General features: G+C 57.7%; 2 long non-coding RNA genes across 2 annotated transcripts; one reads left to right on the forward strand and one right to left on the reverse strand.

The window, feature by feature from the left end:
- The first annotated feature begins 7438 nt into the window (after nt 1-7438).
- Nucleotides 7439-9957, forward strand: LOC131488296 (uncharacterized). The gene is made up of 2 exons (XR_009250151.1): nt 7439-7787; nt 8093-9957. It is a non-coding gene; the product is annotated as an uncharacterized LOC131488296 (long non-coding RNA).
- A 14018-nt stretch (nt 9958-23975) lies between these two features.
- On the reverse strand, nt 23976-30806 carry LOC131488898 (uncharacterized). Its single transcript, XR_009250292.1, has 3 exons — nt 30527-30806; nt 25932-26170; nt 23976-24119 (listed from the first exon to the last, which is right to left on the reverse strand). It is a non-coding gene; the product is annotated as an uncharacterized LOC131488898 (long non-coding RNA).
- Nucleotides 30807-69837: the final 39031 nt, after the last annotated feature.

A 69837-nucleotide genomic window follows, 5' to 3' on the forward strand; every position in this document is an offset into this window, starting at 1 on the left:
CCCCACCCGCTTAGGCCTGGCGTACTGGTGACGATGTCTTTCCAGAAGAGAGGAGATCTGCCAGTACGTTTCTGGCAGACTTCCGTCAGCCCCGTCCCAGAGCTGCGGGTCACCCGCATCCCGCTTGGCTGGTTCACGGGTACCGGCCCCCTCGCCTCCCCCGCTCCTGTCCTGCCTTCCCTGCTCCGCAAACGCACCACTGTCTCTGCCCAGGTGGCAGGCCGGAGTCCGCTGTCAACGTCCCCGGGCCTCACTGCCCGCACCCAGCTCCTCACCTAAGCCAGGCCACCCTTCCCTGCTCCGTGTCTCCCGCTCCCAACCCACCGCCACCCCGGGGGAACTCAGTGCTGTCGCTGCCTGCACCCTACCCTTCTTCTAGAGCCTTCTAAGGCCCCGAATCTTAAGTGCTGCAGTGGCCTCTCTGGACGTCCCTCCCCCCGCGGCTCCTGGTACACCAGCCTCTCTGCATTCTTTCCCGTGCCTCCAACAACCTGGATCCTTTCCTGCCCCAGGGCCTTTGTACTTACTGCTCCCCCTGCCCGGAATGCCTTTCGCTCCATTTCCCACATCGCTGGCTGCTTCCCATCCCCGGGCCCCAACCTCAGGGCTCCCCCTCAGAAGACCTTCGCTGCACTTTATGTAAGTGAGTTGAAACACCGCACTAAAAGTGCTGAAGAGGCTCTTCTGTGTTCCTAAATTCCACTCTCAGAACTTCACTTCTGGCCACCCAAACCCTTCTGTTTCGCCACGACTCTCAGAACCTTCTAGAACACTCTGGCCACCAGAGAGATGTGCGGGTCCTTCTCCACACCCAGCAACTGTCGGGCTCTCCAGATACCAGCTGGGTGTCCCACAGATGAACTCAGTTCTGCTGCTGTCTACCTGTCCGGACTGCACAGGGGACGGGCTCGGTCCCCCAACACTGTCCCCACTCAGATGCCTGTTGCGAGCCCAGGCTGTCACCTGTGCTTCCGATCACCCGGCTGTAGATCGGAGGTTCCCACCGCCTCCTCCTGAGACTTGAGAATTGCTAGAAAGGCTCATGGAACTCACTCAGCACAAGGAGTTCACTTTCCAGATTCCTGGTTTAGTACAAGAGGACAGAACTCAAGAACGGGACGCAACTCTCCAATGGGAGAGAGGCACAAAGCTGAGGTGGGGCAGGGGGCGCGGAGTTTCCGTGCACCGTCAGGGGAAAAGCTCCCCCACGCCTCCGTGTGTCCACCAGCCGGAAGCTCCCCCAACGCAGACCTTTTGGGGTTTCCATGGAGGCCTCCTCCCACAGGCGTGATGGATCAAGTCGTTGGCCATTGGCAGTGAAGTCAACCTCCAGCCTCCACCCCACCCTCTGGTCACACGGTTGGCCTCTCCCGGCAGCCAGCCCCTTCCGGAGGCTGCCTTCGTGCCTTCCTCCTGTCACCTCCTGACCGTAAGCCCAGGTGTGGCGGACAAGGCGCCTTCACTCCCGCCCATTCTCCTTTCTCTCTCCCCCATCCCTCCCTTGCCTGCTTACCTCCGGCTTGACCTGGGGCTCTGTGGGTCTCACTCCGTTGCCTCTTCTTGGGCTCAGGGGAAACCTCGCTCAGCTTCCCTGGAACTGCGGCCCTCGGTCTCTCCAGATGCCATCCGGGTCGAGGCAGTTCGAACCGGGTGCCTCGCTCCCACCACAGACCTGGATCCCCGCGTCGTTGCTCGAGGGGACCCACCAAGAAGACCCTTGCTGGCCCGAGACGCGAGTAAAGAACCAAACTCTGTTGTGTTGAGACACTCAGACTGCAGCCTGTTTGTTAGTGCAGCCCGGCCTCGCTCGTCCTGACTCATGCGAGGTCCCACCTTAGACAGAGCTGTCCCTGTGAAGGCCTGTCCTGCCCCGGCTGGAGTCAGGCGCCTCCCCTGGGCTCCCCCGGCACTTGGCCTTTCACATCGTGTCCCACCTTGCGAGAGTCGCCGCGGCACGGGGGCCACCTCTCGGCCTGGCTGAGAGCGCCCCGGGGGCAGGTGCACGCCTACCTTGCCCCCCCGTCCCCATCCCCAGGCGCGGTGCGGAACCCGTCTTCCCTAGGGCTCAGGCCCTGCCTGTTGAGCCTGTCGAACGACCGGGCTTGGCAGGGACCCAGCGGTCCCCCGTGTGCACATTCTTCTTTCAGAGGAATGTCCCGGCCCAGGTTCCCACAGAAGCGTCCGGACCAGGGGGAGTGACTTTTTGCGCTCTGGCTGTTCTGCTGTAGAAAAAGCCATTCTTTTGAACTCTGCTGAGGGAGCCCACGAACGGGGCGTAACTGAGACGCAGGAATCCCGGGGTCAGTGGGCAATCACTCAGGCGGGGGCTTCCCTCCCCCGGCGGGTCAGCAAAAAATGTCAAGTGAAACCCATTCTAATTAAAGGGAACATTAAGCAGGGGCCTTTTAAACACGGCTATTTCCTAAAGTCCTCTTTTTTGCTACCAATTAATTCCCCTGAGGAAGGGACAGGGGTGAGGGGATGAGCGCCTGAGACTCTCACCGCCCCGACCCACTCGCCCTGCCTTTATCTAGAACCGTATCTCAGTGGTGACTTAAGGACTTCAGGGAAACTTCTCCAGGCCCTAATTCACCAGCTGCTTCATGAGAACACAGTCTCTCAGGTTCCACCCCTTTCGGGGAGAAAGATGATAACCCAGGGGACCCCCACAAGGCGGCTGGGATGTGACCTGCCCCGGAGACGGTGCGATTGGTCTGAAAACAGCTCGGACCCATAGATGCCCTTGGCTCAACAACTATTAATTGAGTGACTTCTGTGTGCCGGCCACTGGCCTAGCTAGACCTGGGGACAGAGCGTCAAACAGGACTGCAACTGCCCTCCAGCACGCGGCTTGCCCTTGACTTTGTCTCCAACGATGTGATACACGCAGTCTTGTGTTCCTGTGAGCGTGTGTGTGCGCACGCGTGGAAGAGAGGGAGGGAGGGAGAGAGAGATGTTTATCTCCTCCCCCCTCGATGCTGGCTTCTACAGTTTTCCAAGTGTCTTGGCCAACGGCGGCCAGAGGAGGTGGAGGGCAGTCAGGCCCTCGCGGGCTTCACGACCGAGCTGGGTGTCCGTCTCACGGAGAAGGGTGGACCAGACCCCGAAGATCACTCATCTGAGTACTGGGTTGAGGGTTCTACAATCAATTAGTCATGTCTGCCACGAGTGCAGAAACGGAGGGCGGTGGCCTGTGTGCTCTGCATGTCTTGACCTTGGTCTAAAATCGAAATTGAAGTCCATTTGAGGAAACATCATGAAGGCTACTGGACAAAGCCATCGAACTTTCTCATCTCAAGGGCCAGGAGGACCTTGTGACATGTCCTGAAACCCACAATGCTCGGGGTCACCCGAAGGACTCAGACACCCGCGTGGGCCAGACTCACACCAGGTGAACCCACGGTCACCAGCTTCGTGGCTGCTGTTCTCGCTCTCCGGGGGCTCCCCGGTGCCCCGTCTGGCCGCCTGCCGGGAAAGTAGCACGTTCAGTGAAATAATCATCACGGTGAGTCTTGGAAGGGACAGAAGCTGAGACAGGAGTCCCGTCCAGAGCAAGGCCCGGGGCTCCTTCCCAAAGGAGGCGGCCCACCTTTCATGCTGAACAGCCTGTGGTTCCCTTTCACGCCACGTCTGCTCCAGCCTCTGTACCTCTGCCTGGGCTGTTCCCTCTCTTCCTGGCACGCTTTCCCTCCCTGCCTCTCTGACCATCCCACGCTTGCCACCGATCACGCCACGGTGTGAACGACCTGTATGCTGGGGTCTGTCTCCTCTGCTAGGTTCCAGAGGCCCAGAGGGCTCCGCCCCGGGTGTGGCCCACGACAGGCGCCCTGGAAATATCACGGAACGACCGTGTCTCGACTTTGTGTCTCACGCCAGCCGTCACTTCTGAGTCTGCCTCTCTCGGAGCTCATGGAAACAGCAGGTTGGTCCATTTTGGTCTCCCGTGCAGGCGTCGAGGTCACACTCCATCCTCGGATGCAGAGAAGGAGGCCCTCTGAAGTTTTTTACGATCTGCCTTCTATTACTGTGTAAGAAACACCTCCTTAAGCTCTCTGAAAGGTTCTTGGGGACATGAATGTGTGGTCTCTTCCCCTGGAGACGGGCAGGGTCCCCGTTTGCCCCAGGAGCCGGCAGGGGGAGGGGCCCCAGGCCAGCTTCTCTATTGCCCCTTGGGAGTGAGAGTCCCACTGGGGCTCCGGCCAGGGAGGCAGAGATGCCAGAGTCACTGTTACCGCTGCAGGACTTTGCCTGGGCACTTCGGTCATCCGCGTAAAACTCACGAGGCAAATATTGTTAATATTGGCACGCTCTTCCCGTCCACGGTTTCCCGAGCACCTGACCAAGCTCCAGGCCCTGAGCAGAGCACCGTTGGACACATCCCCTTGTTTTACCCGGCCGCGGCTCACCGGCGGCAGTCCTGTTTTGCTGACGAGGAACAGGAGGCCCAGAGCGGCAGTTCGCGGTCTCCCCGCCTCCCGCCGCGGCTTGGGCCTGCCCCGTGGCACCTGCTGATTCTGCACGCTGGAGCTCTCCGCCCTGACCCCGGGGACGACTCAGGCCTCAGGAACTCTCCAAGGAAGGCCTCCCTGACTGGGACCCCCAGGGTCCCGCCGGAGGCCACCTGAATGCGTATCTGTACCGGTTCCCTACGCTGCGTTCCAGGCCACCCCGCGCTTAGGGGCTTGAAACGACGTTCTACTCGCGCACTGCTCTGTGGGTCGGCAGTCAGGCACGGCTGAGCTGGGTCCTCCGCTCAGGGTCTCGTGTGGCCGAAAGCACGGCACCAGGCCGGCCGCGCTCCTTTTGGAGGCTCTGGGGGAGAACCCAGTTCCACGCTCGTTGAGGAGGTTGTCCGGATTCAGGTCCTTGCCGCTGTAGGACTGATGCCCCCGTTTCCTTCCTGGAGAAAACCCTCCGCTTTTAAAAGCAGACCTGCCGGCCCCCCTGGCTAATGAATGTCCCCACATCACAGCGAACGAGTTAATTCCGCCACCCCACACCACCTCACCATGGGAGCGAAAGCCATCGTGTTCACAGTCTCAGGGGTAACATTCCCGTAGGCCTGGACCCAGGGTGGGGGAACTTGGGGACCCAGGACTCTGCCGGCCGCAATATGAGCGATTAACCGGCACCGGGCTCTTGAGCTTTTGGCACGGGCGCACCCTTTCCCAAGGAGGCCGCGGTGTGTTGGGCTGGGGTGGGGGTACGTGTGGATTCAGACAGGCCTCCGTCGGGATCGTGCTTCCATCCCCCGTGGCGGAGGGCTTTAAGGAAGCAGCTCATCTGCAAAACGGGGCGGGGGCTTCTGGCGGGGCATGTGGAAAGCTGAGTGAGGCTGTGCGGAGCAGCCTTATGGCAGAGGCGGCCCTCGGGCTCGGGAGCGGCTGAGGCTCTTGGGCCACGGCTTTTTAACAGTGCCGTCTCCGGGTGGGCCAGTTGTTCATGAGGGGAAGGAGGTCAGGGCCGTGCCTGATCTATTGGAGCAGGAACATTGGGTGGGGGGCGGCAGCCGATGGAACATTCCTATGCCCCCCCGCGGCGGCGTGGTGATCCCTCCTCGGCTGTGCCCCGAGTGGCACCTGCAGCCCCACGGCCAGGCCCACGCTTCAGGGCCCTCAGCTTCCTCCCTGCGTCTTCCTGGGGCAGAGCAGCCAGACTGATAATTGATGGGGGGCGGTGTGGCCCTTTGGGAGTGGACGAAGAGTATCACATGAGGGGGCCACAAAGACAGGCTCTTCCGTGACCAAAGGCAGGGGACGGCGGCGGTCAGCGAGCAGGTTCTGGCACGACCGTCCGCGCGTGCCTCTCAGCTTCGCTGCAAACGAGTCATGTGACCAAACCTCTCTGTGCTGCACTGCATCTTCCTTTTCCTCCGCATCATCGCCACCATCACCATCAAGGTCACCACCGCCATCATTACCTCTTCGTTGGTTTAACAGGTGGGCTCGTGCCATGAGTGTCGCAAGCAGAGGGAGAGAATCAAGCAGGGATGGGTCAGATTTCTCTGACCCACCGCCACCTCTCAGCAGGGCCCAGCTGGACTGTCTGGGGAGGGGTGGTGGTCACAGAAGCAGACGCTGGCCCAAAGGCATGACCTTTGTCCACCAAAACTGGGCTCTGGTGGGCCTGAGTCGAGGGTCGGTGTTGGGGGTGCTGGAAGAATCTAGGAATGTTGGAGACTTGACAGCAGGCAAGAGGGGGATGAGGCGTCTCCCGGCATCTCCCCCCTTCCACCTGCTTCTCTAAAGGGGCTCTTTGGAGAGAAGCTGCAAGGCAGGATTCCGGAGGACTCCTGCTTCTCTTGGCCTCAGTTGTCCCATCTCTAAAATGGGGACACGCCCGGCCGCACCAGGACTCACGGAGACACTGCTGAAGGCCTGACCTGAGCAGTCAGTAGGTGGCGCTGGTGGGCACGAAAGCCACTCTAGGGCTGGCGGGAGGAGCGGGGTGGGGAGGCGAGAGATCCTGCTGTGGCTCTAGGGCAGCTGTCTGTGGGAGTAGCCCCAGCAAGGTGCCGGTGAGGGCTCTCACGACTCCTGGGGGCAGAGGAACCGGCTGGTGTTGGAGGCTCTCCCCTTTGGGGGAGCTGCAGACCCTGCCTTGGGTACCTTAGCTGTCTATGGGCATCTCCAGCTCAGCGTGCACCAGACAAGGGGTAATACCCCTCCGGAGTCCCCCCTATCTCCCCGTCCCACTGGGTGGGGCCTCCTCCCAGGTGTGGCGGAGTGGCATCCCATGCCCTTGGCCCTTACCTGGGCCCTGTCCCTGAGCCCTGCCGGGGTCACCTTTAAACCCCCCACCATCGGCCCCCTGGGACCCGTGTGACCGTGGTAATCTCCTCTCCCACCCCTTCTAACCTCCGCCTAACATCTTAAAGAAGCTTCCAAAGTGTCACGTAAGGCCCTGCATCTGCAACTTGCAGGGTGCCTGGCCCTCAGGATAAAGTGCAAGGCCCTGATAAGGCCCACGAGGCCCTGAAGTGTGGGGCTGGCTCATGGCTGCAGCCCTGTCCTTAGTCACGGGCTGGCTTGCCCCAGAGTCCAGGCAGCATGGTGTCCCTCCCTCTGGGTCTTGCGCAGGCCTCTCTACTTTTCCTGTCCATCTGCCTCGTGGGTAGGCTGTGTGGGTTCCGGGAGTCACCGCTTGTCTTGTTTGTGGGGTGCCTGGCATATATGAAGCCCTCAAGAATGTTCTGTGTCCGTATGCCTACGATTACTCTTGCCCTCACCCAGCATGGGATGATGAAGTAGGTGGATACAGAGATGAACGAATGAATGAATGAATGAATGACACTCCCCTGCATCTTCCCTGGTCTCCCGGATGGTTCCGAGGTCACGGAAGGAGGTGGGTCCCCTGCAGGTGGGACCCAGGCCAGCTGGGGAGTCCCGACTCCCCCCCCCCCCCGCGGGGGGGGGGCAGGTCTTAGGTTGGCCATGGCTCCGCCCTGACCTTAACCCCAGAGGAAGGAAGGAATGGTGGCCGGGAAGAACGCCCCGCCTACCTGGGCAGCCCCGCCCTTCCGTTTTCTTTCCGTTTCATTCTGTTGCAAAGGAGGAAAGGCCGACCAGGTGGATGGGGCTGCAGGCACAGACGGACAGATATTTTGCAAGTGAGACCAACGGACTTCTGGCGAGGGGCTGGGGCCTCTTTTGAGCCGTCTAGGTCCTCCTGGGTGGACGCCTCCCAACCCGAGATAGCGCCAAGGTTAGATCACTCAGGCGCAGCCTCCAGCCCTCCCACCCACGATGGCCCACATGGCTTCTGCCTGGTCATCGCCTCGTGCAGAGGTAAGGACGGTCTCGAAGCCCCAGAACTGGGGCTGGAGCCCCTGGTGTCTGGGTCAACCTGTGCCGCTTATAAACTCAGGCCGAGACGCCCACTCTCTCTGAGAAGGTGAGGTTGGGGCTCTGGGGTCAGGGGGAGGGACCCCGCTTCCATGGATTTGGGCAGGGCACTCTCTACCTCTCAGGTTCTGGGCCTGGGAAAGGGAGGAGTGAAGGGACCCAAGGCCATGGGGGCCCGCATAGGAGCCAGCCTCCCACGTGGGGTGTAAAAATCATGACATATTCAGAAGCTGGAATGTTCTTCTCAGGCTGTAAGTCAAGCGTGGTCACATCACCTCTCCAGCCACCAAGACCTCTCCAGGCACTTGGGACAGTTGCCCACCCCACGAGGCCCTGGAGGTCTGGCCCGGCCTGCCCAGGTCTATCCCGCTCATACGTGGTCTCTGCTCCGGCCTCCGGTCTCGCTGGCCCAGCTCCCGAGCTCCCCTTCATGCATGCTGTTCCCTCTGCCTGGAACTATGCTGTTCCCTCTGCCCAGAACAGTCCTACCTCCGACCCCATACCTTCTCTCCTTAGCCCGCTGAGTAGCCGCCCCACGTCTGCCTCCTCTGGGGCTCTGCACACCTGTTGTCGCGGCTCGGGTGTGTGATCGTGTTTCTCTCGCCTCGTCCCTGTGCCCCTGGAGGACAGGTTCTGGCTCCCCTTGTCCACTGGGCGGGAGGCACACGTTCCACGGAGAGATCCAAAGCTGGGGCCCTGCTGCCTCCCCCTTCCCTCCCGGCCCGGCCGGCCCTGGGAGGAGACGTTTGTTTCCCTGGGGAAAAGGGCCTCTCAGGACGGCATCTGCCACTGGAGAAACCGGGAGGAAGAGGGAGTCCAGGCAGACGTGGGCTCCGGGCCTCCGGAGGGCCACGGATGCCACCAGGCGCCCCTCGTGGAGTCAGGGACAAGGGGTTCTGGGGAATGGCTCTCCCTGAGAGATCGGCCGTTCAAGTGGACGTTGAAAGAGCCATTAGCTTGAGGCACCAGGAGACGCGCAGGAAACAGGTTCTGGACGGAAATGACATGGTCCCGTGTGGGTGCGAGCTCAGCCCCTTGGTGGGGTCTCCTGGCGGTGCAGGGGGGAATCTGTACCACCCTGAATGCCCTCTGGCTGTGCAGGGGGGAGAAGGGCAGGCCTGACAGCACTCCCCCCACCCCACGACCCCCTCCAACCTGGGACCCTGCCCTGGGGGTGCCGGGCACCTGTGAGCGTTTCCATCCTGGGGCCTGGGGCCGTGAGTTAGGACCACCGGCCAGGGTGGGGTCCCCGCGCTCCCACCTGCAACCCCCAAGTCCTTCTGCTGTGGACCCCCTGCCTGTAAGAGGTTTGCACGCCTCACTTAACAGTCGGGACCACTCCCCGAGGAGCTAGCTGCTCTAAATGGCCATTTAACAGATGAGGAAAGGGAGGCCCAGAGACGCGCAACAAGAGGCTTGGGAGAAGCTTTCCTCCCTCTCCCAATCTCTCCCCGCTCCTCCTTTACTAGACAAGATTTTCCTGCGCAGGCGTGGGCCGGGTGTTGGGAATACCAAGAGGGCCCTCCTGGGCCTCTCCCCGGCTGGTTACCAGCAGGGGACAAGCAGGTCAGTCCCCAGGCCAGCTCTGGGACACTGGCGGTGGCCCCTGGAGAGCTGTGCGGGATGGGGCTGGGAGGCCGGGTCTGGCTCGGGGAAAGTGTGCTGCGATCCATTAGTGATGTCTGCCGTGCACGTAGGCCTGGGGAGAAGGGGCGGGCTTTGCTGTCCACCCCTGGAGCCCAGACCCGCAGAGCCTCTAAAACCCCTCCCGACAACACCGGCTCTTCTCTCCATCTTCAGATGAGAAGGCAGGTTCTCTGTGAGGTCTTACGGCTCAACCATGGCAGAGCTGGGACCTGAGCCCAGGCCCCGAGGGTCCCCGTTTTCCTCGGCCTCCTGCTACGGTGCCCTGACTGCCTCTTTGCTTCGGCTGCTAGGGAGCTCCGAGGACAGCTTGGGGCCTGCCCTCAGGTGCCCCCTCAGCCTGGGGTTTGGAGCATTTCTCTTGCCCCCTCCTCTGGGCTCTTTATCCTCCCTGCCGGGCCTCCCGTGGAGCGGGCCGGACATAAGTTATCAACTATAAATAAAACCAAGACTTCCGTTCTGGCCCTCACTTGGGTTTCCCGGTGCATTTTTTTAAAAGTCCTTAATGGAAGGAGGGGCGGGGAGGCTCCTAACGGAAGATGACATCACCATCAGCTGGCCCCGGGGGGCAGGCCCCCAGCCCCACAGGCCCGCGTGGGCCCTGAATGCCCCCATTATGAGGGGGAACCTCATTACACAAGTTGCGCGGGGCGGCGGAATTTCAAATGGGGTTTTGTGGTTTCTGCCCTTTGCTGCGAAGCACACACACAGGCAGCTGCGGTCACCGGCTTCCTCTGCCGCCACAGCCCTGGCGCCCGGCCAGCCCGGTGACCACCTCTTCCACCATGAGTCAGTTTCATTCTTAACTCTGTGACTCAGGCCTCTTTAAAGGGACAGCAGAGCCGACTGGCCTGGGCAGGGATGGGAGACAGTGGAGGAGCCTGCCCTGGGAGGGGGGAGGGAGGGGAGCGGAGGGGAGGGGCCCTGGGTCCCGTGGAGGAAGGAGGGGTGGCTCTCCACGGGCGGCAGTCCCTCCACCCCCCCCTCCCCCGAGATGTGGGGGGTTTCCTGCCTGCTCCCAGGGAGAGCAGCCTGTGATTCCCCCAAATCTGACTGTCTGCAGGGCGGGAACCCCCGGGCATTCAGCGACCTTGCTTTTTGTCCGGCCAGAAGCCCTGCCCGAGCCGTGGCCCCGGAGGCCGGCCGGAGCCGTGCACGCCGCCCTCTCTGTCCTGCCTAATTCCCATCACTGTGCCCTTCTGCCCCCCCGCCCCCCCGCCAGGCGGTGCCCCCTGCCACCTGGGACGCACGTCCCCGGCTTCCCGTGGCTCTGCCTCCTCCCTGAGGCTCCCCCTGCCACCCCGTCGGAGCAGCTGAGTCCTTCCTCTGTGGCATGAATAACAACCCACAACTCCGTCCAGTTTGCTTGTGGGTTAACTGGCTCCCCGCCCCCAAAGACTGTCAGCCCCACGAGGGCAGGGCCCCTGCATGTCTTGTCACAGCACAGGGCCTGGCACACGGTAGGTGCTCGGACGAGCGAATGGGTGAATGGCCGGCAGGATTCTTCCGTAGCCCATGCCTGTCGGGCCAACCCCCCCGGAGAGTGTGGGGCAGGTCCTCCCTGCCAGATGGGGCACCAGGGCACAGAGGAACCTGTGTGCTGGACAGGCCAAGGTTACCCGTGGATGTTCCCGAGCCCAGGGGCTCCTGCAGGGGCAGGTCTCTGTTTGGGGCCCCAGTGAAACCCAAGAAGAATTTCCCTGTTTTCCCTTCCGTCTGACTCACACTTAGGTCGAGAAGTTCCCCTTTTGGTCAGCGCCTCTCCCAAGGCTGCTGAGTGGCCGGGAGAGGCCGGTGGGACCTGGGCTATGGTTCCATTCACAGAGATAAGACCTACCTGGTGCCCCCGTCCTGCCTGCATTTGTGGGCCCCCAGCTGGGCCCAGCTCACAGCACTGGCAGTTTCGCAGGGGGCGGGGGGGTGCTCATGGGGGTCTGAGCTGCCCGGATTCCCGCATCCACATGGCTGGTGTTCATCTGGGCCTCTCCCTGCAGCCTGCTGGCTCACCGTCCTTGGGGGGGCTGGGACAGGGACTGGAGTCTGGACCGGCCCCAGAGGGGGACTGACCCGTCTCTGTCCCAGGCAACCAGGAGGCCGGGGTGGGGGGTGGCAGCCGGCCTGTGTGATGGGCCCATTCCCCTCGGCGATTCCCCTCTTGAAGGCTGGGGTGGATGGAAGAATGAGGGAAGGGAAAGGAAAGAGAAGAAAATGTTGGCTTTGGGGGCACAGATTCTTTTTAAAAAAAATTTTTTTTTAACGTTTATTTATTATTGAGAGAGAGACAGAACATAAGCAGGGGAGGGGCAGAGAGAGGGAGACACAGAATCGGAAGCAGGTTCCGGGCTCCGAGCCATCAGCACAGAGCCCGATGCGGAGCTCGAACCCACAAACCGTGAGATCATGACCTGAGCCGAAGTCGGACGCTCAAGCTCAACCGACTGAGCCCCCCAGGCGCCCCTGGGGGCACAGATTTTCCACGCGGCCACGGCCTCCTCCGAGGGGCCGTCCACAGGCAGCCCCAGGGGTCTCACAGCGTCGCTCATTCCTTGCTCGGCAGCCGGTCCCGGAGCCCCTCGGTGCCAGGGCACGTCGGGGACATCATCAGTGACTTGCCGCGATCCCGCCCGGCCGAGCTGCCAGTCTGATGGCGGAGCCGGACAGCGAGAATGTGGTGTGGGAAGTGACGTAGCAGAAAATGCACGGAAGGGGACATGCCCAGCTGGGGGGTCACGGAAGCCTCCCAGGAGGAGGGGGCATCTGGGAAAACCCCGAGTAGGGAGGAGACATCAACCGGGGGAAGGGTAGGGGGAGGCAAGGAGGGGAAAGCCTCTGGGAGGAAGGGGGTATGTGCAAAGACTGGAGGCAAGAGGGAAGGTGTCGTGTTGGAGGCACTGAGGCCATCGGGGCAGCGGGAGAGGACAGAGTGCCCGGTGCAGGGTGGGCACACGCGCAGGGCAGGGGACACAGAGGCTCGGAGGAGGCCGGGGCCCTGCTGGGCTGCAAAACCAAGCTGAGCAGCTCTGATGTTTCCCAAGGATGGTGAGGAGGCTTTCCGGGCTTGGTCTGCTTCTGGAACCAGCTTCTGGCTGCCTCTGGGGTCACGGTGGGGGTGGGGGAAGGGGCACCTGGGCAGGGGCCCTGGGAGGGGGGGCGAGCTTCCTCCTCCTGCCAAGGCTCTGCCAGAGCTGTGGGGCTGCCCCGGGGGCGGCGGGGGGTAGGGACACCTCCAGGCCCGGTGGGCAGGGGCAGCCAAGACCATCGCTGGAGGGAAAGCTGAGTACCAGCTTGGGAAGAGCGGAAACAGGTGAGCTTAAACCAAAGAGGAGGGACTGGTGGGTGAGACACCACCCAGGCCTGGACCCTCCCCTCTGGGGCAAAGCAGCTCCCCCGGGGACCATCCCCAGAGATGCCTCAGCAGCTCCCTTGTTGGCACAGGGACAGAGATGACAGGCTGTGGTGCTGGGTCCTGGTCGGGACGTTGGCTCCCAATGCACTTGCGGGTCTCATTGGTCACCCGTGGCCATTTGTTACCTGGGAGACTCTTCTGCTGGGCCCCTCTGTGTGTGGCCGTGAATAATGGAGAGCGGCCGTCGAGCGGCGAAGGTAAAAGATGGGGGTCGATTCTCAGCCGCGAGGGGTAGGGCGCGGGTGGAGGAGGCAGGTGCGGGGTGTTGCCAGGGAGGCTCTCCCGGTGGCAGCTTCCGGGCCACTCGGGGGACCCGGCGTCTCCACAGCAGGTGAGACGTTCCCACCAACTCCGCCAGCTTTGCCCGCACACCACAGCCTCCTGTTTTGCGCCCCATGGGATGCGACGTTGCCTCCCCTCGTGTAGTTGAGGAGACGGTCCCGTCCGGGGCCACGCAGCGCTGTGCGGCTCAGGGGTCCCCACTGCCCCCCGCCCCAGTCAGGGCTGCTGCGGGCACCAAATCCAATCATAAGAGCGGAGTGCTTTGAAATGCAAAAGCTGCAAGGTGGAATGACGGTGATACAGACACAACCATTTATGGTTTTATGAGGCTGGGCTGCCCCTGTGCTGGGCCAGGCCAGAATTAATTCGGCCCCGCAGCCAAGGACCACAGACCCAGCTAGGAGCGCTGGGAGGGGCAGGCTGGGGCCAGACAGGAAGCGACAAGCATTGCTCATGCTTTCTGCTGCCCCAGAGTCTGGAGCCTCAGGCCTTCCCAGCAGCAAGTCCGTTCTCCTTGAGTCAGCTGGCGGGAGAATGGAGGGCGGGGGAGCTTTGGGGCCTCTCCCTCCCCAACCAGGTGAGGGGGGAAGGATAAAGATCAGGAGAAGCAAGAGTAAGACCAGGGGTCCACAGTCGACCAGGAGGGTGGGACGGATGGGGGAGGGGCGATTCTGCCCGGCCTAGAGTTTTCTCAGTCTAGATCTGGAAACCTGGTGACTCCAAGCTCCCGAAGGTCACGGGCCATGACCTGGGTCACGGAGGCTGATGGGATGGATAGGTTTGATGGCCGGAGAGAAGGGAGCGGGGCACAGAGGACTGGAAGGTGAAAGGAAAGTCACAGGACCTTGGTTCAGCGAGTAATTGACGGATGGGTGGGTAGATAGATGATGGATAGATGTGTAGGTGAACAGATGGATGGGTGGATGGATGGATGCATTAACGATGGATGGATGGCTGGCTGATGGATGGGTGGACAGATGTGGTGAATGGGGCGTGAATGAACATAGGGATGCTGAAGACATGGGCAGGCTGCAAGGAAGGGCTCACATTGGACGGATGGATGGACGGATGGATGGACAGATGGACGGATGGACAGATGGACGGACGGATGGATGGATGGATGGATGGATGGATGGTTGAGCGGGCATGTGGGTGGGTGGATGGACGGATGGATGGATGGATGGATGGATGGATGGATGGATGAGCGGGCATGTGGGTGAGTGGATGGATGGATGGATGGATGGACAGATGGACGGATGGATGGATGGACGGATGGATGGATGGATGGATGGATGAGCGGGCATGTGGGTGAGTGGATGGACGGATGGATGGATGGATGGATGGATGAGCGGGCATGTGGGTGAGTGGATGGATGGATGGATGGATGGACAGATGGACGGATGGATGGATGGATGGATGGATGGATAGATGGATGGATGGATGGTTGAGCGGGCATGTGGGTGGGTGGATGGATGGATGGATGGAGGAATGGATAGATAAGTGGATGGATGGATAGATGGATAGATTAATGGATGGGTGGGTTGGTAGAGAGTGGAAACAGCACCTGAATTTATCTCAAGGAAGGAATGTGGGAAAGTAAGGTGATTCCAGCAGAGGCCTTGGTGGGGCCAGTAGGACCTCCTTGTCAGAGTTTTGGCATGCATGGTGTGATGCCCATGGCCTCCACCAACGGGGCAATAGCCTGGAGGTTGCTGACCCAAGCTAGGACAAGTATACTTGGCTCCTCCTCTTGCCTTGGCTTTCTCAGCCCCTTCACCTTGGCCTCATCTCCCCTCCAGGCCTTGATTCCTCTGTCTGAACAGGGAGACTTGCTAGGTGAGATGGGCCTCTAAGGAAGGCAAGTGGAGGCTCCTGGGTTCTCCAGGGGCCAGAGGCAACACCCCAGCCCTTCTCCCGTCCTGCTCATGGGCTCCCCCTCCATCCGCTCCTGGGCTCAGTCCAGGCACCTGCCATGCACCCTCCTCCCCACCATTCTCCAAGCATCTGGCTACAAGTCCAGCCCAAGAGATGGGCCCCGGGGAAAAGGAGAACTGACCTCTGCCCCGAGGTGGGCAGCTGAGGGGCTGCCGTGGCCACAGACGGCTGCTCAGACCGCTGGCAGGTTCCAGGCTGAGTCACCCTGAGTCACCACTGTCACTTCCTACCACACATTCCCTCATTCATACAGTGTCTCATCCCTAAGGCCACTTCCCTGGAATCTTCTCGGGCAGTTGCCAAGGGTGTGGGGGCACTCAGCCTGCCCCAGACGGACGGGCCAAGAACTCGGCCCTCAGAGCCCTGCAAGGAGAGAGGCCCGGACAGTGTGGCCTCCCTGGAAGAGGGTGGATGCCCTCTGAGCCCCGCTCCGGCCGGGGAGCCTTCTGACCCTCACTGGCCAGGCACTCCCTGGATGGGCGGGGCAGGTCCCTCCCGCTGTGAGGTCTTGCACCTGCAACCTTGAGACTCGGGTACCTGGAAACACACCAGAGCGTACCTGGCAGAGGAGGGGGAAGTGGCTCGCCTGCCCCCCTCTCCCGTCTCCTGCATGCCGCTCATTCGTTCCTTTGCCTCCCACATGTTTCTCGTGTGCATTCAGCCCGTCTGGCACTGGGCCGGCTCTGGAGAGACACCGACCCCACTCCTCGCCCGCTGTCTTTCCACCTTGCCCAAGGAGGAGGCGGCTGTGGCCAGAACGTCTCGCACACATCTCTCCCTCCGCCAAACGCCGTGTCCCATTCGTGTCACCCTCGCTTTGTGTTTGAAACCCCACTGGGTCTTCAAGCCTCTGCCTCAGCAATTTCTCTTTAAACGTCACAGGGAGCCACGGGACGTTTTCACTCCGAACCATTTTGTACGAGAGCCCCAACCACAGGCTGTGTTCGGTTCGAATTCCCAAGGTCACCAAAGGAAGTGCAGCTGATTACAGACAGTCCCCAACTTGACGTTGTGGAAGGGACACGCGTTTGGGAGAAACCGTGCTTCGAAGCTTGAATGTGAATCTTCTCCTCCTGGGTCCGCGATCGTCTCTCGGGGTGCCGGGTAGCGGCTGGGGCCCCAGCTCCCGGTCGGCCAGCGGTCGCCAGGGTCAACAGCCGGTGCTCGGACCCCCGTCTCTACCCACACAGACACTCTGTCGGCCACTTTCAGTACAGGATTCAACACGTCACGTGAGACACTCGATGCTTTGTTGTAAAATGGACTTTACGTTCGACGGTTTTGCCCGACCGTAGGCCGATGTCATTGTTCAGGGCTGGTAGGCTGAGCTGTGATGTTCGGTAGGTTATATGTGTTATCAAATGCACCTTTGACTTTGCAACATTTTCCGTTTGGCATGGGTTTTTTAGGATGTTACTCCAGTGTCAGTTAAGGAAGGTCTGCATAACCTGATAGGCATCAGAGTCTGTCGATTCCCGATTGACTTGAGGGCTTGCTGTCCAATCACCGTGTTCTTTGATAAGATTTTACCCATCTTTTGCAGGGATCCCAAGAGGCACCCCATTGCGGGACACATTTGTGTTCCTCCCTCACGAGGAACCTGCCCGCGTTATACCCGGAGGATATGGAGGGCCTGGATTGCGCGGGCAGAGAAGAACGGAGGCTTTGGAGTCAAGAAGCCTGTGCGAGTTTGGCAGGCGCCTGCTTTTCTGGACCACCTCTGCTTCACGGGAAGGGAGGCAGGTGGCACAGGGGTTAAGAACGTGGGCTCTGGGCTCCGGCTGCCCCTCTCCAGCTGTGTGTCCTTGGAAAAACTCTTTGAGCCTCCTTTTCTTCGTCTGTAAAATGGGGATACTCGTGATCATCACTCCCTCACAAGGCCGTTTGACGAATTAAAGGAGCTAATACGTGGAGGCTGATCTAAGACGAGTGATACGTGTGAAGCGCCTGGTGTGAGGGAAAGGCGCAAAGGGCACCAGCTGTTTTCTCACTGAAGCGGCTCATTTGCGAGGGGAGCAGCCAGCACCACGGGCGCAAGCTGTGGATGAGGCCTGTTATGGTCAGAGCCACGAGGGGCCAGGGTCCCATCTCACAGATGGCAAAACCGAGACCGGAAGGCTCTGGGGCCGCCTTCTTAGTCACCCAGGCAGCTGGAGTGTCTGCGTGTTCCCCTTTCCCGGCACCGGGCCTGGTGGCCGGTCAACGTGGAGCTTACTCAGAAGGAGCACAGGACCTTCCAAGTGGCATTGGCTTGGCAGAAGGCCGGGCACAGGGCAACCGATATGACCAAGGCCTTCTTGCCTCTGGTGTGGGGATCAGGGCCCCTGGCGGACATCTTGAGAGCATTTGTGTTTGGGGGGGTGGAGGAACGGGGGACACCCCCCCAACTCGCTTAAGCCTCAAAAAGACCCCAGTCGAGGGCGCCTGGGTGGCTCAGTCAGTTGAGCATCCGACTTCAGCCCAGGTCATGATCTCACAGTTTGTGAGTTCGAGCCCCACGTCAGGCTCTGTGCTGACAGCTCGGAGCCTGGAGCTTGCTTTGGATTCTGTGTTTCCCTCTCTGCCCCTCCTCTGCTCATGCTCTGTCTCTCAAAAGTAAACAAATGTTGAAAAGAAAAGAAAAGAAGAAAAAGAAAAGAAAAGAAAAGAAGAAAAAGAAAAGAAAAGAGAAAAGAAAAGAAAAGAAAAGAAAAGAAAAGAAAAGAAAAGAAAAGAAATACCTATTTTCAGGAGTGGCTCAGTAGGCTGAGCATCCAACTTTGGCTTAAGTCAGCGATTAAGTCAGGTTCGTGGGTCCGAGCCCCATGTCAGGCTCTGTGCTGACAGCTCAGAGCCTGGAGCCTGCTTCTGATTCTCTGTCCCCCCCCCCCGCCGCCCCGTCCCTCCTCCTACTCTCACTCTGTCTCTCCCTGTGTCTCAAAAATAAATAACCATAAAAAAAAAGACTCCAATCAGCCAGAAGGTGATTCTCGGTGTTGCTGATGATGGTATGGCTCCCTGTCCCTGCCCCCTCCCCAAGCATGCCTGTGGTCACACGTCCTACATACGCTTTGCAACAGTGAGATGTTTCACCTGCAGTTGCTTATAGGTCACTGTCCCTGTGTCTCCATCCCCATTTTCTCTGTCACCCGTCCCCTTGTGTTGGTGGCCCTGCAACGTCTCTGGACATGTTGGGGCTTTGGCTCAGGAGAAGCTGAGCTGGGGATCCGTTTGGCTCGGGCTCACGAGATGTATTTATGTCATCTGTAGACACGGCTGTGAACAGTTGGGCTGATGCTGGGTCCCTGGAGTGGGAGGGGCTTCCGGGGACACCTGCCACTCTGGAGCCTTGCCGGGCACCACGTCGGGAAGATGCAGGGTCGGGGAGGGGGCTGCAATACACATGGGCCGTCCTCAGCACTGGGGTGTGGACAGCGGTCAGGGGAGAAGACTTGAGGCGCAGGCAGCGTGGATCAAAATTCTTCTGATGGGTGGACGGAGGACACAGTTCGTGGATGACGGTCCGTGTGGGCGTGCCTTCTTTGCACGAATGCACCCAACAACACAAGCAGGGGACGCGGAGGCCCTGAGAGGGCAGGGGACTCGCCCAGAGGCACAGTCCCCTTCTCCTGCCACACGGTGGGCTCGGGACCAGACCCAGCGGACAACCTCTCAGGCGAAGAAACGCATCAAAACGAAAACCGCTGACGGGCAGAACCCCTTTTCACCAGCCACCCGGGTGCTTGTCTCCAGAATGTTCTTCCTTCCTGTTCAAGGAGCATTTGCAGTATCGAAGGATGCCCCTTCCCTCGGCTGCCAGGAAGTCAGCTGTGGGGCCTAGAGGTCAGTTGAGTTAGAATGTGCCGGTTCAGAAGCCAGTGGGCGCCCGGCGCTCCCGGACCCCCTGGGTCTCGGCTGGTCCTCTCACTCCAAGACGCAGGAGGACGCCGAGTCCTGCTCAGCCAGACCCGGGAGGGCTTGGGCCTGGACAAGATGTCCTCCGTTTTCTCCCACTGGGGCCGCACGGTCCCCAACCCAAGTTGTCCACACGGCCTTCCCAGACCCAGCGAGGAGGCCGCCACTGTCCTGCTCAGAAGAGCTGTCCCCTGGGGCGCCTGGGTGGCTCAGTCGGTTAAGCGTCCGACGTCGGCTCAGGTCACGATGTCGCGCTCCGTGAGTTCGAGCCCCGCCTCGGGCTCTGGGCTGACGGCTCAGAGCCTGGAGCCTGCTTCCGATTCTGTGTCTCCCTCTCTCTCTGTCCCTCCCCCGTTCATGCTCTGTCTCTCTCTGTCTCAAAAATAAATAAACGTTAAAAAAAAAAAAAAAGAAAAGCTGTCCCCTGTGTGTGGCCTGAGTAATTGTCGCTGGCCCCTCCATATTCGTGTTACATGAATCAGCTACTGGCCAAACGAAATTCCCGGCCCCCAGAGTGTGTGACTAGTGCTGGGCATGTGCCAAAGCGCTCTACGTGTCGGCCCGGCCATCTGCACGGCGTTCGGAGCCTCGCCGCTTCCTGCCCTCTTCCCCGATCACTTCGGCCCAAGCCGCCTTGGCTTACTACACGGGCCCCTGTGGCCCTTTGGCCCCTCTCTTGCCCCCGAAGGCAGTGATCTTGTCACACCCTGAGCCTCGGGTTCACCTCCAAGGGCTCCGTCTCAGAGAAACCGCAGTCTTGACCAGACCTGCAGCCCACGCGTCTCCCCGCTCAGCCCCACCCGGCCCGTCTCTGACCGTCTCTGGCCGCATGGCCCCCTCCCCCTTTCCTTGAGTGTAGCCACGACGGCCTTCCTGCCGCAGATTCACATTCTGCAGGCAGCCTCCTACCCCAGGGCCTTAGCACTCGCTACGCCCTCCACTGGGGACACTCTTTCCGGGACACCCACACGGTTTGCTTCCTCTTCCTCTTGAAGGCTGCTCAGGGGGCCTCCCCTGATCCCCCTGTTTGCAGCCACCACCACCCCCCCGTAGTCCGTAGCGTTCAGCACTACCTGATGCACGGAACAGCTTAGGCGTTGGTCTTGTTACCTGCTGGACGTCTGCAACCTTGCAGCAGGGCCTCTGGCCGTTTCCCTCACTGCTTTCTCCCCCGCATCTATAACCGCGATCGGCACATAGCGGGTGCCCCATAAACACGGTGGAAAGAATGAAGGGACATCCCCGAAGGACGGGTCACATCGTCCCCTAAGTTTTATACGTGGAGATGCAGCGGGTCTTGGAAACGGATGAGCTGCCTGGGGTCTCGCGGTTCTTGTGCGGGTCTGAGCCTGGCTGCGTCTGGCTGTGGGATCCAGCTTCTCAGCAAGGCCCTCGCTGCCTCCCACGTGCACAGGGTGCCCTGCCTGGCGAGGGAGGCGGAGGGCGGTGCCCAGCACATGGTGGAGGGAGGAGGGCGCACTTCTGGAGCAGAAGCGTCCGGATGCCAGGGAGGGGGGCTCTGGCTTAGCTGGGGTGGGGGCAGTGCTTCGTGGGAGAGGGAACAGCGTGGGCAACGACAGAAAACGGGCGTATCAGCCAGATGGCCTCATCGGGCCCGACTGGAGCTCAGGGGGAGGTGCGGGCAGCGGCGGGGACCCCGGGACAGGGAGAGCAGGCGCGCTGCAGAGTGGCGAGGTCGGCCGGCGGAGGGCCTCACGGGCCGCTGGGAGCAACCCGGAGTCCACACGGAAGGGAGCGGGGCCGGGAGCCGACGCGGGCAAGGTCCTGTTGGGACGACGGGCAGGGGTCATCAGAGTGTGAGGGTGTGTGTGTCACCTGGGGGAGATGCCAGTGCGGCCGGAGCCCCGAGGGCGGGCTCGAGAGCAGAGGAGGGGAGTCGGAGGGGCGCCGGGGAGGAGTCAGCCCAGGTGTGTGGCTGGGGGGCTGGTTGCGGGGAGACAACTTACCCATGGTAAGGGAGGCGACAAGGGGGTTCCGTCTGGGGTGTGCTGATGTCCGGCTGCTCTTGGCCCAGGAGAGAGATCCAGGAGTCCCGCTGCCCACGTGGTGACGTCGGCACGGAGGGCATCGGGTCCCTCCAGAGAGGGGGCGTCTGGAAGAGAGCGGGCCCTCCCCGCCCACACCTGTTGCTCCCGGGCACGGAGCCCCTGGCGCCCGGTTCGTGCCGGCCCCTTCTGACTCAGGAGGCCAGCCGAGGCTGGGGAATCTTCTGTCTGCTGCCTCCGATTTCACAGCGTTAGTGACCAAGGCAGATTTGCTGTTATTTTCACCAGAAAAAAAAAAAAATGTATAGATCTTGGGCTTTTGCCAATAAGTCAAGAGGGAAACGGCTGGAAAGATTTGTGTTTTCAAGGGAACGCTCCTCTTCGGGCTTCGTCCGCCCTGCGTCCTCTTGGAAAACTACCAGGAGGGCTGGAAAGAGCGTCCGGGCCAGGGAGGGGGCAGTGGAGCCTGGGCCCTGGTCCCAGCTCAGGGAGCTGGAGATTCTGGGGCGAAACATGAGCAGTAACTGCCGGGCATCTCAGAGCTGCAGCGTCTCCTCTGAGCCCTGGATCTACGTCCCAGGCATCTCCTCGGTGTCCCATGGGGTGACCAGGGGCACCCCCAGATCGATCTCCCATCAGGTGCCCAGGAGCACCTCCAGATCGATCTCCCAACCTTCTCCTCGGTGTCCCATCAGGTGCTCAGAGACACCCCCAGATCTATGTCCCAGGCATCTCCTCGGTGTCCCATGGGGTGACCAGGGGCACCCCCAGATCGATCTCCCATCAGGTGCCCAGGGACACCCCCATATCTATCTCCCATCGGGTGCCCAGGAGCACCTCCAGATCGATCTCCCAACCTTCTCCTCGGTGTCCCATCAGGTGCTCAGAGACACCCCCAGATCTATGTCCCAGGCATCTCCTCGGTGTCCCATGGGGTGACCAGGGGCACTCCCAGATCAATCTCCCATTGGGTGCCCAGGGGCACCCCCAGATCGATCTCCCATCGGGTGCTCAGGGCCACCCCTAACTCACCACACCCCTAACCAAACTGTTGTTCACCCATCAGCCCCAGCCTGGTGCTCCATGGTGCTCCCCTGTCATCTGTCACCCCGGACATGTCCTTCCAGAGACCATCCGGGGGGTCCTGTCCATCGGTCCTGTCTTGGATCCAGCTCTCAGACTCCTTCCAACCTCCTTCCAAGAATCTCAAGTCCATCTCATTCTCTGTATCTCCCCACCGCCCCTGTTTGCCACCCTGCCCTCGTGGCCTCACGGTGGGTTTCCCCGCGGCACCTCCAGAGTGATCGCTTTAGGCCTACTTCCCTATCCCTCTGGATATGGCTACCCAGAGGTGAGCCATAGCCCCGTCCTCCAGGAGCCCGGGTCCAGTGGGACATAGGCCCCCATGTGACCTACGAGGGACGTAGGGAGTGCTGAGAGAGGGGTGTGCGGAGTGCGGGGTCCAGCTGGGGTAACCCGCAACCCGAGCCGGGAAAAGCCACCAGGAGGAGGGCCGTGTCAGAGCCGGGCCTCCAGACAAGGGAGGCCAGGCGGTGGGGACAGGAGAGGAGCTCCAAGCAGAGAAACTGCATCCTGACCTCTGTCTGGATGATGCCTGGGGAGGTGGCTGGGGAGCTCAGCTCCAGGGACGCCCAGGGCCGGCACCAAGCTTAGGAATGAACGGCTAACAGTCATGGAAAAAAATTATGCTAACGTCTATTGAGCGCCTACTGCGTGCCGGGACCTGAAGTGATATGCATTAACTCACCGATCAGCCCAGCCACGCAGTAATTGTACCCAGTGTTCGGGGTTAGAGACAGAGGCCCAGAGAGGTTCAGTGGCTTGCTCAAGGCCACACAGCCAGTAAGGGCTGAAGCCAGGCTGCCTGGCTCCAGGGCCCAGGTATGGATGGAGGGGTCAGAGTCTTGGGCAGAATGGCCATGGAGGCCCCAGGTGCTCCCGCAGCTGGGCTGTAGCACCAGCAGAGGGTGTCTCCTGACCCTGGGGCCCTATCTGCCACCTCACCCCTGGAGCTGAGGCCCCCTGCTACCCCCAGCCCTGGGGCAGGAATGCTGCCGCCCTCTGCAAAACCTTACGCACATTGCCCGCCTCACGTGCTCTGCACAATCCTGAATGTTCCACGGCCCGTTTCGCAGCGGGGATGCAGAAGGTCCACGAAACCAGGTGACATTCCCAAGTACACGTAAGTCCAGAACCGGACCCTAGTCTGTCCGATCCCAAAGCCCACCCAGCCGCCTCCACAGTGACCCACAGGGGTCAGTGCCAATGTTCGCTAAGCCTCCCTCTCTGTCTTGCCTCGTTTCACATCCTTGGCGAGGGCAGGCTTCTGCTAACCTCTCCGTGCTGTGAGCCCGCGAAGCCAGTAGCTGGGAGAATCCTGTCTCTACCTGTTGCCTGTCTCCCGACAAACCGAGCCGAAAGAGCCTAACGTTTACTGAACACCTACTACGTGCCAGCCCAGCCATCTCACGCCATGACTTTGCAGATGGATCTTTATCACATTTTACGAATGAGGAGGTGAGACTCAAGGAGGTAAAGGTCTAGGTCACCTAGCAGGTGGGGGGGGGGTGGGCGGAAGGTTGGTGGGGGCGGGGGGGGCAGGATTCACCGCCTGGGACTCCAGGGTGCCTGCTGGAGACACCAGAGCAGCCTGGGGGCGGTGCTGGCGCCCCCTTCAGCAGCCTCCTTCCTTCTCCCGCTTCCTGCCTGGGGAGAATTAAGTGGTGAATGTTTTCAAAGTCGACCGTCAAAAGAAAATGTTTGGAGGAAGGAAATGTGCAATTAGGAACTTCAGAGTAATTTCCATCGTGTGGTTTGAGCTCAACTGTAAACACTCAGGATGGAGGGGACGCAGCTCTTCTCCCTGGCTTGGGGTTCCAGCCAGCTCTGCTGGGTCCCTGGGTGGGGGCGGCGGGGAAGGCAGCGGGGCCCGGGGTCTCGGGGCGTTGCGGGCAGGGTCGGCCCCAGGCAGAGGCGGCTGTGCTTTGAGAACAGGCTCCATGAGGGCAGGGGTTCGGCCTGTTGGAGTCTCCTGCCTGGCACACAGTAGGTGCTCAAAAAGCAGCCGTTTGGTGAGCGCCTCGTGAGCTGTGAACATGAGGGGGCCGGAGTGGCGGTCTCGGCTGCCCTCAAGACCCTCCGTGGATGGTTTTTCCAGACTCTTCCAGAGAGAGGACTGATGCCCTGCTCTGGCCTCCCTGGTGGCCATGTTGGCAGAGCGCGTTCCACGCACGGTCCCCATCACGGGTGGCTGATGACTAAGGAGGACAGCACCACCCTTGGGAGACGGTCCCCAAATTCTGCCAGCACCCAGACTCTCCTAAGGTGCTGGAACCCGGGGTCAGGAGCTACACGGGTTGAGGAGGGTTGAGCAGCTAAAGCCTCCTTCTCAGAGTCTCCATCCCATCCTTTCAATCTGAGAAGCCAATTCTGGGACCCCAGACCAGCCCTAAGGGAGCCTCCGCCGAGGGAGGGGGCGCGGGGAGGGTGCTGGCCCTGGGTAGGCCCCAGATCCGGTTCTGCGCCCCCGAGCCGACAGCTGCCCTCAGGCTCCGTGCAGAACCTCCCGTCGGACGGGAAGTGTCTCGTTCCAGCTGGCACAGCCTTATCGAACAGTCGGGCTTTGTGAGTGTGGACAGCTGCAGTGATGGTGACTGACTCTGGGCTGGGGGTGGGGGCCGGCTGGGGGACTGGATTTGGGAGGCTGAGGAGGGGGAGGCCAACGCCAGAGGCATCTGCAAGGGGTGGGGGAGTGAAGATCATGGAGGTTTCATTCAGAGCCTCCCAGAAAGCTGAGCCCCTCAAGTTGGTGCCAGGATATGAGGCCTAATAAGGGAGTGACCGGGAGGGAGGAAGAATGTGCCTGGGGAAGGTGGGAGGGGCAGGGCCTAGCCCCTGGCCCCCTGCACACAAAAGAGCCATCTTTCAATGGGCGGCACTGAAGTAGTCACAAAACTAACCATTTTGGAGGGATGGGAGGATGTAGACACCCTTTCTTTATACAATAATTCGTCCACCCATCTACCCATCCATCCATCTACCCACACATCCATCTACCCATCTATCCATCCATCCATCTACCCAACCACCCATCTACTCATCCATCCATCCATCCAACCATCCATCCATCCATCTACCTTCCATCCATCCATCCATCCATCCATCCATCCATCCATCCATCTATCCATCTACCCTTCCTTCCATCCATCCATCCATCCATCCATCCACTCTTCTTTCCTTCCATCTATCCATCCATCCATCCATCCATCCATCCACCCTTCCATCCATCCATCCATCCATCCATCCATCCATCCATCCATCGATCCATCCATCCATCCATCCAACATTCAAACAATTTTCACTCAGTCACTTCCTCTGCTAGGCTCCAGGGATCCAGAAAACGATCAGACGGTCCCTGCCCTGGTGGCATTCCCAGTGTATGTATATGGACATGGAAGAAGGGGAAACAGTCAGAAGACAAATAAAGCCTTATGGTGACTCCGGGAAGTTCTTAGTTTGAGAAGGTGTAAACCAACTATGGATGGGTGGGGGGGTGTCTCAGTGACCGACCCTCAGGTTCTCACCTGAAAAATGGGGATGATTATTGTGGTGTTAGACAAGACAATGCACGTAAGATCCACACCTTGCGCCTGGCATGGAAGGTGCTTAATGACCGTTCTGCTTATTATTTGCATCACCATTGATATCATTATTATCATCTCTGTCCAGGATGGGAGTGGGGTGGTTTAGGGAAGCCTTCCTAAATGTGGGGTCATTGAGACTGGGTATCAAAGGATGAGTAGGAGTTTGCTAGGTATAAGCCATGGGCTCCCAGCTCCCCCCCACCCCCAGCAGCCCACATTTATATCACGTATATTCCTGCCTCTGCACCTTACTTACCGTCCCTGCTGCTCTTCTCCAGGGTCTCCTTCCTTTGAGATCAGCGTCACCTCTAACTCCTCCAGGAAGACATCTTACCTACTCCGGGCGCCATCTTGCTTCCTCCTCTTTGGAGAGCGACGAGTGCTTGAAGATGGGCTAGAGACCAGTTTTGGGGTTGGAGCACCTCAGTTAAGTGGTCGGGGCAAGACTCGTAACGTTTGACTTGAGACCTGATGAGAAGTCAGCCATGTGAAGATCTGGAGAGGACACAAAACCAGTAAAGGCAAAGGTCCTGAGGAATGAACAGAGAGTTAGGCTTTCTCGAAATGTTTGAAAGGCTTGTGCACCTGAAGCAGAAGAAGCAGGGGCTTAGAATGGAGGTGAGGGCGAGAAGGAGGGAGGGGCCGATCGTGCGGGGCCCTGGAGGTAAGAACTGTGGATTTTGTTCTGAGCAGAATGTGAAACCAAGGGAAGGTGTTAGGCAGGAGAGCAACTGGTCTGAGTAAGTTTTTCAAAGTACCACTCAGGCTACCGTGGGGTGGGGGTGGGGGGCTGTACAAGGAAGGCAGTGAGAAGGGCATCCCAGTAGACAAAGCTGGAGAGGGTAGAGGAGGTGTAGCCGGAGAGACGGGGCCAGATCAGGGCATATTTTGGAAGTAGAGACAACAAGGTTTGGTTTCTAAATCGGCTGTTTGTGGGAGAAGGGAAGAGGGATGATTCCCAGGGGTTTAGCCTGAGCAACAAGGAAAAGGATGAGCCATTTGCAGAGACCGAGATGAGCGTAGAAGAAATAGGTTTGAAAACCAGATGGGCACACACCTCAGTCCAAACACACAGGCTCTGGAGTCGGAGAGACCTGGGTTCAGATCCTAGTCTTAACTGCTTTCTGTCTTGTCCTTGCGTTATTCCCCGAACTCTAAACCTCTGTCTCCTCACCTGGAAGATGAGGGCTTGTCACTTCATGGGGGATATTAGGGCAATTAATGTAACATGCTTAACACAATGCTCCAGGTAAGAGCTCAGATAAAGACTATAATTAGTCATTACCTGTCCACTGGATGGGGAACTCCTTGACTTCATCCAAGCAGCCTGGCTGAATCCCTTGTTCCAACAGGTCCTGGGACCTAGGCTGCCAAGAGCAGCTCCTGACAGCTGCCACTCCCCCCCCCCCCCCACTCAAGTTCCGGGAGCCTTGGGGTATGGGGCCTCCATGGGAGGGCTGCTGGTTCCAGAATCAAGTAAGATCACAGAGCACATTTTGCAATGGGTGGGAGGGAGTGGGTGCCTGGCACCCAGCAAGGAGCTCCATTCATAGTTATCTTCCCAAACCAGCTCTAATTGGCAGAGAAAGCATCCCCAAGGCCCCTCTCTGCTTCATGAAGGGTTTGTAATTAGTAGTTGGGGATCAAAAGGGGGAAAGGTTGGCTGAGGCTATGCTTGGAGGGGGGGAGGGAGAGTTCTCTGAGAGGTGGGATCGAAAGAGTGGGTGTTCTGTTCCAATCCTTTCCCCACCCAACAGCTCTAGAGAGCAGTTACCTAAGCTCTCTAGAGGTTGGTGTTTTCTTGCTCATTTTACCTCCCCAGTGGGAGTGAAGGCTTTGGCTGAGGCAAGGATTATCTCGCTCCTCACAGCGTTAGGTGCAAGTTTACCCATTCTCCCCTCCCTGCTGACGACTTTCAAACACCTGTCTCCCAGTCTGGTCTCCCTGCTGAATTTCAGACCCCATGTCCAGCTATGTATGTTAGCGTCTCCACGCGGATACCCTATGTTGTGGCAGGTTTCACGCTGAATAACTCATGATTCCATCCAATGAACTTTTCATTTCCGTTGTTACTCTTTCCGGTTCTGGGATTTCCATTGTGTTCTTTATTTACTATTCCACTTTCTCTGCCTAAATTCCTTATCTGCTCCCTTATTATAGCCGCGTTTTCCATGAATTCTTCAAGCATATTTTTCTTTACTTCTTTGATCGTGTTTATAATCATCGCTTTGTCCGAGAAGTCTATTATCCAAAATATCCTGGTATTGATTTCTATCGACTGTTGTTTCCCCCTCTTGACTATGAGTCACATTTTCCTGTTTACTTGTGCATTTGGTAATTGTTGATTGCGTGTTGGACATTTTGACGATACGTTCATCATATCATCAGGATTCAGATATCTTTCTCTAAGAAGGGTTGATTTTTGTTCTAGCAGACAGCTCAATTCCTGGCTGATTGCTTGAATGTGTGTGCTCTTGGTTTACTATTTGTTATTGCGGACCTGCCCAAAGCCTTAGATGTCTTCCAAACATCTCTAACTTGGTGAGAATCAAGCTCCAAACTGAAAATCTTGTCGAGGCTTGGTTTCAGGATTTGTGTACCCTACAGTAGGCTTTACTCTAAACTGTGGTCTTTACTACTAAGATAGGGTCTTTCTGGTGTCACAGCTAAACGCCTCAGGGTTTAAGCAGGTTCTGCTCTGGTTGAGCAAGAGCCCCCAAGGTCCCTAGCACTGTTTGACATCCAGCATCTCTGTCCCGCGCTCAAACCTTTAGGGGATGATACCACTTGTTAAGCCTCAGGTGACCTCACATAGACTTCCTCCTCGTCCCCTTGAAGCTTCCTCTTCTCCAGATTCCAGCCCTGCAGACTGTAGCTGCTTTAGCTATCCCAAACTCACTGCTCCCTCAGTTCAGTGGGATCTCTTTCTTTAAAAAAATTTTTTTTTTAATGTTTCTATATTTCTGAGAGAGAGACAGACAGATTGCAAGTTGGGGAGGGGCAGAGAGAGGGAGACACAGAATCCGAAGCAGGTTCCAGGCTCTGAGCTGTCAGCACAGAGCCCGACGCGGGGCCCGAACTCACAGACCGTGAGATCATAACCTGGGCCGAAGTCGGATGCTTAACCCACTGAGCCACCTGGGCGCCCCTTGGGATCTCTTTCTTCTACTTGGATGCCTGCTCGTTGCACTGCCGTGGGGAAGCATCCCCAACCACAGGCCCAGGGAGATCGTGAGGCTCACTTTTTTCCTTCCCTTGGGGATCACAGCCTTGTTCTGCCTTTGATACAAGTTGAAGACCATGGCTTAGTATCTCCTGTTCAGTCTTAGGATTGTCATGGCAGAGGGGCTAATACGGTTCCAGTTACTACGCCGTGACCAGAAAAGAGAAACTCACTCTTATTCCAGACTTACTACAATCCCTCCATTTCGTCCAAACGGATCCCGTGGGGTCCTCTTTGGTACCACCCTTTCTATCACTCCCTGGCGGGGGCGGGGGGGGGGAGCCATCAGCAAATTGGTCACTTTGACCAATTGGAGACCAATTGGTCTCTTTGACATTGGAGCTCTTGGGTCTGTCAAAATTTCCTTCACCGCCCCCGTGACCACCGTCTCTTCTCCCTGGGGCTGCTCTGACGGTCTCCTCGCTGGCCTTTCAACCTCCAGTCTTGCTCTGTTCTAATCCTTTCCCCACCCAGCGGCCAGAAGGCCTGTTCTCGGCCCGTACATCAGCTTTACATAAAACCCTGCCACGTGGTCTTGGCTGGCAGCCCTCGAGATCTGCCCCCCGCCTATGTCCATGCCCCTTTTGACAGCCAGGCCCTCACGTCCCTCCTCACGGGATCTCTGATTTCCAGATGACATCATCATTTCTCGTCTCAGAGGCCTCACGTGGTGGGTGACGGCACCGTTGTGCTCTGGGTGTTTCGCCTGACAATTCCTCAGGCCTTATGTCGTCTCACGCCTCCTGAGCGACCCTCCCTGACTCTCCAAGCCTGAGTCAGGTGCTTTTTCTATGTGCAAACACAGTGCCTGCATTCCCTGTGTCTTAGAAGGCTCGGAGCTCCTCAAAATCGGGAGTAGGAGGCTCGCTGTGCATCCCTGGAGCCTGGCCCGGGGTTCAAGCTCCCTCAGCAGCGGCTTGCGGTTGCTAAGGAACCAGCACAGTGGAGGGTTTGTGCACCATAGTGCTGCGGGGTGGGGTGGGGGGGCCCTGGGGATTTTTACCGGGGATGCAAGTCCCAGAGAGGAAAGGGTGTCTCCATGGGCTGACCACCGCCGGAGACGATTCTGGGCGTTTTGTGAAGGTCTCGCACAGGAAAGAGGCAGCAAGAGCTTGTAGGAGGAAGAGCGAGAGGGTCGTCTGTACCCCAGAGTGGCCCCCTGATGTGGCGCTGCTCTTCCAGGGAGCTTTGGTGGAACACATCCTCAGCACCGGCCGGGACCCCCTCGCCATTCTCCCCACAGAGGCCCCATCTCACAGTGGGGCTCCCCAGTCCGTGAGCGGGTGGCAGGGCCCTGCCTTGGGACAGGAGGGAACAGCCTGTGGCAATCACGATGGTGAGCTCTGGAGACACGCAGAGTGGGGTTTGAGTTTTGTTGCCTCCTGCCCTCGAGACCGCGTAGCCTCGGTTCCGTCCCAGACCCCACGAGGGAGCCCATGAGACGCCGGACACAGGGACGCAAGCTCCAGCCCCGGCTTGCACTGGCCCCCACGAGGCTCATGGGGCGGACGCATGTTTTCAGCTTCGCCGGCCAGTTTGCCGGGTGAATCTCTGCTGAGTCAACGTTAGCAGGTTCCCAAAGTAGAAACCTTGTCAGATCCCCGGGAATGTCAGCCCCGGTGACTCACGTGTGTTTCTCCCCAGAACACGGTCACAGGCCTTTGGAATCAGCTCAGCTATCTTGGAAGAGGCGTTGCGAGGCTGGGAGCGGAACGCTGGGACCCCGCCACACGAGAGCCGGGCCCGGGCCCGGCTGCCAAGAAAGGAGTTCCCACTAGGAAAATCTGACTCAGTCAAATCTCCGCCTTTGTTTCGGTCCACAGTTCCTTGGCTGTGGCTGCAGCTAAGAAGTATGGCTCTGCGACGAGCTGCCTGGCGGAAGGCGGTCGGGATGTTTTTGTTGTTATGGTGACGGTGTTGTCGGCGGTGACGATGGAGGGGATGCTGGTGGGGGTGTCGATGGCGTTGACGCCTCACGCCCGAGAGCAAAGCTGTGCAAGACGCCGGGCCACCCGATCCTGCCACTTACTCCCTGGTGGCCTGGGGCGACTTATCACTCTCTCTGAACCTCAGCTCCCTCGTCAGCAGGGGTTCAATGGTATTGTCTGCCTTTCTGGGCTGCCTGGGGATCAGAGGGACCAGGATCAGCGAGTGCCCGAGACCCCGTGGAAACCTCGGAAGCCGTACAGCGGCAAGACGCTGGGCATGTGCTAGCCGTGTAGACAGGTCCCGGGGTCCACCGAATGCGGCTGTGGGGGATCGTGTTCTGTGATTTTCTTTTTCTGTGCAGCAGGGTTCCCCTCCTTCTTCAGGCAGCAACGCTGCCTTTTATTTGGATAATTTTTTTTTTTTTTTTTACCATTTTTCTTCTCGTGGGGTTTCGAAGGGGCTGGCAGTCTTGGTTCCCACCCCACATCCCCTGGTCACAAGGATGGGCGTGTGGCCCAGACTGGAGTAAGTTGAGTTCTCCCCGGGGCTTGCTAGGAGAAGCAGGGGTCCGAAGGGCCGAAGGAAGTATATATGGAGGAACAGGAGGAGGAAGAGAAACCGATGGCGGCCAAGAGAACCCCAGGGGAAGCTATACCTGCAGATAGAACCATCCACTCCTGAATCTCCCAGTTACATGAGCCGTGTAACCACCTCAGGGAATCCAAGCTGTGTGCCTGTACTTTGCCAACCAAAGCGTCCTTCCCTCTACCTCTAACCTCCTCAGGCTCCTAGAAGCCCCAGAACCTTCCCAAGAAAGCAAAATCTGTGACAGGGCTGAGTTCCAAGTTTGAGGACAAAAGCCTCTTGTTTTGCCAGACCCGGACCTGGCTCTTCTGTCCCCTCTTTGCAGGCAACAGAGCGAGACTGACCCAGGTCCCAGATGTCAGGGGACAGAGGTTGAGACCTAGAGCACTTCCCCTTTCCCACGTACGCAGGGAGCACCTGTATGGGGAAACTGTGCTATAAACTGTGAAGTTCCGTGGCCACTTTCACTGACTATATAAACAAACAATTTGAACAGTGTAGGAAGGCACAAGGAAAGAAGTAAAAACCAGCTGATCACCACCTCTGCCTCCAGAGATAACCCTGGGACACCTGCCGCCTTCTCCCCAAGTCCCCAGATAGAAACATTCCGTTCCCTGTCAGCGGACCACAGACTTGATGTTCCGGAACTTTATCCAGGTACCCGCACATCGTGGAATCTTCTGGACACTGAACCCAGCTCCCCGCTTTGTTAGAGGGGAACTTCTTCGCGGTATCACGTAGATGTATTTATTCACCCCTACCGATGCACGTTTAGGTTATTTTTTACCATTTTATTTTTTTTTATTTTTTTATTTTTTATTTTTTTATTTTTTAATTTTTTAATTTTTTTTTAATGTTTATTTATTTTTAAGAGAGAGAGTGAGACAGAGTGTGAGCAGGGGAGGGCCAGAGAGAGAGGGAGACGCAGAATCCGAAGCAGGCTCCAGGCTCTGGGCTGTCAGCCCAGAGCCCGATGCGGGACTCGAACTCACGGACTGTGAGATCGTGACCTGAGCCGAAGTCGGACGCTTAACCGACTGAGCCACCCAGGCGCCCTATTTTTTTACCATTTTAAACACAACTGCGATGGACATACACATATGTTCAGATTTGGTCCATTCTGCTCAAGGGTTCTCTGAGGAGTTGAGGGTCCACGATGGCAGGAAGGGGCCTACAACACTGGGTTTTACCCGCCTCCAAAGAAATCATTTTGGAGGTGGGAGAGAAAGGTTGGTGAGGTCCCACTTTTAAGAGCGGTGGCTTCCTCGGTGCTCAGTACAGGTTACCCTGCTCTTTGGGAAGGACAGGTGGCAGGAGGGGGAGGACGAGGGGGAGGGGGTGGCATTGTGGGTGGTGGTTCTGTTACACTTGCCTGGTTTCATCATGAAAAGCCCCCTGCCCTGGAGGCCCCCTCCGCCCGGGCAGACTGGGACAGTGGGTCACCTCTTGCTGGGACACTCTGTCTCTGGGACAACGGGTCCCACTGCTGGCTCCCTCACTGGCTTCTGGGAAAGTGTGTGCTGAGAAGTGCTCAGGCCGAGTGCCCAGGTAGGCTTGGCCCCTGGCTACCAGGGGCTGGCAGTGGAGACCGGCCCCAGCTCCTCTGAATCCAGCACCCAGGAGATGCTATGCCGATTCCCAAGTACAGGGTGCTTTGCTTTAGTCCACCTGGCAAGGGTGCCCATGCTGGAGGCTCACAGGTTCTCACCTCTCCTGCCCTGACCTTGCACAGAGGAGGAAACTGAGGCACAGGGAGGGAAGCGACTTGGCAGAGAGACTGTGATAATGATGGGGTTCCCTGTGGTTTTCTTTGTGTTGCTTGTGTCGAGGTTCATTGAACCTCTTGGATCCCTGCACTTAGAGTTTTCAACAAATTTGGAAACTTTTTAGGTTACTTTTCCAAATATTTTGTTTTCTAGCTCCCTCCCCTCCTTGAGGGATCTCATCGACACTTATATTCGAACACTTAAACATTTCCCACAGTTCCTGTCACCTGTCCATTTCTTTGCCGGTCGTCTCCCTCTCTGTGGTTCATTTCGGCAAATTCCGGTTTCTTTTCTGCAACGTCTAACCCACCATTCATCCTCCCGGCCAGGGTGTAAGTCATCTGAAATGTTATTGTTTCCATCTCTAGAAATCCACACACGGTCTTTTTGTATCTTCCTTGTTTCTATTTCATACGTTCCATCTTTCCAGCAGCTTTGGAAAACATAAAACACTTGCTTGGGGAATAACCTTCCATGTGCAGGAAATGTGCAGAGATCTTGTAGGCTTCTCCGCCAGTTTCTGCTAATGCTTCCCTCTGGCGTTAGTGTCGTGTGGAATACTGCTCACACCTGTTTCCATGCTCTGGTCTACTGGATCCTCTCATTTTTGTCCTTTGTCTGCCTGTTTGAAGGGTTGACTTTTTTCCCTCATTTCAGGTTGTATTTTCCTGCTGATGATTTTGGTTGGATGGCTGACATGACAAAGTTTACTTTGTTGGGTGTTATTTTTTTATTCCGAAAACACGTTCTTAACCTTTGTTCCTTTTTTTTTTTTTTATGTTTATTTATTCTTGAGAGAGAGAGAGAGAGAGAGAGAGAGAGAGAGCATGAACAGGGGAGGGGCAGAGAGAGAGAGGGAGACACAGAATCCAAAGCAGGCTCCAGGCTCCCAGCTGTCAGCACAGAGCCCGATGCAGGGGCTCGAACTCATGAGCCGTGAGATCATGACCCGAGCCGAAGTCGGACGCTTAACACCCTGAGCTACCCGGGTGCCCCTTAACCTTTGTTCTTGGAGGCAGTTAAGTTCCCTGGAGATAGTCTGATTCTTTTTTGGTCTTGCTTTTAATATTTGCTGGGTGGGACCAACTTCAAAGCAAAAGGCATTCTTAGTGTTCTAACTGACGCCGATGAATTATGAGTTGTTGGTGTCAGGCACAGTTCCCAGCCCTGTGCACTCAGGGCACTGTTCCCTCACATCTCTTTGGGTGGTTCATTCCCTACCCTCAGGTGGTTTTCTCACATGGGTTTACTAAAACCATGCAGCCCTGCCCAGCATGCCTCCTATGTCTGAAGGTTTGGCTGCCCAGAAATGGGAGTGGCCTGCTATCTACTCCTATTCCCACCTTAGCCCATCATATGTGAGCAGCCACCAGGGACAGATGTGCAGGTTGTGCACTGCACAACACTAGGGGTTGCCATTCATTGAGAATGGAGCCAACTTTAAAGAAGCAGAGCTAAGAGACAGAGAAAACAAACAAACAAACAAACAAACAAACAAACAGTTCCTGGCCTTACAATTTGAACTTCTGGAACCTTCTGTGCCTAGGTTCATGAACTCCCATCCCTGTGTTGTTTAATCCAGTTTGAGCTGAGAGTTCTGTTCCTTATAATAATAAGGATCCTCATTACACACTTCTTGGTTGATGTGGAGGGGCGGAGAGGAAGGGCAGTTAGAGATGAAACCTAGGCCTCTAGCCTGGGGGACAGGGGACCGTAGGGCCACCAGTCGGTGAGGAACATCTCGGGAGAAATGAGTCAGCGTGGGGACTGGGTGATGGTTCGAATTGCCAAAGGGCTCCTTGTCCCAGGTTGTCCTTCGTCTTTAAGTCTCTGACCTTGCAAATGGGACTGTGGGTATGAGAAAGCTTTGCAAGGCATGAGGCTCTATGTAGGATTGCAGTGTGTGTGTGTCTGTGTGTGTGTGTTGGTGGGTTGGAAGATGTGATCTATGCCATCTGTGTTCACACTTGATTGCATCCCCTCCCCATAGGAGAAGGGGACAGCCCCCTGGAGGCCGTGAGACTCGGTAGTGCCTCCTGCAGAAAGGGCCCGCGTTCCTGCCCAGGGCTGCTGGGCTTGGCTCTCTGCTTACTCTGGTCAACGGAATGTATGACGATATCCTTCTTTGGAACGGAAGTGTTGACGTGCCATTAAGCGTTGCCATTGAGCGTTGCCTTCTGCTTAGACCCTGGCGTGAAGAGTGTGGGGCAGACTGTTGGCTACGATGCAGAATGTACAACACACATGAACCTTCACTGTTCTAGACCTTTGTGACCCGGGGGTAGCTGGCTGACGCGGCACAGCCATCAGGGGACGCGGCGCTCGTGGGTGACGTTGCCATCGGGCTGACGCTTGTCCCTTCCACGCACACTCAGGAATCCAGCCCTGGCCAAGCTCATGGAGAACGCATTTGGTTTTGGGCACTCACACCCGCCTAAGGTAGGTATGCAATCTGGTCTGGGGCAGAGAGGAAGGGGAGGGCAGACACCAGTGCCTTGGGCTTGAAAAAAACCAGCCTTATGGAGGTATAACTCACATCCAACAAAGTCCGTCACTTTTAAGTATTCAATTCAGCGGGGTTGACAAATGCAGGTGGTTGGGTAGCCGCAACCTTTACCAGGCTATCGAACCTTTCTAGAAGGTTCCCTTGTGCCTCTTGGCAATCAATCAGCCTTCCCCCGTCTGCGGGTGACAACGACGTGCTTCCTGCTGCTGTGGTTCGAGTCGCCTGCTGCGGAGCCCTGTGGAAATGGAAGCATTTCCACGTGGAACACGTGGAAATCGTGTGTTCCCTTCTGGGACCGTCTCCTTTGGCCCCCCGTGGCGGTGGCGAGATGGTGTGAGGCCGTGTGTGTCCACGGGGTTGTCCCTTCTCGTTGCGAACAAACCCTAGAAGGTTTATCCGTTCACGTGTCAGGGACCAGCTCTGGACGCACGTGTAGGAGTCTCCCGCGGGCGCACGTTATCCTCTCTCGTGGGTGAACACCCAGCTTTGGAACAAGTGGGTCGTAGAGTGAAAGGGTGTTTGAATTCACAAGAAGCTGCCCAGTGAGTCCATCGACGCAGGAGAATCCCAGATGTTCCGGGTCCCTTCCCACACCCGGTAAAAACCCGTCTTTAACGTGAGCCAGTTGTGGTGGGTGTCGAGCGGCGTCTCACTGGGGTTTCGTTTTTTGTGTTTTTTCATTCCTGTGATCACTAACGATGACAAGCGGCGTTTCATGAGTTTGTTGGTAGCCAGTCGGATATCTCCTTCTGTGGAGTGTGGGTTCATGTCCTGTGCCCATATTTTCATTGGGTTATTTGTCTCGGGATTCGACGGTAAGAGTCCTTTATATATTCTAAGAGTCTGTCGTCAGAGATGTGCGTTGGGAATATTCTCTCTCAGTCTGCGATTTGCTTTTCTGTTTTTTTTTTTTATCATGTTTTCCTAAGTGCAGAATATTTTAATTTCGATGAAGTCAATTTATTTTTTTTTTCTTTGATGGTTAATGTTTTTTGTGCCCTCGTAATTACTGCATGGGCCCATGAGTCATCGTGTATTTAGTTTTTATTGACTGCTTTCTTCTGACTGTGGGTCTCATTTTCCCGTTTGTCGGTTTTTTTCTTTTTTCTCCCATGTCGACTGATTTTCTCTTGTGTTTTGCACCTTGTGGGTGAGACGTTGTGGGGATGGTCTGTTCTCTTTTCTGCCCCTGGAGAGTGTTGACTTCTGTCCTGGTGGATAACGTCACTTCTCCCTGCTGATCCTGAACTTGTATGTACTTGACCTCCTACTTTGTTGGTGAGCTTTGGGGAGCCCCAGGTGTCCCCAAACTCCTCTGACTCAGGGCATGCACTTCCTACACCGTCTCCCATAGATCCCGCTGGGGCTTGATCTAAGTTTGTTGTAGGGAAAGTGGGTCTTGCCTTAGGATGTCATTCCTCTTCCGAAGACACGCCTTTCTGATATCCAGCTGGACATCCAGGGATCAGTGACACCCTGCGCCCTGGCTAGACCGTGTCCCCTGGCACCACTCGCCCTCTGGAATCACACTCCACCCCCAACTCTGTAGGTCCTCGCGGGTACCCTGCCCCAGCTTCCGTGCCCAAAATTCTGACCTCTGCGCCCTTGTCTCAGTGGGACCAGCAAGCTTTCTGAGGAGCCCAGCCTGCTGAGCCAGAGCGGGAATTGTCTTGTGAGATTTTGTGGCTCTCCCTCCCGAGCTTCCTTTCTCTGAGATCATGGTCACGGACAGCTGGCTCCCCAGCGTGTGGGTGTCCGGAGGGCAAGGCCAGGCCAGTACTGGGGATGCCCACAGAGCTGGAAGCAGAAGTTACGTACAACTTTTCCATCAAGTTGCTGGACCCTACCTAGAACTCTGGGCCAAAGGCAGACTCCCCAAACAGGCCAGCTGTCCTTCTCCACAGGTGCAAGGGCGAGGAGTGGGACGACGGGCTAGGCTGACAGACACACGCACACACGGAAGAGGGATAACAACAGTGTCCCTCCTCCCCACCCCCACCCCCCGCCCCGTCCCCGGGTCAAAGGGATGCCTGGGTGGCGCCTGACTCGAGTCCTCTCCCTTGCGTCCCTCCCAGGGCCCCATTTTCTCACGCTTTTTAAGGAAGCTTCTCTATTTCCTAGTTACTCCCCGGAGAAGTGCCAGCCGCCCAGCACCCAGCAGTAGCCCTCCCCCTGCTGGTCTCAGGGCCCGTCCTGGAAGCCGTCTCTCCGGGGCAGCCCTGTCTGGGCCCCGGGCTCTTCTGAGCTCTGTCTGCAGGGCCTCCCGGGGACCGTGCGCCCACCCTCCCCCATAAGCGGGACACCTGCGCACAGACCTCTGTGCTCAGTGTGGGACACAGAGGCAGAGCCCGGGAGGAAGCCGGGACCTGGGCCACCACTGCTCCCCAGATAAGGAGCCTGAGCCCCAGAGAGAGGCCAGCCTGGAGCAACGGCCCAGCCCAGCTCCAGATTCGCACCGAGGGCTCTGCTCCAACCTATTTCCACACCCCGTGGGGCCTCTTTACTACGTGCCCACACTTTTCTCGGGGGCAGAGGCAGTATCTTTGCGCTCATCCCTTCATGCATTCATTCGTGCGTTCATTCGTTCACTCGTGTTGGGGTAAAACTGTGAGTGTTCCCAGCCCGCCCTCCGGCCCCCCTGCAGGGGGTCCTGCTTGGTCCCCGGGGCTTCCTCCCTTCCCTTCCGTCCCCCCCAACCCCCACCCCCCGGGAGGGTTTCTGTCCTTCTAGAAGGCAGGTTCTGATGCAATAGTGCCTCGGGGAGGGAGGGGGCGGGGGGCCGGGGCTGTGGGGTGTTTTCAGGAGGGGCCGTGGGAGGAGGGGCGGCTCACGGCTACACGGTTTGTGTGCCCTTCACGGGGCTCAAAAAGTACGGACAAACCAGCGGAGACGGCTGAAGTGAGCTGTGGGCTTCGGGCCTGCGCAGACGTTGCTAGCTCGGGCGCCCGATCGCACATCTAGCCCTTCTGACTCACTGCCTCCCACTGCAGAGGACAGGTGTCCTGTCACAGCCTCCTTAGCCATGGGATGGCCATGTGACCCATTTCTGGCCATTGAGACATAAGCGGAAGGCTTCTGGGAACTTGGGGGATGTCTAAAACTTTCCTGACCAAAAAGAAAGAAAGGAAAGACAAACACAGTGGGCGCTCTTTTTTCCCACCTTGGGGGTGGAGGTGAGGCCCAGTGCTGTGGCAGCCATCTTGCAGCCAAGAGGCAATGGGCGGGAACGGCAAGCCAGAAGAACCGTAGAGAGGCCAGCCACTGAGCCGACGGCAGTGGCAGCCTATTTCCAGACTCCTTGTGTGAGAACAAAAGTCGAGGTTAGTGGGGCTCCCCGTTAGTTGTTAGTGAAGGCATTCCTGAGTGACACGTGGACCCTGTGTACGTGTGTGTGTGTGTGTGTGTGTGTGTGTGTTAACCATAACAGTGACTGCATGAGACAAGGCCCCAGCGAGTTTGTACAGTTTCCCACCAATATATGCTGAACCTTTGCTCTGGGAGAGGCACTAGGTAAGCGGTGGTTATAAGACAGATGGACACCTGTCCTCAAGGACGCTGCGGGGGAGGGGCAGATGGAGAACAAGCAATTTCGAGGTGCGCGTGGCCCGGGCAGGGGGAGCACAGGAGGTGGTAGGTGCTTCTGATCTGTTCTGCAGGGGGCCCATGGGCCAAAGGTCCTCCGGGGAAATGACACTGGAGTGGAGACCCTGTTGTGGGCTGAGGTGGGTCCCCCGTATTCATATGCTGGAGCCCTGACTCCCAGTGTCTCGGAATATTCCTCATTTGGAGAGAGGGTCTCCACAGAGGTAATCGAGGTGGTTTGGGTGGGCCCTGATCCCGTGTGACCGGGGTCCCTGTAAGAAGAGGGGATCGGGGCACAGACACGCACGGAGGGACGACCCCGTGAGGACACAGGGGGAGGACGGCCGTCCACACGCAAGGAGAGAGGTCTCGGGGGGGACCCGGCCCTGCCCACGCCTGGACCTTGGGCTCCGGCCTCCGGGACCCGGGGCCAGTGAACGTCTGCTGCGTGAGCCCCGTCTGTGGACCTGTGTTCAGGCTGCCCGAGCCGATGCTTACAGACCCAGAGGATAGATGTGCATTAGCCGGAAGGGGGAGGGCTGCATTCCAGGCAGAGGGAACAGCATGTGCGACGCAGAGGCCAACCAGACTCAGGGTTCTCTGGAGGCGCATAGGCGGGGCACACAGCTGGACGTCAGGGGCAGGCCGGGTCCCACAGGTCTGGACACCCTGCCCAGGCACTATGTTGTGGACCCGCAGGACGGAACGGAGCAGGACTATGGCCTGCTCTGATGTCCGGGCGCAGGGCACAAGGGGGGGGCAGGGGCTAAGCCCAGGGCAGAGGGAACAGGAGAGCAGAAAGGGGCCCCGTGGTGTCACAGGACAGGGGCAGGGTCCCAGTGGCAGCGACCCATGCTGCAGGGTCACATGTGGCCCCGCAGCCGCGTGCTTTTGTCTACACGGGGGCAGGGCTCGTGCTAGGGCGAGGGGCTGAGCCTCCGGGAGGCCGAGAGCCCGCTGGGGAAGGGGGTGATTAGCGGGGCCCCTTTGAAGACGCCGCCGGGCTCTGGGCTAAGCCGCCAGTGCGCAAGCAGGGACCCCCCTCCCCCCAACAACCGGCCCCATCTGACACGTTGCATTTGAACTTCATAAGGGGGAATATTTGTGTCCTGGAGGTGGGATGAAACGTAGCCGGCCAAAGAATTTTAATCACTCACGTAAATGGCCCGCAGTCTGCATTTTTCCGCGGCCACCTTGTATTCATTTCTTTAATTTTCCCTGGAGGGCGAGGCAGACACGGCTCACCAGCCCTCGGGTTTTGCGGGTGGGCTCCAGAGGTGGCCTGGGGCATCCGCTTGTCACCTGGACCCTGTCACCTGTCACCTGCAGGCTGCCTCCGCCGACCGGCCTCACCCCGAGTCAGGGAGGACCCGGTGGCTGGCTCATTCCCGCTGTCACGTGAGCCTTCATGGCATCCCCATGCCTTGGGACCACTGTCGGCCCCATGTCACAGGCGGGGAAACCGAGGCTCCCGGAGGCCGAGCGCCCTGCCAGGTTCGCACAGCTCACCTGCTGGCCCCGCCCGAGGCCCTGCACCGTGGGGACCCTTCCTTGCTTTGCCGTCACTCCCTGGAAATTCTCCAAGTCCCCCTCCGGTGCCCCGGGGCTGGGAGCCCTCAGTCAGGCCTGAACCCACACATGCTCCAGAAATTCCTTCCTCCCTGTGGGGTGTTCTTACCGTCCCCACGTCGGGTGCATGGGGTTCGTGTCTTAGTCCCCGAACCTGTGAATGTGACCTTATTTGAAAAAAGGATCATTGCAGGTGTGATTGAGACCAGCCTCTCCTGGACTATCCAAGGGGCCCTAAGCCAGTGACAGGTGTCCTTATAAGAGAGGAGGAGAGAAGGGGCCGTGTGACCACAGAGACAGGAGTGATTCAGCCACCAGCTCAGGGACGCCTGGAGCCCCGGGATTGGAAGAGGAGGAAGGACCCTCTCCTGGCACCTCCGGAGGGAGGGCCACCCTGCCCACACCTTGATCTTGGACTTCTGGTCTCCAGATGGGGACAGAATATATTTCCATTGTTTTAAATTACCCAGTTTGTGGTTGTTTGTTCCCGAGGCCCCGGGAGGGTGAACGCGTGGGGTCGGCTGGATGCCCTGATGACCTATAGGGTCGTCCGGAGCCTTGGTTCCAGGGGGGGACAGCCTCACAAGCAAATGGGTCCCTCTGGCTGTCATGGTATTTCTCTCGTGGGACAGCATGGGCCTGGGTGAAGACACTCTTGACACGCTGATTTGGAGTGACTCAAACTGTCACCCGCACACAAAATATATCCCTCCTGGGCCCTGCTTGCACTGGGGCAGCTCCATGCCGGGCCCTACAACATTCTCTCAGAGAAGGTGAATTTCTCCCACGACCCCTCGAGGTGGGACTTTATTGTCCCATTTATAGACGAGGCGATGCCATGAGGCGGGGGGGAGATGAAGCTGAGGTCCTGGTCACTGTGTGTCCCCTTTGCGGTGGCCCTGATGGCAAAGCCTGGAGAGGCTTTACGCACAGCTGCCCAGCGGCTCCCAGAGACCGACAGAGGTGAGTCCAGGGTGGGGGCTTACAGGCCGGCTCCCACTCTGCAAACAGCGGGTACCCCAAATCTTACTGGTGGTCCACACTGAGACAGGGCGTGGCCGAGGGCTGGGACCCCCCACCTCCCTCTGCCACCTGGGCCTGCACCAGTCTCCCCAAAACCCAACCTACCGCCTGTCCTAGGAGGGGTTCCCAGAGCAGACCGCGAGAAGGGATCCTGAGAAAGAAATCTGTAGGGAAATGAGCCCAGGGAAGACGGACAGCTTGTAGGGCATCAGGACACAGGGCTCAGGCGGCCTAGAAAGGGGTGGTTTTGAGCAGCGTCCCACGGAGACAACTTAGCTCCAACCTCCAAAGGGCTCTTAGACACATGGGTTACCCCCCCAAGGTTCAAGGTCAAGGGTGGGAGCCACCCCTGCAGAGTCCTGGCACACGTCACCAGAGCCTGAATTAGCACAGACATGAGCAAAGAGGGCTGGGGCGAGACCGGAAGGGACACAGGGGACTCATGTTGCAAGACAGACATCCAGGGCACCCTCCGTGGGGGCTAATGTGGCCTGGGGGTCCTGGAAGTGCCTGCTGGGAGGGGGTGAGTGGAAGAGCCTAGGGGAAGCGGGCAGGGGGTTCTGCAAGGAGGGGGTATCATGAGCTGAATTGTGTCTCCCCCTCCCCAAATTCATATGTTGGAGTCCTAACCCCCAGGACCTCAGAATGGGACCTCGTTTGGACAGGGTCTTTGTAGAGGTGGTCCAATTAAAGTGAGGCCATGAGGATGGGCCTTGGTCCCATAGGACTGGTGTCTCTACAGGAAGAGCCCATTGGAACGCAGACACACAGAGGGAAGAACTCGCGAGCACCCCCAAGGAGGAGGGGGCCCTTCAGGAGGACCTGGCCCTGCCGACACCTTGATGTTGGACTTCCAGCTTCCAGAACTGAGACCGTAAATTTCCGTGGCTTAAGCCACTCAGTCTGTGGGACTTTGCGGCAGAAGCCCTAACACACGAACGCAGTGGACTTCCATGTATTCAAATGAGAAGGACAACATTTTGAGGAAATGGAAGCTGCCCGTTGGGGACGACAGGCTGTGGATTTCTACCAAATGCAGTAGGAGCCATTGAAGGATTAATTCCGGGGACAGCAGAGAGAGATTAGGGGGACGGGGATCACATGATCAGGCATGCATCTTAAATTTTGATTTACTTTTTTTAAAAGTTTACTTATGGGGCGCCTGGGTGGCTCAGTCGGTTAAGCGGCCGACTTCGGCTCAGGTCACGATCTCGCGGTCCATGAGTTCAGGCCCCGTGTTGGACTCTGTGCTGACAGCTCAGAGCCTGGAGCCTGTTTCAGATTCTGTGTCTCCCTCTCTCTGACCTTCCCCCGTTCATGCTCTGTCTCTCTCTGTCTCAAAAATAAATAAATGTTAAAAAAAAAATTAAAAAAAATAAATAAAAAGTTTACTTATTTATTGATTTGAGAGAGAAAGGAGGGGGAGAGGGAGAGAGAGAGAGAGAGAGAGAGCGAGCGAGCATGTGAAAACGGGTGCAAGCAGGAGAGGAGAAGAGATAGAGAATCCCAAGCTGGGCTCAATCTCCTGACTGTGAGATCATGACCTGAACTGAGATCAGGAATTGGATGCTTAACCGGCTAAGCCACCCCGGTGCCCCAATTTTTATTTACTTTTTCAATGGAGTATAACTTAGGGTAAATATAAGTGTACAGCTCAATGAAGTTTACTTCAATTTTATTGAGATACAATGGGTGTACAATAAACTATCCATATCTAAGTGTTCAATTTCATGAGTTTGACATATGCAAACACGTGTGAAGCCATGGACTCAAGCAAGGTCATGAACTCATCCATCACATGCCCTGGACCCCCGTAATCCACCTCTCTCTCTGCCCTTGTCCCCGGGAACAACCGCTGATCTGCTTTCTTTCACTAGACGTGTGTTAGCATTTTCTATGACTTTATACAAAAACAATCACAAAGTACACGCTCTTTCTTTTGGTCTGACTTCTCTCATTTAGCACGAATGTTTTGAAGTTCATCTATGGTGTATCATGTGCCAACGATCCACTCTTGTTTGTTGCTGAATACTATTCCACTGTGTGAACGCATCACACTTGTTATGTGTTCACCCACTGGTAGACCTTTGGGTTGTTTCCAGGTTTAAGCTGTTACAGATAACGCTGCTGTGAACATTCCTGTACAAACCCCTGTGTGGACACAGGTTTCTATTTCTCTTGAGTAAACATCTAGGGGTGGAATAGTTGGGTCACACAACATGTATGTGTTTAGCTGTGTAAGGAAGTACCAAACCTTTCCCCCAAAGTGGTTGTACCATTTTAAACTCTTACCAGCATAAACGAGAATTCTGGTAGTTTTATATCCCTGCTCGAACTTGGTGTGCTTAGTGTTTTTGTCATTGGTCATCCTGGTGGGGGTGCAGTGGTAGCTCACTGTCATTTGAATCTCCATTTCTACAATGGCTAATGATGTTGAGGACTTTGTCGTGTGACCATTTGTTTATCTTCTTTAATTCAAGATGTAGTCAAGTCTTTTGCTCACTTTTATCGGCTTGTCTTCTTAGGGTTCTTAGAGACACGCATATATTCTGGACATGAATCCTTTGTCTGATATCTGTGCTATCAATATATCTCCTGTCTGTCATTTGCCTTTTCATTCTTTTACTGGTGTCTTCTCAAAGAGCAGAAAATTTTAAAGACTGATTTTTAAATTTTTCCCTTAATGGTTTGCACTTCTCATATTTTTAGAAAATCTTGGCCCACCTCAAAGTCACAAAGGTTTTCTCCTCTGCTTTCACTGAGAAGTCACATAGGTGGAAATCCAGTGGATCCAAACCGTTTTTTGAAGACTCGTTTTTCCCCTTCTCTGAACTGCACTGGCACCTTTGTCAAAAATCAATTAGCCATTTTTGTGTTCTGTTCCATTGATCCATGTGTCTGTCCTCACGCTGCTACCAAACTGTATCAATCACATATATTGGGAAATCAGATAAGTTCTTCAACTTTGTCATTCTCTTATAAAAGTTTTTTCAGGGGCGCCTGGGTGGCTCAGTCGGTTAAGCGGCCGACTTTGGCTCAGGTCATGATCTCGCGGTCCGTGAGTTTGAACCCCGCATCGGGCTCTGTGCTGACAGCTCAGAGCCTGGAGCCTGCTTCAGATTCTGTGTCTCCCTCTCTCTGACCCTCCCCTGTTCATGCTGTGTCTCTCCCTGTCTCAAAAATAAACGTTAAAAAAAAATTAAAAAAAAATAAATTGTTTTCATTCATTCTAGGTCTGTGCATTTCTATACACATTTTAGTATTAGCTTATAAATTTTTACCAGAATGTATTGATGTATACATAAGTCTGAGAACAAATACGATCTTAATATTGAGTCTTCCAATCTATGAACATGGTATATCTCTTCACTTGTTTAGATCTTCTACTTTTTTTTTTAAACTGTCTTGGTGTTTGTATACATTGAGAAATGATCACCACTATAAGGCTAGTTAACATCCATCGCCTCCCATAATCATAAAAAATTTTTTTTCTTGTGATGAGCACTCTTGAGATTTACTTTCTTAGCCACTTTCATGTGCGCAATACAGTATTATTAACTAGAAGTGCCATGCTGCTTATTACACCCCTATGGCTTGTTTTACAATTGGAAGCTTTTGCCTTTTGACCCCCTTCACCCACTTTGCCCATCCCAAGCCCCCACCTCTGGCAACCACCAGTCTCTTCTCTATCTACAAGTTTGGTTTTTTTGGTTTTGTTTTTTTAGATTCCACATAGAAGTGAGACCATACGGTATTTGTCTTTCTCTCTCTGGCTTAGTTCACTTGGCATACCTTCAAGGTCCATCCGTGTCATCTGTCACAAATGGCAAGATTTCCTTCTTTTTTATGGCTGAATGACATTCCATTGCATGTGTGTGCGTGCGTGTGTGTGTGTGCATGTGTGTGTGCACACATATATATCCATTCATCCATTGATGGATGTTGTTTCTTAGGTTGTTTCTTAGGTTCTTAGGTTGTTTCTTTGTCTTGGCTGTTGTAAATAATACTGCATCATGAGGTCATCATGAGGGTGCATATGTCCTTTTGATTAGTTTTTATTTTCTTCAAATAAATACCCAGAAGTGGAGAAGTGCTAGATCTAATGGTAGTTTTCCTTTTAATTTTTTGAGGAACTTGCATACTGTTTTCCATAGTGGTGCACTAATTTACATTCCCACCAACAGCACACAAGAGTTTCCTTTTCCCCACATCTTTGCCAACATTTGTTATTTCTTGTCTTTTTGATAATAGCTATGGTGATGGTTGTGAGGAGATATTTCACTGTGGTTTTGGTTTTCGTTTTACAGATACTTAATAATGTTGACCATCTTTTCACGTACCTGTTGGCCATTTGTATGTCTTCTTTGGAAAAATGTCTATTCAGATCTTCTGCTTCTTTTAAAAGTTGAATTGTTTGTGTTTTTTGCTACTGAGTTGTATGAGTTCTTTATATATTTTACATATTAACCTCTTAGAAGGTATATGATTTGCAATTATTTTCTCCCATTCGGTAGGTTGCCTTTTCATTTTGTTGATGGTTTTCTTTGCTGTGCAACTTTTTAGCTTGATGGAGCTCCATTTGTTTATTTTGTTTTCGGTGTCACGTTAAAAAATCATCTCCAAGACCCATGTTAAGGAGTTTACCACCTGTTTTCTTCTCAGAGTTTCATGGTTTCAGTTCTCACATTTAGGTCTTTAATCCATTTTAATTTTCATGTATGATGTAAGTTAGTGGTCCTGTTTCATTCTTTTCCATGTGTCTGTCCAGTCTTCTCTTCTGTTGAAGAGACTATCTTTTTCCGCATGGTATATTCTTGCCTGTGTCATAAATTAAACCAAGTATAGATGCATGGGTGAATTTCTGGGCTCTATTCTGTTAGTTCTTCTTAAATTTCTCTCAATAAAGTTGTAATTTTTCAATATGGGGTCTTGGTTGCCTCTTATTAGATTATTTCAAAGTATTTTTTTTTGAGGGAGGGCTGCTGTTCTAAATAGATTTTTTTTAATTTATGAAATTTGCCTCCTTTATGTGATAATATTATGAATCACATTTCAAATATTTACTCAACTTTGCATTCCTAGGTTAAACCCTCCTTATTCCTGATGCATTATTACTTTTGTATATTATGGGATAGGACCTACTAATATTTTAAAAGGATTTTTGTGTCTGTTTTCCCAAGGAATGTTGGTCTACAGTTTTATTTTTAAAAATGTCTTTGTCGTGTTTTTGCATTAGGGTTGTGCTTGTCTTATAAAATGATTTGGGTGATGTTTCCTTCCTCCTTCCTTTCTAGAAAAATAAAAACGTATGTAAGATTGATTCATTTCTTCCTTGAGTGTTTAATAAAATTAACCAACAAAACCATCTAGTTCTGGATTTTCCTTTTTGGAAGAGTTTTTTTTTTTTTTTATTCTAAGTTAACTTTCTTTTTTAAAAAATATAATTTATTGTCAAATTGGCTTACATACAACACCAAGTGCTCATCCCAACAAGTGCCTTCCTCAATGCCCATCACCCACTTTTCTCTCTTCCCCACCCCCCATCAACCCTCAGTTTGTTCTCTGTATTTAAGAGTCTCTTATGGTTTGCCTCCCTCCCTCTCTGTAACTATTTTTTCCCTCTTCCCTTCCCCCCTGGTCTTCTGTTAACTTTCTCAAGATCCACATATGAGTGACATCAACAAAACTAAAAGGCAACCTGATGGAAAGGGAAAAGATATTTGCAAATGACATATCAGATAAAGGGCTAGTAAGTTAACTCTCTTTAACAGATGCAGGACTATTCAGATTTTCTGTTTCCTCTTGTATCAATTTGTGAAGTTTGCTTTTCCCACAAATTCATTTATTTCATTTAAGTTGCTGAATTTGTTGGTATAAAGAAGTTCACGATGCTCTTTAAGATTCTGCAGGATATGTGGTGACAAATTTTTTCAGTTTCTGGTTTTGGAACTGATATTTGTAGTCTCTCTCTCTCTCTCTCTCTCTCTCTTCCTCTCTCTTATTTACTTCAACAGTCGAGGAGTTTATTTTGTTGATCTTCTCAAAGAATCCATTTTTGGCATTTTTTTTCTTTCTCTTTTGGCTGTCTGTTTTCTATTTGATTGTTCTTCCTCTTATTGTTATTTCCTTCCTTCTTCATTTGGATTTACTTTGCTTTTCTTTTTCGAGCTACCCAAGTTGGATCTTTGGGTAACTGATTTTAGATTGCTCTTGTTTTTGAACGTAAGTATTTAAACTTCTAAGTTTCCCTATAAGCACTGCTTTTGCTACACCCCACAGATTTTGATATGATATATTTCCACTATCATTCAATTCAAATTATTTTCTAATTTCTCTTGTGATTTCATTTCTAATTCATGAGTCATTTGTAGATTCATGAATCATTTATAGATATTTGGGATTTTCCCTAGATGTCTTGTTATTAATTTCTAATGAGATTCAGTCATTGTCAGAGAACAAACTCCAGATGATTTCTGTCCTTTAAAATTTGCTGAGACTTGACTTATGGCCCAGCATACGGTTTATCTTGACAAAAAGTGCAATTGACAAGAATTTGTACTCTGTAGTTACTGGATGTAGTGTTCTATAAATATCATTAGATCAAAGTGACTAATAGTGTTGTTTGTACCTTCCATGTCTTTGCTGATTTTGTTTTGTATATTTGTTCTATTGATTGCTGAGGGAGGGGTGTTAAAATCTCCCTTTTATGATTGTGAAATTGTTTATTTCTTCCCTTGATCCTGTCAGTTTTGCTTCATGCCTTTTCAGGCTTTATTAGTAGGCACATAAAAATCTATAATTGTTACAGCCTCCTAGTTAATCATCCCTCCTATTATAACAAATGTCTCCTTTATCTCTGATAATACTTTCTGACTTGAAGTCTACTATTAACATACATCTTAATTAATATTAATATAACCACCCACCTACCTGATGCTTATTATTTTTATGGTGTATCTTTTTCAATTTATTTATTTCAACCTATGTGTGTCTTTATATTTAAAGTAAATCTCTTATAGGCAGCGTGTAATCAGGTCTTGCTTTTTTTTTTATCCATTCTGTCGATCTCTTGCTTTTAATTAGCATTTTTAGAATATTAACAATGTCAGTCCTTTCTAAGTTTTGTTTCTTTCTTCTTCCTTCTCTGCATGCCTTTGGATTATTGAGATTTTTTTAATATTCCATTTTAATTTACCTATTGGCTTTCTGGCTTTATTTCTTTTTCTGCATGTGATTACTCTAGGAATTGTACTATCCGTACCTAATCTTTCTCCAGCTGATTAGAATTACTATAGCGTTATTTCACAGCCTACCTCACCTTGAGTTTCAGAGAGGGGATAGTGGGGGCCACCTCCTGACTGGCCCATGCCCCTCCCTGGTTTCAGCTCCTGGCCGTCCCAGTGGGGGCATAAAGCCCTGAGAGCATCAAAAAGACGAAGGCACAGCACTTCTCTCCAGGGGCTGGTATACAAGCCTCCAGGGCTCATGAGGGTCTCTTAGCCCATCTGCCCTCATATCAGCCCTGGGTCCTCTCAAAGCCACTACTGTGGGTGTATAGGTTGTACACTGCACAACTCTAAGGTCACCATTCTCGTTGTAGTCTTGGGGCCCCACTATCCAGGAACCCTTTGGGCCTTGTCCTCTGTGCATAGACCTCTAGCTTGCCTGCCCTGCCATTCCCCCAGCACGGGGTGGCACCAGAATACCAGGGCCCAAGCGTGAAGCCACAGGCACTGACTAGATGATTAGTTTGAATCATCCGCCTGGGTTTGAATTCTCTGACACAGGACCCAGAGAAGATTTCCCTCCTCATTGTGCCTCAGTTTCCTCACCTGCAAAGTGGGAGTCAAGGTAGCACCTGCCTCACAGGGTCCAAGTGGGGATGAAGTTGGACGACCCAGGTGAGGTGCTCTCCAGTCAGTACTGGCCACGGTTATGCTCGAGGTGGCCAGGTCAGGGCAGAGCCACCAGAGGTGTCCAGGGGCCACGCAGGCCTTTGAGAGGCGCCGAAGGCCTTGGGTCCACATAGCAATTGCCACCCACACAGGCTGACGTCCCTTCCAATGTTGCAGCAGGGCTAAGGTCACTTGGAACCACGGAGAGGGGCGGGTGAGCTGGGGGTGGGGGCAAGCCAGAGTCCCTGATGGGTGGGGCTCAGCCGCTCCCCTCAGAGAGACCCCAGGGGCTGCTCCAAGTCAGACCCAGCCTCTGTCCTGGCCGTGGGAGAGAGTTGAGGGCTCTGTGGCCTCCCCAAGTAACCCAGGGCCACAAGGTAGAGGCTTGGGGCCGAGATGGAGAGGCAGGGGCTCGTGGACAGCTCTGCACATCCCCAGGCCAGGCCCACGGGGATACGAGGCAAATTTCAGGGTGGCGTGGAGGGGTGGGGTGTGTGTGGGCCTTGGTGCCTCTTTCTGTCCCATCCCCCCTGCCCTTTCTCAGCCTAAAGGGAAGAATTGGCCTTCAGCAAGCTCCCCGGTCCAGTCATAACCGCAGAACCCCTCTGCAGAGTGGAGCCATCGCCCCCTCACCCCTGTTACCGGCGAGCTGCCCAGGGTCATGACCAGCCTGCCCAGCCTGTGAATGTGCGAAAATCGGTCCAATTGGCGACGCACGAGCGATTCCACACCTAGAGAAGCGCAGGCAAAGGTCCGCACGAACGCTTGCGTGTAAATGCTCCTAGCAGCACTAATCATAACAGCCCCAAAGTGGAAACAGCCTACAGGCCCACCAACCAACAAATGGATGAATAAAATGGGGTCTGTCCGTACAAGAGAATACTGTTCAGTCCTGAAAAGCAATGAAATTCCGGAGCCTGATAGACACTACAACACGGACGAGCCTCGAAAACATTACGTTAGCGAGAGGACCACAGACTGTGTGATTCCACTTAGAAGGAGACCGCGGTTGCCAGGGGTGGGAGTGGCTGGGGAACTGGGCAGAACCTGGGGGTGGGGCTGAGGGGTGTGACGTTTCTTTGGCGGGTAAAGAAAACGTTGAGGTTGATGGTGATGATGCGTTCATGGCTCCGAATTCACTCAAAACCACTGAACTGCACACTTCAAACGGGCACATCGTGGGGTACGTGAGTTATTCCGCAGGAAAGTTGCCAAGGATGAAAGGACAGAGAAGGTTTGTGAAGGGCCTGTCCCGGCGTCCTACCCCTTGTGTGCAAATCCATGCATCGAGACCACACAGCCAGGTGCCTGGCCCTGCACCCTGCACTGTTCAGCGCTCCAACGTGGGTCTCTTTCCTCGGGTCCGCGCTCTGGGGCTCTCAGGCCACGCCAGTCACCTGCCCCGGGCCAGGTACTGGGCTGAGGACAGACAGCCCAGATCCAGCCAAGTCACTGCGTGTGGCAGCCCCAGTGTGCTCACTCGGGATCCATCCGCCGAAGGAACACAACCAGGAGCAGACTGTGTAGTGATGAAAAGGCGTGAGCGCCCCAGCACCTGGCCTCGGCGATTCTCTAGTAGTCAGTACACAGCTGCGTAACAAAGAGGCCCGAAAATCCGGTGGTTCCATCGCAACATTGACTTCTCCCCGGAAGGCCAGGTGAGCCGCCCAGGCCTATCTGGGCTCTTTACCTCCTGTGCTCAGCTGTTCTCAGCAAGTAGCTTCCGCCTCGGGTCCCAGATGGGGAACTTATTCCTGGCCACAGCTTGCTGCAAGGGAGTCTGGGAAATGTAGGCCATGCGCCCAGGTCAGTGTGCCGTCACTGGACCGCTGTGGAAGGGAAGAAAGCAAGGCCTAGTGGGCTCCAGGCATGGAACACCACCTCCTGGTTTGTAAAGTGAGGGTGACAGTCCCAAGGGACCCCGTGCTGGGGTTGGGAGGACAGAGGGTGGAGGTCTGCCCAGGAGAGCCCCTGGTGGCGCAGTCGGGACGGGGCACAGAGTGAGTCATCACCGTGGAACCCCCTGGGAGCCCAGAGACTCCGCCTCCACGGCCCTCAACAGGGGTGGACCGGGCGTGAGCGCGACCTGGTGCTGGGGCAGCTCCTGCGGGCACGGCCCGTCCGGGAGGTTGACTCGGCATGTCCAGGGGCCATAGCTCTTCCCTGTGCTCTGGCCCCAACCCACTGGCCGGCCGGACGCTCGATACAATCTGTTTGGAAAGCAAAACAAACTCTTTTGAAACCGCTGCTGAGGGCACAGACCGAGAGCCTCGCCCCCGCCCTTGGGGGGCTGGTGGACATCTGAGACTCAGGGAAACCTGGCAGGAGAGGCTGCGGGTGAGACGACCGCCCTGCTCTGACCCTCTGAGGCAGCAGAGGCCTCCAGTTTAGACAGAGGGCGATAGGGAGCCCGTGAGGGGCACAGAGGGAGAGCACGGGTCAGAGGAGCGCTTTAGCAAGTTGGGGCAGCACAGCTCTGTCAGGAGGACGATGCCGTTGATGGGAGAGTTGACCCGGGACCAGATGGGGGTGACGTATGTGAGTGACATCTTAAAACAGGAATCTGGATTCAGTGACACGAAGGCCAAAGGGGGCCCAGGTCAGGCCCAAGGGCCCCCCCAAAGGGGTTCAGTCTGAAGTCTGGAAGATAGGTAACCCCTACTCAGGAGGCTCTGGGCCCCAACAGGGCAGAGGGTTTAGGGCAGGCCTGCGAGACACGGCTCTTGCCATCCACGGTGGCCAAGGTGAAGGGACAACCACAACCCCTTTGTGGTTTCCCTCACCTTCGACCAGCTGTAGAACCAGCGGGCTGGGGAAAGAACCAGCGATGGCAGACATCGAATGAGGGGGTGTGTGTGGGGGGGGGGTCTGGTGAGTTCTTCCTGCCACAGGGCCTTTGCACACACCATTGCCTCTGACGAGCATATCCACTCCTATCCCCGTTTCACTCAGGTGACTCCTGTGCCGGCCTCAGATCCAGATCATGGGGCACTCCCCGGGGCAGGTGTCTCTGGTTTCCCGGGCTAGGGTCACCGAGCACAGAGCCGGGCCCCGGCTGGGCACTCATGACTATTTGTGGAATGAGCAGAGAGAAGAAAGAGTGCCACAAACCCCCATGCCCGGGCCCCTGAGCAGCCACAGCAAAGTCAGCCCGGGTGCCTGCTGGCAAGAGCCTTAGATGGCGGAAGAGGACAGGGTGGGCTGGGGGGAGGGTGGTCTCTGAGGGTGGAGGACCCAGGGAGGCGGGTGGATTGCACGGCAGGCGGCCTGCGTGCTGCCCCGACCAGCTGAGGAACGGTGGACGAGGGACTCAAGGCCTCCTCTGTGTCACTCCCCCTTCTGCGGGGTCGGGATAATGACATGCCCCATAGGGCTGCTGTAAGGGCTTAAGCAAGTCGTTCATTAAAGGTTTCAGGACACCGCGTGGAGCGTCGTAAGCGGGTGCGTCTGCTTTATTTATTTGTTTCGAAACGAAGCTTAAAAGAAAACAACACCCATACAAACGATGCATAAATGTCCAAGTCACGAGCTTAAAAGAACCAAAACAAAATGTCAAAAGAGAATTTAGAACCCCCGAAATCCTGCCCAGCTAAAGAAACCACTTGGAGCGGCCAGGGTCAGGTTCAGCTGAGTGACGGACAACCTCCCAAAACGGCAGTGGTTCCGGCGAGGCAGAAGTTGGTTTCTCTTTCGTGCGAAAGTCCCCACACGGGCGGAGAGGTGGTCCTGTCTGACGAAGCCCTCCAAGACTGAGACCTCTTACTGTCCCCTGCGCCATCACCCTGGAGGCACGATCCTCCCGAGACCTCGGGGTCCAGAATGGCAGCTGGAGCTCCAGCCGTCACTTCTACCTTCCAGGATGGAATAAGGGATGAGGAAAGCCGGAAGTCCTGCCGTTCTGCAGGTGCCATCTTGGTGAACACACACGCACAGACACATGCACACACGCGTGCACACACGGGCAAGCAGTCTTACCTTGCTTGCCTTCTGAATTCAAAAGCCGGTCACAGGTACCTTCCCGTGTCCACGGAGATCCCCAAGATCATTTTTAAAGACGGCTCCAATTCCATCACGTCGACGCTTGAAGATTCCCGCAGCAGCGGGAGACGCTCCGGCTGCTGTCGGGTTCCAGGCGGCGTAACCCACGGCCGCATGAGCATCCCTGAGCCATCCTCTTTGTACCTGGTTGGAACATTTCTTTCGCGTAAGTTCCCAGAAGTAGAAATGCTGAGTCAAAGGGGATACACACTTTTGGCATTTGGACACGGGTTGAGAAATTGCCGTTCCGGAAGGCTGCCCCAGGTAGCGCTCCCCCCGGCGTCGCCCTGGCTGGCCCGGAACCAGGGCCCTCTCCCGCATTCGGCACAGGGAGGTGTATGCCCCCGGTCCTCCAGGGGACCGTCGCACGGGGCTGATCACGAGATCCTGCCCTCTCCACACAGCAGCGACGAGCAGGAGGCTTCGCAGGTGCCTGGGGCTGCTGAGGTTCAAGGTAAGCAAGGGCGAGAGCTCACGGACCTGGGTCGGGGTGGGGGTGGGGGGGCAGGCCACCTGTGGGCAGTGAGGCCCGGCCCCTCGACCAGGCATGGAGAGAGCTCAGCCAGCAAGGCTCGAGATGTCACGTCCGGGGGAACTCAGGAGTGAGCACCAGCCCATCTGGTGGAGGGTTCAGCCCCGTAGCTCCCAACCTCAGCCGACAGGGGGGCTTCCAGATTTAGCAAACAGAAATACAGGCCGTCCAGTTAAATCTGAGTTCAGATAAGCAACAGCATGCCTCGAATATTGCCCGGGATGAAGAGCTGAGCAAAGTGTGCTGCTCATTTCTTCGGGAAGGTTCCTAGAGCTTGTGAGATCTGCTTTCCTTTTTCTCCCCCACCGTGACACAGCCACACCTAACCATAACCTTTATTTTATTCGACAGCCTTCGCTGGTGGCGCCCTGGACCCCTGGGAGCAGTGAGCCCAGCAGAAAAGTCCTGGGGTCTGGAGTCGGAGGTGGCTGGGTCCGAGTCCTGGCCTCCTGTACCCCTGCCAGGGGTGGACTTTGGGATGAGTTCCTAGCCTCTCCATTCCTCCGTTTCCCCGTCTATACATATGGGGGTGAGGACAGCCCCGACCTCACGAGGGTTTAGGGAACGTCAAGTGAACATCGTCTGCGTGCAGCAACAGGGAAGTTGCTAGAAACGAAGCCAGAGGCCGGGTTCCAACACCATGAAGGGACCAGAGTTGAGGCTCCCTGAGAGCCAGATGCCCGCTGGGTGAGGAGTCCTGTCTCCTTCTCCGTGTGGGTGCCACCCCCACCGCCCCCCCCCCCCACCGCCCTGCCCCTCCCCACGCACGTTGCCGCTGTCCCTTCTGCTTTTCCGCAGCGCGGAATGATCTCATACTTGCCACAGTGCGGCAGGGCCGGCGGGGCGCGCACAGCCAAAACAATCCACCCCCTGGCTCATTACGGAAAACGCTGGCCAGCCATGGAGGAGAAACGAAACAATTCAGCTACGTTCGCGACTGCCGATCGCGTAGCCCGCTTTGTGGCCGAGGCTGGGCCTCAGCGGTGAAGACGACAAATGAAGCTTTCTGCCCCCGTGGAGCCTACGTCCTAGTCGAGACGGAAAGGCAACGAGCGAAATAAGCCAGGGAATGACATCATCTGCAGGCTGGGGAGAACACCAGAGGGGAAAGTGGGAGAGGGTGAGGGGGACAGCTTGGAGGATGTGGTCAAGAGCGACCTCCCTTAAGGCTTAAAAAACGTGAAGGCAAGGGCCACACGCCTGTCTGAGGAAACAGCGTCCCAGGCAGCGGGCACCGCCAGTGCAAAGGCCCTGAGGCGGGAGCGTGTTTGCAGTTTCGAGAGGGAGCAGGGAGGCAGGATGCTGGCAAGTAGCGGGAGGCCAGGACAGACTGGTAATGGCAGCCACGACTTGGGGGCCATCGTGGGGACTTGTGTGTTTCCTCTGGCAGAAATGAGCATCCACATGTGTGTTGTGAGCGAGACGCGGTGTGGTCTGGTGTAGCTGTCCTAGGATCCCAGGGCCAGAGGGGGGATGGGAGCGAGCCCAGAGGCAGGGGCCAGGCTCCAGACATTGGGGGCCGGGTGGTGGCTGCGTGCAGAGGCTTCTAGAGGCGGGGTTGTTGGAGTCAGAAGTGGGAGGTAAGAGAAGAAAGGGGTCAAGGATGACCCCAGGCCTGTCACCATTGGGTTGTTTGTTTCCCTGTCGCTTTCGGTCTTCCCTTCCTGGCCTCCTACTCTGGAAGCCGCTCGAGGAAAGGGGCCACGACCACCTTGTCTTCATGGTGCCTCGTGCTGACCCCCTTCCCTGCCGCAGAGGGCACTGGGTCAGTACGGGCAGGACAGATGGATGAGCAGTGAACAAATGGCACAGTCTTTTGCTTCCTCAGGGAGCGTGAAGGGCTGAATTGTGTCCCCCAGATTCCTGTGTCGGGGTCCTGACCCCCAGCACCTCAGAACGTGACCGTATCTGGACAGGGGGGTCTTTACAGAGGTGATTAAGGTGACACGGGGTCACCGGGGTGGGCCTTGATCCTGTGTGACCGGGGTCCTTGTAAGAAGAGGGATCAGGACACAGACACGCACGGAGGGACGACCCCGTGAGGACACAGGGGGAGGACGGCCGTCCACACACAAGGAGAGAGGCCCCGGGAGGCCCCGGCCCTGCCCATGCCTAGGCCTCCAGGCCCGGGGGACGGTGAATGTCCACTGTGTGAGTCCCATCGGTGGGACTTGGTATATGGCGGCCCCAGCAAACTCGCACAGCGAATGTTGCAGAGCAGAGGAGCAAGAGAGAGAAACACACTCTGAGGCACAGACCAGGGCACCTGGGGACCCTGGGCAGGCGGCTGAGCTGGGGCGGGACCCCGATCTCGCAGGACACACGTACATCTTGGGGACCCTGGGCAGGTGGCTGAGCTGGGGCGGGACCCCGATCTCGCGGGAACCACGTCCATGTGGGGACCCTGGGCAGTTGGCTGAGCTGGGGCGGGACCCCGATCCCGTGGGGCCCACATCCATGTGGGGACCCTGGGCAGGTGGCTGAGCTGGGGCCGGACCCCGATCTCGCAGGACACACGTCCATGTGGGGACCCTGGGCAGGTGGCTGAGCTGGGGCCGGACCCCGATCTCGCAGGACACACGTCCATGTGGGGACCCTGGGCAGGTGGCTGAGCTGGGGAGGGACCCCGATCTCGCAGGACACATGTACATCTTGGGGACCCTGGGCAGGTGGCTGAGCTGGGGCGGGACCTCGATCCCGTGGGGCCCACATCCATGTGGGGACCCTGGGCAGGTGGCTGAGCTGGGGCCGGACCCCGATCTCGCAGGACACACGTCCATGTGGGGACCCTGGGCAGGTGGCTGAGCTGGGGTGGGCCCCTGATCTCGTGGGGCCCGCATCCATCTTGGGGACCCTGGGCTGAGCAGTGGACAGCACTCAGGTCACCCCGGGCGCGATGGCAGGTTGATGGCCCGGGAGGGACAGGAACTCCGGCCGTCACGATGCTCTGCTATGACACAGGCCCCGTCACCTCTCCAGGGTGGGGGGAACCAGGTGGGACCCACGGCGCGCAGCTCCCTCTGCCCAGGAAAGGGCACCTTGGGCCACCAGGCTCCTCCCGGGACCCGCCCCTTGGCCCCCGCAGTGGGTGCGGTGGGCGAGGTGGCGGGGGGGCCGTGCTAGCACGTGGCTGGGGCTGCTTCTCCCCCAGCGGCCACTTCCTCTGGGTGTGTCTGTTTCCTGCAGCCCCGCCCGCGGCCCCACCCCGCCGTCCTCTCTCCACCCGCTGCCCCTGCTGGGTGGGCCAGCACCCCAGCGCCCAGGCGGGGGTCCCTGTGTCCCCCAGGCCACCCGGGATAACGCTACCGGGGGCCGAGGCCGTGGGATCCGCTGGTGCCCAGCTGTCTGTCCCCAGGAGCTGGAGGCGCAGGACGCACGTTCCCAGTGCGATCTGCTGGCCTGGGGCCGAGCCACCCCATGAAGGATGAGGTCATGTCCTGCAGAGGCCGCGCGGAAAGGGCAGGGCTCTCCCTGGGCCCTCGGGGGCTCCCACGGCCAGGGCCTTTTCCCAGAGACCCCGGGGACGGTGGTGGTTGGGACTGGCCTCCGGGCTGGGGGGACGAGTGAAGCGGCGTCCTGTTGGGACACACGGTGCGACCCTGGGTAGTCGGGGACCCGCCGGGGGCCCCTTTCCTCCCCCGGAGCTGGCAGCGAAGGGACGAGCACTTCCTGGGCGTCCGTAGGCCCTGCCCGGAGAGACCGCCCTTCGCGGGGTGCGCGCTGGCAGGGGTCACCTGCAGAGCCGGGTCGGGGTGGGAGGCGTCTGCGTCCAGGGGCCGGGGAAGCCCTCCCGCCCTCCCGCTGTCGCCCTCAGAGCAGGGCCGGGCGCTGGCAGGTGCCGGAGCCCCAGCAGAGGAGCACGTGACGGCCGGCGGGCTTCTGCACCTGTGCCCCCGGGGCTGGGGGGCTGGCCGGGAGCAGTCCCCTGTGAGAGGCCTTCTCAGGGATGAGTGAGCTGCTCCTCCCCCTCCTCCCCTTCTTCCTCCTCCCCCGCCTCCTCCCCTTCCTCCTCCTTTCTCCTCCCCTTCCTCCTCCCCTTCCTCCTCCTCCTCCCCTTCCTCCTCCTCCTCCTCCCCTTCCTCCTCCCCTTCTTCCTCCTCCCCCTCCTCCTCCCCTTCCTCCTTCTCCTCCTCACCTTCCTCCCCCTCCTCCTCCCCTTCCTCCTCCTCCTCCCCTTCCTCCTCCTTTCTCCTCCCCTTCCTCCTCCTCCCCCTCTTCCCCTTCCTCCTCCCCTTCCTCCTCCTCCTCCCCTTCCTCCTCCTCCTCCCCTTCCTCCTCCTCCTCCCCTTCTTCCTCCTCCTCCTCCTCCTCCCCTCCCTCCTCCTCCCCTTCCTCCTCCTTTCTCCTCCCCTTCTTCCTCCTCCCCCCTCCTCCCCTTCCTCCTCCTCTTCCTCCCCTTCCTCCTCCTTTCTCCTCCCCTTCCTCCTCCTCCTCCCCTTCCTCCTCCTTTCTCCTCCCCTTCCTCCTCCTCCTCCCCCTCCTCCCCTTTCTCCTCCCCTTCCTCCTCCCCTTCCTCCTCCTCCTCCTCCCCTTCCTCCTCCTTTCTCCTCCCCTTCCTCCTCCTCCTCCCCTTCCTCCTCCTTTCTCCTCCCCTTCCTCCTCCTCCTCCCCTTCCTCCTCCTTTCTCCTCCCCTTCCTCCTCCTCCTCCCCTTCCTCCTCCCCTTCCTCCTCCTCCTCCTCCTCCCCTCCCTCCTCCTCCTCCCCTTCCTCCTCCTTTCTCCTCCCCTTCTTCCTCCTCCCCCTCCTCCTCCCCTTCCTCCTCCCCTTCCTCCCCCTCTTCCTCCTCCCCTTCCTCCTCCTCCCCCTCCTCCCCTTTCTCCTCCCCTTCCTCCCCCTCTTCTTCCTCCCCTTCCTCCTCCTCCCCTTTCTCTTCCCCTTCCTCTTCCTTCTCCCCTCATCCTCCTCCTCCCCTCCTCTATCCTCCTCCCCTCCTCCTCCTCCCCTACCTCCCCCTCTTCCTCACCTTCCTCCCTTTCCTCCTCCTCCTCTCCTTCTTCCTCACCTTCCTCTTCCTCCTCCCCTCCCCTTCCTCCTCCCCTCCTCTTCCTCCTCCTCCTCATCAGTGCCATCATCAGACCCTGGCACACACCTGTCCACCTGTCCCTTCCCTCACCCTGAGACAGTCCCCAGGTGCTGCGCACCTGCCCTCCCGCCCACCAGCCAGGCTGGGAAGGAAGGGGCTGTGGAACCCACCGGGAGCCACCACACTGGGCATCAAGCCTGAGGCGCAAGGAACGGGCCCGACACAAAGGCTCCCTGGGGCCCTTCCAGCTCGCTCCACCCCACATCCTCTGGGGCATCTGCTGCCCCCCGCCCCCCCGCCAAGGACTTGAGCTCACCAGAAAGGGAGAGGGGCTGATGGCGACAGCCCTGCGCCTTGTGGGCGTGATGGCGAGCTGGGAAGCACACCGGAGTGTAGAAGGGACGTGCCCGAGGACAGGGACAGGCAGAGATAAGACTGAACCCCCTGGCGTCTGACTCCCCAGCCACGGCCGCCTCCTCCTGGAGACCTTTCTCCACTCACTCCCTCGTTCATTCGATCATTCATTCATCTCCTTTATTCACCCACCCACCCCTCATTCATTCATTCACCAGCTCCTTCCTTCCTTCCTTCCTTCATTGGCTCCTTTATCCACTCGTCTACTGGCTCATTCATTCATTCATTCGTTCACTCACTCACCCACTCCTTCATTCATTCACCTGCTCACTTACTCATCGTCTGAACAGCCTGGAACCTGTATGTCTCTGGTGGCCCTGTCTGGGGCGGCCTCGAGGATCTTAGGGTGCTAAGTGGGGGTTTTCCCCTGGAGCCCTGTGCGAGGGGCACCCACACGTCTCAAGGGTGATCGTCATCGCCCCAGAGCTCCGGGAAGACGGGAGGCCCCCACCTTCACACCCGGGCTAGCCGGCGGGCAGCGGCTGCGAGGTGTAACGGCGAGGAGGGTGTCGGGGGCAGTGGGTGGCCTGGTGCACACGGACGGGCCTGGGCTCTCTCAGCGAAAGGCACCGTCAGTAACTCAGCCCTGCTCTTCAAAATGTCAGAGTCACACAAAGACGAAATAAGGCCGAGGCACCGGCCCAGACTCAAAGACTGGAGAGGGTGGTACCCGAGTGCCCCGGGGTGCCGGCCGGGGTCCCTCCCAGGCAGAGACATCGCGTCGTATCTGTGCCACCGCCCCAGCACAGATGGCTCGTCCCAGGTTGTGTGAGAGAATGTCCTCGTTCTCAGAAGTGGGCGTAAGTGTCTGGGGGCCGAGGGGCACCACGTCTCCTGTTTACTCTCAAACGATCCGAGGAAAGACGCGTGTGTGCCCGTGCACGCGTGCAGAGAAAGCGACAGCGTGAGTGTGGCCAGTGCGAGCCCGCGGGGACCTGGGAGCCAGGGGACCGACGTCTGGGGAGAGGGAGGAGCACAGGACCTCCCGGCACTGTCCTTACATCTTTCCTGCCAGTATGGAAGGGCATTAAAGGAAAAAGCTGCAAGAAAAGAGAACGAGGTCTGGTTTCCAGGTGCACGCTCCGGCTGTGTGACCCCGGGCCCCCCGCCCCTGTCCGTCACCCGCCGTGGGGTCCGCTGGGACCGGGGACTGCAAGCCCTGAGTGCCCGGAGCTCCTCGAGTCACCGTCCCTGTCTTATTGGCTCTGCCCCTGAAATGTTCCCCCCCCCCCCCCCCGTGGAACTCCTCTAGATGGGGACCCCGTGCCTCCAGAAGGCTCCTGCTGGCCACTGCCTGGGAGGGATCAGACTCCCCGCACGCGCGGGGCCCTCAGCCTCCGCTCCGCGGAACAGCAGGCGGGAGGGTCCCCGCGAGCCGTAAACCAGGACCCGGTCCCCGGAGCGGCTCGCGGCCATGGCTGGCAGCAAGGAGCACCCCCTGCCATCCCCACAGGGCCCCCGGCCGCGTGGGCAGGCCCCGGGCTGGGGCCGAACACAGGCGCGAGGACGACAAAGCCCCTCGAGGAGCCCACAGCCGGATCAGGAGCGGACGTCCAAGCTGACTCGGGAGACGGCGGCCCAGGGCTCCGCGTTCAGTCCTCACCCGCCTCCAAGTTCAGCTCCAGCACGCCGCTCGTCACCGCGGGTCAAGGCCCAGGTTGGAGGGACCCCTTCCCAGGGGAGGTGTGAGCAAGGTGACATCTACAGCCCTGATCATCACTCTCTTCTCCTCTGTCCCCTCTCCTCCCTTGCGGGCCAGACGGACGCGGGGAAGGGCTTCCGGGCTCCTTGTTCTCATCCGCAAAGTTAACAAAGATCCCTCCCCGCAGCGGGGCTGCAGAGGCGAGCGGGACCCTGCTCAGAGTGGGTCCCCGGGAAATTTGAGTACGTGTGACAAGGGCGATGCGGGAGGTGATGCCTGAGGCGAAAGAGGAGGAGGAGGAGCATCTCTGACCAGTACACAGACAGTGCTAACAGCAGATGGGCTTCTAGCTTTTTCTAAAGTTCTCCTTCCTTCTTAAAGCCCGGGCTGAGAAGTGATCACACCCCCAGAGGGCAGCACCCCCGGAGGGGCCTCCCCAAGGCTCTGTGGGGGCCCTGCGGGTGGGAGCCAGGCCAGAGACCTGGTTTCTGTCTGTCACTGCCACAGAGCCTTATCGGGTCTTAGTTTCCCCGTCTGTAAAGTGGGACAAATAATCAGTCCTAACTGATTGGTGGTTGAGAGCCACCGAGATGATATGGCAGGAAAAACCCTGGGAGCGTGTCCAACGTACAAGTACGAGTAAATGTTGGCTGCTTCTGTTCTCCAAGGCCCTAGGTGGGGAGGCCAGTTGTAACGCCGACCCCGTGCACCTCCCCCAGGGAGGCTGTTGCAGGGGTTCCCGGTCCTTTGCCTCCTGTGACAGCCACCGGCATCTGGCGAGGCACCCCTGTCTGCTCAGTGAGGACCCAGACCCCCAGGCAGGGACCCGTGAGGTGCGGACAGGAGTCTCTCCTGCCTCCTGCCCCCCCCCCCCCACCCCGCCGCCTCTGCTGGCATGGCAGGCCCAGAAGGCTCTGCTGGGCGGGCCCTGCGGAGGCTCCCGCTCCCTGCTCTGCCCCGTTAAGCACACACGCCATCTGTCTATACCGGCTTCCCGGCGGCCAGAGGGTGTCTGGTCAGCTCCCCCACACAGGCTGCAGCCTTGTTCTCTGAGGCGGCCCCGGCCGGGGTCCCTCTCCGTCCAGGCCCTGTCTGAACTCGGAGAGCCAGAGATGTTTCCACCGCTCGGGGCTGTTTGTTGATCTTTCCAGAGTCCACTGCCAGAAACCGGAGGCTTTTGTGGGGGGGGGGCCCCCCCTCGGTCAGACCACACTCGGGCCTGCAGACAAGGCCACGGGCAGGCCAGCTCAGGGGTGCCCGGGAGTGAGGTCGGGGAGGCTGGACGCGTCCCTGCGGCACCTTTTCAGCCTCGTGACCTCCTTGGCCCTTGAGGCCTCCTTCTCAGAGCCAGGACGACCAGATTCTGCCTCCGGCGAGGCTGGGGCCCCCGGAGGAGCACGGAAGTCTTGGGACGCCCAGCTCACCCCGGGAGCTGATCAGACCAGCGGCGGCTCTCGGGCCAGGAAGGCCCAGAGCTCCTGGCCACTGGCGTGCCCTGGACCGATGGCATTAAGCTTCAGACCCAAAGGGGAGCCACCCAGCGAGGGGCGGCCGCGGACAGGGGGCAGTCATGTTGGAATATGGGGCTTTGGGACAGCCACAGGACGTGGGCGACCAGACACTAGCCTGTGGCCTTCCAGGGGCAGAGGGGGATGTGGATACCTGGCTTGGGACGGCTCCAAACTGTCCCCGTCCAAAGCCACCACCAGACTAGCTGGCAATGGGGAGTGGGCACAGCAATCCCGCAGGCCCCGTGCGTGGGCTCAGGAACAGCGGGGAGGAGAGCCGAACGCGGGCACTTTCTTCATGCCAAGCCTGTGAGGCTCATCCGCAAAGATCCCAGAGCCCCACAGGACACGTGTTCTCGGCCGCCTGGGGCTGCTGTGCGGGGCTCGGGCCGCTGTCTGCACAACAGAGGCCTTCTCCGCCGAGCACCCCCGGGAGGCCCCAGCCGCCCGATGGCAGGTACTTTGGAATGGGGCCCCAGATGTGGTCCGTCTCAAGGCCTCTGGCTTCCGTGTTCCAGAAAGCAGCCTCCGCCCCAGCCCGCCAGCTGCCCGGGGCGCTCGGCAGCACGGCTGGGGTGGGTCGTGCGGCAGGTAGCAACGAATGTCACCACCGCTCAGCAGCTGATTCCCGGCTTCCACGGGTCCGCCACGAGTCCGCGAGGGGCAGGACGGCCACTTTGTCAAACGTGCGGGGCAAAGCGAGAGATCCGTCCCGACCGGACCGGGCCTTGCCTGCCCTGGGGGCCCTCACCGGGCACCGCCACCGAGGGCTTCCCGAAAGAGCGCTCCATCGGCCTGCGGTCCCGTGGAACATCGGGTCAGACCAAGGGACCCACCGGCAGCGAGGAGGTGCGGTCTGGGTCCCGTCCCCTGGGATGCACTGCGCACATCACAGAGCCCCCCACGCTGCTGGCCTAAAGGAGCTGGAGACTGGCCCATTGCAGACGTGGCCTTGGGCTGCCAGGGACCGTCTGGCCCGAGGCCCACCCTCTCCCGGCCCCCGTCCAGCGACTGATGGACTCAGAAGTGGACACAAGGAAAGGAAAAAGTCTGTCCTCCCCCACCCAGATCTTAGGGTCGGTCGCTCAGCTCCTGGAGGGGCCGTGGGGAGCCTCTCGGAGCTTCCAGGTGCCTCTCCTGAGCACCTGCCCCGAGGGCAGGGTGGGGAGGGTTGGGGCGGGGCGGGGCAGGGCCGGATGGGCTGGGGCCGGGTGGGCACTCCACGGGGAGCGCTGGGGCCACCCTCAAATGACAAGCCATCGTGTATTGAGTACGCTGCGGGTGCTCTAGGGGTTCCAGCGTGCAGATGGGACAGTGCAGAGATTCTCCTGAGACCCCCCAGCCCCCAGCAGGAGCAGGGTGGCCGGGGCTCCAGCTGCCCCCTCGCTATCCCCTCTTGCCTTTAGGCCTGAGGAGGGCTGCCGGCCCACTGCCCTGAGTGTCCCCAAGCCAGGCGCACGGGGCCCTTGGAGAGCTGTCACCCCAACCTGCACGACCGTATGCCCCCTCCGTGTTGGCAAAGGCCCACGGGTGCCCTGATGTCAAAGCTAAAATGGGCCTCTGTTTTCACCAGGAAAGGTTCGAGTGTTCCTTTTTTTTCCTGTCTTTATGCACTCGCTTCCTGACATGCAATCCGACGGGATTGTGTCCCGAACCGGGCGACCGCCTTCAAGAGAGAGGAAAAGCCTTGCTGTCCACCCAGGAGGAGGAGCCCCGGGGCCGGCGCCGGCTGGGGAACGTGCGGGGCCCGGTGCCCTCGTTCAAAACTCATCAGGAACCTCCAGGCCGTGTGAGAGCATGAAGCCCCACGCAGCCCTCCAGAGCAGGGCAGCTGTGATGCTCCCCTGCGGTGCTCCCCCGGGGGGGGGGGGGAGCGGAGTGGGGGGGGAGCTGGCCTGCCCAGGGCCCGGGAGGGGAGAGCAGGGGAGGGGAGGGCGGGGACCCCGGGCAAGCCCTTCCCCTCTCCGGGCTCCGTTCCCACGCTGGAAGTAGGAGCACAGGGCAGACGGCGGGAGGACGGCACAGCCCAAGGCACGCGGTGGCCCCAGAGTCGGCCTTGTCCGGTCCCGTCCAGGGCTGCCACTGAGGTGGGCCGGCTCCCACGGGTGCCCCCATGAGCAGGAGTAACCCCGCTAGGAAGGCCGTCCACTTGCTGCGGCCCCGTGGGCCAGGGGGCAGGAAGGGGCGCCAGGCTCCCTTCGGGTGTCGAGAGGCCACAGTGGGGTCCGGGGTGTGTAGCCCCCGACCACGCCCACCTCTCTCCAGAGCTGTCGGGGGGAACAAAGGAAGCACGCGTGGCTCAAAGCTTGTGATCGGAGCCTCACCTCCCCGTTCATTCATTCATTTGTTCGCTCATTCATTCGTTCGTTCATTCATTCATTCGTTCGTTCATTCATTCGTTCATTCATTCATTCATTCATTCATTCATTCAGTGAAGGCACAGTGATCACGCCCCACGTGCCAGTGCCTGTGCTGAGGCAGGACCTCTGGCAGAGGCGTGGGGGATCCCCAATCCCAAGCCCCGTCCCCCACAACACCTTCGGTGCCGACCCACTTTAGTGAGAGTTCAGGCTCTGCCCAGGGGGCTCCGTGTGCCTCCTATTAGCCTGGACTTTAAGGCGTCTGGACAGTTCCCCCTCCTGACTCCTCCCTGTGCCCCCACCCCAAGTGCCCCACTCTCTGCCTCAAGTGCCCTGGCTCTCCCCTCTTGTTCCCACTCTTCAAACAATGCTGACGGCCTCCATGTCACCGTCCCACACCCTTGACCTGCTGCAGGCTGCCATCCCTGCAGGACAGGAGGCCTCTCCTGTCTCCTGACTCCTTCCAGCCTCACGTCCCTCCTCGGAGCCTCCACCAGCCCCCCGCATCGTCCCCGCCCTGGACCGGACCTTCCACACTGCGGACCCCTCCTTCCTCTGCTTGGTCACAAGGGCTCGCTTGTGCTCCCCAGCACACGCAGCAATCAATTACTGAAAGATTATTACCGATAGACCACAGATCTCGATGCGCAGGTTTCAGAAGAAACACAAGAAACCACGTTCACGACTTCAGAGTAGGCAGTGACTTCTTCAATAAGATACGAAGAGTGCCGGCCGTAAAAGGAAATACTGGCAAAGTTGAACTAGACGAAGATTATTAAGAAACTCTGCTCATCAAATGACACCGCTAAGGAAGTGAAAATGTCACCCACGCGTCTGACAAAAATATTCCGGTCTGGAACACGCAGAGAACGCCTGCAAATCCATAACAGGTGCGGGAAGCAGGACAACAGTTTCGATGGACGCTTTTCAACATGGCGTCCAGACCGCCAAGAAGCCTACGAGGAAGTGTGCGGGCTTGTTAGGCGTCAGGGAGATTCACGTCCAAACCACAGTGAGACGCCGTGGGCACTCGTCGGAACGGTGAAGATGAACGTTAAAGTAAAGGCAGGTGATACCAGGTGCGGGAGACGTGTGGAGTTTCCAGAATGTTCCGCCGGGCCGGCGGGGGGTGGCGCAGCCCCGTGGGAACGCTGTCTCGTGGACTCTGCTGGAGCGGACACACATCCACACGTGGTCATGGCCGCACCGTCCCAGGAATCCCACCTGGAAATGACCCGAGGGTCCGTCAGGAAAGGAACGAATTCATAAACCGAGGCATGTTTGTCCAATCGGCTATTACGTGGTGATGGGAATGGACACCCCGCGGGCACTGCACCAGGGCTGCCGAACGTCACGTGCACAGCCCCGAGAGAAAGAAGTCGGACACAAGAGAATGGATGGGGTCCCTCAAGCACGGGTAAAGCAGTGTCGAGACGGCCATCACCACTGGGGCAGGGGCAGGCGAGTGACTCAAAGGGTCCAGGGGGTGGCAGAGCTCAGGCCGTCCTGTTTCTACATCTGGGGACCAGTCGGGCACGTGTGATTGGCTGGCAAGTGTTCGCTGAGCTGCACGTCTTCAGGACTGGGAGCTTGAGTTAGTCCAACGGCGACAATGACGGACGCTGCCCTGGGCCTCGGGTTCGGGTGGCACACGGCCAGGCGGGCTGCCCCAGAGCCCGGACCCAATCTCCAGACCACACACGGTGCGTCAGCCACCGGATGCTCACGGAACGCTCTTGTGCACTCTGGGGACGTCTGCACCGTGAACGTGTGTGGGCGTGCCCGGGGACGTCGTCCTTTACCTTAATGGGTGACACCGAAGGGAGGTAACCAAGATGGAACGTTGGGACTTTCCTCATTTGTTAAGAACGGGGGATCCTTCTCTGCCGAAGGGGATCGCTGTGGACACGGCAGGCACGTTTCCTCAGTCTCCCGCGCTGTGCCCGGCGGGATGGCTATGGAATGACCCACCTTTCGGTTTAATCTGAGTTCACGTCTTCTCTGCCGCCGTCTTAGGTCTGGGCAGCCCCCAAGGCCATCCGTCAGCAGCTGCCGATGTCCGTGGTGTCAATACCCTCCCGAGGGCCAAATGCAAGCCACCGAAACGAAGCCACGGAACGTGGAGTCGGGGCAGGACAACCCTGAGTGTGCCATTCGGGGCCTTTCGGGCGTCTAGACACAGTAGAGCACGCAGCCTCAGAGCACAGATGATGGTCAAAGAATCAGGAGGCGATGAGACTCGCGGACTCATGACGTTTACTCCAAGTCTGATTTGTGCAATTCTAAGTCCGTACCATTCAACATTCAAGAACGGCCGTGGTTAACAGCCAGCTCCAAAATGTCCTGGGAACTTAGCAGGCAACTCTGGGGAGCTGGGCCGAGGCCCCCTCGCCCCCATCCCGGCCCTGCACTGGGTGGGGCTAATCCTCTCCTCTTCCTGCTCCTGGGTGCCCACTTTTCTTCCGCCTCTTCGGTCCCAGCTGCGGGGCCGGGCGGTGGGGGACACTGCACCTGTCCCCCTGCCCATGAGCTCGTGGAGTCCCGGGTGCGGCAGCCCACTTTCCTGATGAGGAGACAGGCCGCGGGACGGGTGCTCGCCAGAGCCACGTGGAACCACAGGAGGAGCCAGGACGGGGATGGGCTGGCTTCTTGTCTCTTGGCTCCAAGGTCTATGACTGTAGCTCACCAGCTCCGGCTTTTTCCGTGAGAAACGGGATGACACAGGCAGCAACCCCCCCCCCCCACCGCCCCCCATCTGACTGTCCTGCAGCCCTGGGCCCCAGGGACCCTCCTGTCCTTTCGGTCTCTCTTCAGTGTGGGCCACAGCCCTGCCCCTGCTGAGCCTAGGGGTGCTGGAAAGACGGGCCTCACCGGACCCCTTCGGCCACATGGTTCCGAGAGCCCATAGGAACTAGACAGCGACATGCTTGTGGCCAGAGGGAGCAGGGCGGGGAATCAGGTTGGGGGCCAAGGGCAGAGCCTGGGACGTGGGATGATATGAAGGTGAAGGGGCGGCAAACTCGGACAACGAAGGGGTGGGGGGAAAGAGGGAGGGGCGGAGGGGTGAGTGCCGGCGGGATGGTAAGGAGATGACAAGGGGCAGGAAGGGGAGTATGACATTCTCAGCGGATTGGACAGGTGACCCAGACCCGAGGCTGGAGGTGGCCCGTATCGAGGGTCCACCAAGATGGCCTCCAGGGGTCTCATTATAGACCTCAACCCCCCGAGAGAGGTGGGGCGTCAGGCTCTCAGGATCTCTGGGGACAGACAGAGAAGCCAGAAACGGAGGGTGAGGTTAGAGCGGCGTTGGGAAGAGATTATCTGCAACCGCCACACAGCTCTGCCCCCTTCGAGGACCCAGCTCCTGCCCGCAGAGCTGCCCGGGGGCGCCCCCAGACCCCAGGGCCTCACGCCTTCCCTCCCGCGCCCTCCACCCCCCTCTATACCGGGGGCCAAACCTGCCTCACAGGAGGGAGGGGAGAAAGGTGGAGCTTGTGTTGGAGACCGGCAGGGGGACTGTGAAAACGGCACTCTCCGCCCCGAACCATCTGGCTGGTGACACGAGCTGAGAAAACAAGGCCACGGGGCTTTGGTGGTGGGTGCAGGGGGGCGGGGAGGTCGCCCATGGAGGTGGGGAGGCCACTCAGAAAGCAGAGAGTGAGATGCACGGATCCCCAGCAAATCTAAGAGCAGCAAAGGATGCTGGGAATATCCCGTGCCGTCCATCCCCGAAGGAGGCCCACCGATGGCACGCAGCTGAATCGTCTCCCAGCCCATCCGGGCCGAGCTGGCAAAGACGGGGAGCGGGGTCGTGGGCACCCTTGGTTCTCCGGCCCGGGGTCCCCCGAGGGGCCGGAACGGGACCATCGTGGAGCTCTGAGAGGCCGCCGGCAGATGCCTGGGGGCCCCGTCGCCTAGCGACCGGCTTCGCGCAGCCCTGGCGGCCCCTTGCTCTGGGTGCTGCCCACTCCTGACTCCGGCTACGAGCACTTTCAGTGCTGTTCTGCATGAATAAGCGCCAGGCCTCCTGCCAATTGTCCCCCTCTTAAAAGGCAGCCCCAGCGAAAGGCCTTTTCAAGAGGGATCGAGCAGTGCCATCCAGGCTGGGCGGGCACTGACGGGGGGCCGGGGTCCCGGCTGGGCGGCTGGGGTCAGCGGGCCACACAAAGCATCTCGGCGGAGGCTTCGTGCGCTCGGCCGCGGCAGCCCCGTGTATTGATCGGCAGGACCCATGCCAGCATCTTCAGAAGGGAGATTGAGTGAAAAGGGTGACTTTTGAGGAGCGGCCTTTGAAGGCACAGACCTGGCTCCCTGTTAAATTGATTTTAAGGGGCCACAAAACCCCACAGGCAGCCAGGGGTACCCAGAAGCCTCTGGGGTTGGGGTAGAGGCTTGCGCTGCTGGCTGGGGGTCGGAGGGGGGGCTGGGCAGGTGCCCCCGGCCGGGACAGGTGGGAGGACAGGAGTCTTGGGGGCACGGAGAGCAGTCTGCCTTGGGTTTGCATTGAAACGCTCATCTCCCGGTGCCCCTTTCCACACACACACACACACACACACACACACACAG

This window comes from Neofelis nebulosa, chromosome 10 (genome assembly GCF_028018385.1).
Source record: "Neofelis nebulosa isolate mNeoNeb1 chromosome 10, mNeoNeb1.pri, whole genome shotgun sequence".
NCBI classification, from domain to species: domain Eukaryota; kingdom Metazoa; phylum Chordata; class Mammalia; order Carnivora; family Felidae; genus Neofelis; species Neofelis nebulosa.